We start from the raw sequence: 72,089 nt of genomic DNA, 5'->3' as shown, positions 1-72,089 counted from the left end.
ATGTGCCCTTTTAATCTTTAATCAAAATAACCTCCCCTCCTTCTTACAGTGACATCTCTTCTCTTCTCTGATGTGTTTGCTAGTGTGAGGGCAGAACAACCTGTCACTCACATGACATCACAGTAATGGCAAACCACAACCATCCAAGAAACGTTTCACTCGTTATACATCACAAAATGAATTAAATGGAATTATGAACCATTGACCGTTTTAGGCATGATGGTAGGCGTTTCCCTTTAAAAGAATTGAATAGCCCACTATCAGGTATGCAACATAGTACTTTTGTGTTTGCTGTCATATACCAGTTGTCCTCTTGGTGGCGCCCTTGTTCTATAATGCCAGAGCAGTTTTGTTCTTCCACACATCTGCTGCTGTTTACACGCTCAACCCCGCCTCACACTTATGCAGCAGCTCACAGCAGGGCTGGAGAGGGGGGCAGGGGAAGCCGCTCGAACAGCCATGTCTTTGGCCTTCCTCTTGGCACCACAGATAGATTAAATGTGCCATCAGGCAGGACCTCCATTTTCTCCCCCTATACATCTTCCTCCTGATGGAGTCACAGGACTGGATGGGGGAAATTGAGAACAGTTGTGTGGAATGATTTCATAATGTGACCCACTTTCACTTCCTCTCTCTGGCTCTCAGCGTGGCATTCCTATCAAAATGGAGAACTGGGCTCTCATGCACAGCAGTGCTTGACTTGGCCAGCTTCATGAGAACTTTTCCAAAGCCATGCTTTTCTGGAACAAATTTGTTGGATAGATAATCTGTATAAAATGACACCCACCTGATAAATGGTGCATTATAGTGAGCATAATGTAGGCAGTGTTGTGGCTTAGTGGTTAAACATCTGGGTTGGTACCCGAAATGTAGATTTCAAAGGGTTGATCTATGAACCATCACTTTTGCATGCAAGCTAGCCTCTTGATAGAACTGCCACAAACTGTCACAAAAACATTAAAAAGACACTGCGCCTAATAGAGCACAGTGCTGAATGTCTTAAACCACTAGGTAAAATGTATATAGTGTCAAAAATTTGTGACCTAGAAAATAATCTTAAATATTATTGTGTTTTCTCCAGACCTCAGCACATGTAGCAGCACATTATCTTTCTGTAGAAATTGAAACTTCTGATGGTAAATTTTCCACTGAAGTAAAAGGCGTTGTGAAACTGTCAACTAAAAAAAAAATCTCTTTCTTTATTAAGGCCCAGAGTATCATTCTTAAGGTGCGGCCACATTAACAAAATTTAAATTAAATTTTAAGAGCAAAAAAAACCAAAACAAAACGGTCTATTGACAGTAGTGTAGCGATGTATAAAGTGATATGAAATATGAAGTTCAGCTCACACAGAAGTCATTTTCAAACCAAGCAGCTTTGATCAATGCAGTGAATACACGTGACCAAATTGAACCGGTAAAATCTGCATGGGGAAATCTTTCACTCTTGCGTGAAATTCCCAAACACATGAATTTCTATTGAAATGACTGGATTTCACCTGCACTGTAAATGTGACCACACCTTTAGATTTTCTAATGATTTAGATTTAGTTCACCCAAAAATGAAATTTCTGTCATTAATTACTCTCCTTCATGCCGTTCCACACCCGTAAGACCTTCGTTCATCTTCAAAACACAAATTAAGTTATTTTTGATGAAATCTGAGAGTTTTTTTTTTTTTTTATCACCCATAGAAAGCAATTTAATTACCACATTCAAGGTCCAGAAAAGTAGTAAAAACATCGTTAAAATAGTCAACGTCACTACAGTGGTTCAACCGTAATGTTATTAAAGGATTAGTTCACTTTCAAATGAAAATTACCCCAAGCTTTTCTCACCCTCAAGCCATCCTAGGTGTAAATGACTTTCTTCTTTCTGATGAACACAATCAGAGATATTTTAATAAATATCCTGACGCATCCGAGCTTTATAATGGCAGTGAACAGGGGTCACGAGAACGAGCTGAAGAAAGTGTCTCCATCCACATCCATCCATCATAAATATACTCCACACGGCTCCAGGGGGTTAATAAAGGCCTTCTGAAGCGAAGCAAGTTATGAAGTAAAATATGTAGCTTCTGCCAGACTGCCTTCTGTATTCAACTTACGAAGAAAGTGTAAACTGGCGTTGCATCAGTTACACTTTTTCTGTAAACTGAATAGGGAAGGTGTAGGACGTAGCGTAAGCATTTTGAACTGCAAGAGTTTTACACCTTCTTTGTACGTTGAATATGGAAGGCGGTCTGGCAGAAGCTACATATTTTACTTCATAACTTATTAAATATGGATATTTTTTTTTACACAAACGCATCGCTTCGCTTCAGAAGGCCTTTATTAACCCGTGTGGAAGCCGTGTGGAATACACATTTATGATGGATGGATGTGGATGGAGACACTTTCTTCAGCTCATACTCGTGAACCCTCTTCACTGCCATTTATAAAGCTCGGATGCATCAGGATATTTATTAAAATTTCTCAGATTTGTGTTTATCTGAAAGAAGAGAGTCATATACACCTAGGATGGCTTGAGGGTGAGTAAAGCTTGGGCTAATTTTCATTTGAAAGTTAACTAATCCTTTAAGCAACAAGGATACGTTTTGTGCGCAAAAACAAAAATAACAACTTAATTCAACAAAATCTTCTCTCCCCTGCCTTACTGCTACACTGTTTACATTCACTTCCAGGTTCTACGTTAGAATGCTGGCTCATAGCAGTAAGGCAGGGGAGAGAAGATTTTGTTGAATAAGTTGTTATTTTTGTTTTGTTTTTGCACACAAAATGTAATCTCATCACTTCGTAACATCAAGGTTGAAAAACTGTAGTCACGTTGACTATTTTAACAATATTTTACTACTTTTCTGGACCTTGAATGACGGTAATTACATTGCTTTCTATGGGAGATAAAAAACCTCGGATTTCATCAAAAATATCTTAATTTGTGTTCCAAAGTTGAATGAAGGTCTTACGGGTGTGGATCGACATGAGAATGAGTGGAGTTTCTGTTAATGACAGAAATGTCATTTTTGGGTGAACTAACCCTTTAAGTGTTTGTTACAGTTGCGTATAGACCTTATGTACCCCCGCCCTTTTCAGCGCTGCGCTCGTTGTGTTCTGTCTTCCGGTTTGTATTTCCACAGCATGAAAGTAAGATCTAACAGATTTATGAATGTTGCAGTCATTTTTAAATCTTCCCAGTCCATATGACATCCACTTCAAACATTACATTGCTCATGATAACTTTCGTTAACTCTACAATAAGTAAATCCACTTCACCAGCTAATTACTCTTCGACAGTGATGCCAAAGAAATATACAGAGCTACTGCAAAAACTGAACATTCAATTCTAAAGATGGTCTATAACATTACCGGCCACTTTTTACCCTATTGATGGACCAATACTCTGAATATTCAGGGTCTTCCCGTCTATGTCTGTGGCGATTATGTGCCTGCTCTAATCATTGTGTATGGGGATATTTGCAGCTGTCTAACCCACATTTGTCCATGGTAGGAACAGTTGGATGTGGAAAACTCTGTAATCCCAGTGCCCCCATTAATGACTTAGTTTTTCCCTCCTGTCTCTCTCATGTCTGATGTCCCATTTGTTTGTGGTGATGTATGCCCTCAAGTTCCTGTATTCAGTGGTGAGGAGACGTCCTCTCCTCTGCCCTTCTCTTTCACTCTTTTCCCTCGGTGACGATGAAAGTTGTATAACTGACATACTTTTCCCTCTCCGCTACCTCTGTGGCTCCACCCCTCGTAGTGAATCCAAGACACTCATTGGTTAGACCCAGATCCTTCAAATTTGAAATGTGGTACAGTTTATATTTGACCCAGATTTTTCTTCCTTTTTTTTCTTGGTTTTGCACATTTCAAAAAATGCCTTATTTCTCACTGTGATTGGTTAGTGGTGGCTTTCACATGCAGATCTGCCAACTTTCCCTACTCTCTGGCTCAGTAGACTGGCTTTTGTTTGCATTTTATTTTCCATGTATCCATGCTTCTCAGCTTTGCTTCGATAGATTGTAGCAGCTGTAGCATTTTTTTTCTAGAATACATGTTTTTGCATGCGAGTTTTCATATTTGGTATATTTAAGATAATTAGTAAATATTTTACAGTAACTTTTGCAACATGCTCTACCTTTCAAAAGTTTGAGATTGGTAATATTTGTTAATATCTTAAGTCTGTTACGCTCACTATGGCTGAATTATTGATACAGTAATACTGTGAAATATGATTTCTTACTGACCCAAACTTATGAACGGGAGCATATATAATATATATTCTGCTCTGGATTGCATTCCATTGAACGGATCCAGTTCAGACTTGCTGCATAGTTGAGTTTATAGGGAGTTGCGTTTGTTCAGCTCTGCCTCACAGTACTTATCATGAGCCAAACCTCAAATCTGGAGCATTTCATTAAAACACTTATGTGTTCTAGCTTTATAATATGTCGCCTTGGCTTGGGGATGTTTGTGTGTGTTAGCACATGCTGTGGGTGTGTTGCTCTGTCCCTGAGGCTCATTCAGGCTCTTGCTTCTCCAGAACAAGCAGCCCCCCAATCAAATGCTCAGCAAATCTCCTCTTCTGCCTTATAAGGCCTGCTTTTGCTGCACGCCTGTTCAGGGGAGAAGCGCTGAGCTTATTCACAGAGTTCCTCAACAGATGTTGCAACAGTTCGCACATTCTGTAACTACTTTATGCTGTTTTACTTTGGAGAACTAGCCACACATGCACTGAAATAGGTCTTGGTAGCTGCATGATTATGACAGAAATCAAAATGTTATTTATCTCCTTTGATATTGCCTTTTATAATCATTAGACTTTACAATAAAATGGTTTTATTGTATATAATACATAATTACATGTAGTAATTGATGCTCCAATCTCATTATAAACACGAGACAAGAGACAGCGTTAAATTACCTCATGTCTCAAAGCACATAACAATAATGTTAAACATACACAACTTACAGAGCTCAGACTTGTACCACCTGACTGCTGTAGATTCATTTCGGCATTGAAAGTGTTGACAAATCCGAGTTAGAGGACGTGAACCGTGCTGGGTAGAACGTCACTGGTTGCCATCTTGTAATTACAGTTATGACATGGCATGAATGCAGCATAAGCTTGTTGTTTTGGTTCAGGAGGAACTGTAAAAGATGGCTGCTGTTTCTTTGTGGCGCTCGGTGAAGAAAATCATGTTTTTTTCCAAGACTACAATGCGCATAAGCAATGCTTTTATCACTTGTTTCTGCTTCTTTTTTGCCTGTTTTGATCCAGAGATTCTCTACTCTTTCGCAAGTTGCATAATAGCCCCCCCAGTGAAAACAAGGAAAGCCGGAAAGTTCTGCTGAAAAGTGTTGTTGTCATAAATGAAGGAAAATTCAGTCAATGGTGGGGAAAGACTTACAAATAACCATGCAAGGTTAAACTGTTGATTAAAATAATCTCGGCAGTACCATTATAAATTATATTATTGTATCAAACATTTGACACAACTTATCATATATTCTTATACAATAATTGTAGAAGCTTATTAAAGGGTTAACGTAACATAATTTAAAATTCTGTCATCATTTTCTTCTGTGAAACATTTATTTTTTTATTTATTTTTTTATTCATAGAAATATCAGTAATCACCAAAACTGTTTGGTTACCAACATTCTTCAAAATACCATCTTTTGTGTTCAGCAGAAGAAAGTAAGTAAGGGATTTGTTGAACTCTGCGCTTGACTTTTATGGACTCTCCCATTGTAATCAATGAAATTGCATAGACTGGAGAATAAATCTCTTATTTTCACCATGTTTATACCTTGTTGATTATAATGGAAGTGTTTTAGTTGTAAGTCAAGTCACTTACTCGCTTATTAGAACAAGATGTTACTGATGATAGGTCTGTAGACTAATTTAGATGGTTCTGAATGGTCATTGCATTCATATGCATAACTGACATATTTGTGATTGGTTACGATACTGACGCAAAGAAAGAAGCAAATATTATATAAACTAATAATAAAAAGAGCATGTGGCTTCTCAGCTGAGAGCATGTGGCTGTGAAAAGAAAGCCACCAGATGAATGGACTTTTTTTTGGTTTACACAAAAATATGTTCAGCCAAGATAAAACTTGCATGACTACCTAGAGTTGTGGTTTCGGGTTATACGGTTTCAGCTTAAATGAGAGGTATGCACACAGCGATTAACAGGAAATGGAGTGTTATGCATTTTGGTGAATCAGATTTATGTTACAAGAATGTGCGGCATGACCACAATTGTCACCCTAGGCTTGTTTTTCTGAGATAAAGACTTGCCGTTAAAGCCGTTTTCCTCTTGTTGCAGAAGCTGTTTTTCCAGTTTGTTGTGGTACTTTTGATCGCTATGGTAGATGTCAATCATCTATCTTTATTTCACAAAAAAGACCCTTATGTGGAGTGCAGGCGAACGCTACATGCATCCTGTGTGGGTAAAAGGTTCCTGTGGTTTATCTGCAACAGTATTTCAGTGATAAATTTCTTCTCTAAAGTCACATTTCTTCTACATATTAGATATGTCACCCTGTGCAGCGCTCAGTATTGATTCATTGTACACTAGCCTGCCTGATGTCGTTCCCTGCAAGAAAACCTTTTTTGTACATTTTGTAGAATTTCTGTAGTAATTTTTGCGAAACGTGTCGACGGCTTAGAAATCATGAAAGAATAATCTTAATGGGGCTGTAAATTTCTTTGGTTACTCATAAACTCCATAAATCACACACTTGCTTTGAAGGACTCTGCAGTGTTTGCCAACACAGATAAGAGCCGTGAATCTGAGGCTGACTCCGCCCTGTGACTGAGAGTGTGCGCCCTGCTGAACAGGAAGTGTCAGCCTGGCCTTGCAAGGTATGCTTTGTACCAGGAAGCACTGTTTAAAGTGATGTCAGTGTGATGTCACCGCTGTATTTTTAGTCACATATATAAACGAAGGTACCAGTGTGTGTGTGTGTGTTTGTGTGTTCACACTTCTGCCTGCGAGAGTCACCTCAACTTAGAGTTGCAGCTTCCTGTTAACGCCTTTTTGTGTGTACATGAATTTTTGTGACAAACACTTAAATCAATTTAAAATATGATGCCTCTTTAACTTGTAAAAGTAAAACTTTAGGAATTATTTTATTTTATTTTATTTTTATTTATTTTTTTATAAATGAAGAAATAATCACATTATATATTTATATTGCATATTTAGCTTCCTAAAAATATATCATGATCTTTGTAAACCCAAACCCAAGAATTTGCATACCCAAATTAAAATTGATATAGTTCATGAAGCCCTTGGACTAGAAGCATAATTGTGGTCTCATTTGTTATCATCAAGTCAGAATTAATTATAATAATAAAGAAATCATGGCTTAAATGTGCTGTAAAGTTTGTTTGTTTTGTTTTTTAAATCAAATAATTTGACAAAAAATATGAAATTAATCTTGTCGCCATCTAGAAACCCAATGCAGCTAAAGCCACAAGTCTAACAAGGATCTTTTTCAAGCTCTGGGTTTTATAAAATACATTTTAAAAGACTCTTTATCTGTTAAATGGTGTTGACCCTCCCATGTTGTGCTGTTGTGCTCCACTAGGGGGCAGTACAATACTGTAGTACTTACTATAGGTCACATGTCTCCATGCTTCACTCCTCATGACTATTGTCTGGCCTGATGTTTGCATCATTCACCATTTCCACTATAGTTTTTGGTACAGCTTTTTTATAACACTACTGATGAATGATGATTTATGTTTTTTTACAACATGCAGCCTGAGGCTGGATTTCATAAATGTATTTCTGAGGAAGCCACTTTGCTAGAGTAGCTTGTCATATAGATGTTTCCCACTTAAGATGACACCCGAGGGGCCGGGAGCAATTGTTCTGAGGGTTTCTGCATCACACTAAATTGTAATTTATCATCTGTTACTGTCATTAATATTCAGCTTTATCTTTAATTATTTATACTAATGGCATTTTCCATGGGGACTGTTACCAGGCAACAATAGGTTATGGGATTAGACGTCTCTCAGTGCACAGTGGCCACGTGTGCCGCTTCTCCATCAGTGGATCTCTTTCTCTGGTTGGTTTACAGACTGAGGAGTTAGGGGCAGCTGCATGAAACAACCATTTTCACAACTTCAGCTAGTACTTATCTTAGAAATACATGCAAGTCTGCGTTTTTGGAATTATTATACTTTGCTGCATTCCATACCAGATTGTCAAATGTGATGGACCATAGCAATTGTAGATGTGTCCACTACATCCTAATGTTTTGTAATAGCCAGGTCTGTGCCTGTGAAATGCGTAGGCGTTTACATGGACTTCATGCTCTAAATGTTAAGCTGCATGTTGCACTCAGATGTCCTTTCCAGTCAGCTGAAAGGCAAAGCATTGTGGGCAGGCATGGCTAAAATGGAACAGATGAAAATGTTGTTCCTAGGCAACCAGACAGACGACGAATCGCATCCAAAGTGGAGGGGAGGGAGCTGTGTGCACCCTCAGTCTGCAGTAGCTTTCTGTCACGTTAAGAATGAAAATGCCTCAGATTGAAAGTTTAGATTACTGTATTGTTATTATAATTAACAATTCTATAGCCTTTTAATGTACGCAATCATATTTCAGGCCCAGGATGTTCCTTTCTTTTGTATTGTTTCCTAAGGCAAGCTATTGCACATTACTGCACACGATTAAAGGCACAATATGTAATTTTTCGCCACTAGAGGTCGCTTATTCAAAACAAAGGCATAGCTTGATGACGCCTTGATTTCACGGAATCATGGGAGGTGTTGTCTTCACGTCTACAGCCGGTGGAAAAAAAAAAAATCTGACGAGACTTGGGCAGAAGTAAGAAGCAGGGTGTGGCTGAAAGCCGTTGGAGCGGAATGAGGCCTCTGGAGAGACAAACTTGGCTCAAGAGCAGTGGAGCTTTTACTAAGCCGCAACAAGTCAACAAAGTGTATAACATTGTTCTAGTGGTTTTTGGATATTTTAATCCAAAAATCTTACATATTGTGCCTTTAAGGATGTGAACAAACCTCTAAGCTTAAGTGTTAAACTTATACATGCAACTAATACTTATTACTGTTTATTCTATTGAGATGTGGTTTTCTAAGCAAACAGACCTACTATTTTCACCTGGTGTACAGTAAAATGGCCGAAAATCTCATAGACTTGCATTAAACGAGGACTGTGCACCATATCAAGGGACCCAAATGTCATATGCCAAGTGGCCTTTGATTTGGGCCAGTAAACTGTGACCGAAACACCTAGAACACTCTAGCACATAGAAATGCACATATTTTCTATGCAATGTATGTGCTGTTATATTTGTGTACAGTAACTGGTTGTGCAGTATGTTGTATTGATATTGTGGTTGTATTGTCATACCAACAATCCTAGTGGATTATGCAGGGCTAGGAAGCAATATGCACCTCTGAAACAATGCAGGGAACACTGGCTCCTTCCGAATGCACAAACAGAGGTGACTGGGGAACAGAAACGTGGCCCTATTTCCCACTCGATGAACTGAATGTAGTCCAGGTGTTTCTTGTTCCATTTGGCATTTCAATTGTGATCAATAACACAGATGCTTATTTGTGTTCCCTTCCTCAGGAGAGTTGCAGGAAGTGCCATGTGGTGTGGAAGGAGCATGCGGGAAAGACCTGCGAGCAGGTGATGGAGAGGGACGAGATCCGGCTGCGGGTGGCTTTGTAAGTGTCTGACTGAATATTCCTAGCGTAGAGCAAGCTTGTTAATAATGCATCCATGCACTATTGAGGGTACTGCGAACCACCTGGGAGACCATTAGCATTAGCCTGATGCTGACTCAGCCGTCGTTTTCTCATGGCACTCTAAAACATTCGCTGTATTTGACGGATTCCCCTGAGTGTTATGTTTGCAAATACACATCATCCAGAGCTGCCCCTGTGCACAGCAGGCATTCGTGAGGAAGTGTACTGGAGCGTGAGTGTCTGTGTAAACTGATGCAGTGTGAAGGCAGCCTATCACTGCTGGTCGGTCTCTAAACTGGACAGGATGTGATCGCCTGGTTTCCTTCCTGTCATTGGATGGGTCATACACATGGATCAAAGACTGTGTATCCTGTTTACCCTGAACCTTTTCTTTTGCCTGTATTTATAGAGACAGGAAAAAGACCCTAACTGAGAGAATGAATTACATGAGGTGTCACAATGGCCGATTGTGTTTTCAAATTGATATGATGCAGTGAGATAATCTCTTATTTGTAAGCTTCAATACCAGTATGGTTGCTGTCTATATGTAACTAGTGAACCACAGCTTCCTACTAAGGCAGCATCCTAACTGAATTGAAATGCATTAAGCTCATTTGTAATGCTCCTCATAGGCAGCAATACAAATAGAGCTATTCATGTGAAGGACACAATAGAGTTTGATGTTAGCATGTTGCCAAGCTAATGATGTGGTACTTATAAAAGAATGAAAGCATTACGAAATACATGACACCATGACAATATAAATGTACTTGTTTTTCATTTTAAAAATTTTTATATAACCTTTCTTAGTGCAATATATATATATATATATATATATATATATATATATATATATATATATATATATATATATATATATATATATATATAATAATGCCTGCTGTGCACAGGGGAGCTCTGGATGATGGAAGATGATTGTGAGCACAAATTAATAATTCGTTCCCTCGTTTTAGTAAATTGTTCACACGATATAATAATTTGTTCCCTCATTTTAAGTAAATTATGTGCACGATATAATAATTTGTTTCCTTCGTTTAAGTAAATTGTGTGCACAGTATGATAGTAAATCATGTGCCTGATATAATATTTCGTTCCCTCGTTTTAAGTAAGTAAAGTGTGTGCACAATATAAAAATTTGTGAATTGTGCGCACTTTTACTTAAAATGTATTAGTAAGTCGTGGGAACGATTTGTTGTTTAATTTTTTTCCCACATGTCATGTGTGGGGCTTCGTAATCATCATTAATCTTAGTTTATGTTAATTTTAACATTTACTTGTACATCACAGTATTAAAATCAAAAGTTATATCTTTTAATATTTAATAAACCTGAGCATGAACTAACAATAAACAGTTTTACTTTCAATTAACTAACTTGAATAAAATATGAATAAATACTGAATTTATTGCTCATTGTTAGTGGTAATGCGTTAACTAATGGGGCCTTATTGTAAAGTTTCTCTTTATATTATTTTCTGCCATTTTTGATTCCACTGAAAAACTTATATATATATATATTTTTTTTTTTACCTTGAGCTTATAGCACTGCATTCTGCTTACATATAAACCTGAACACAAATGTCATTTGTTTTATGGCCAGTGAGGAAAAGATGACCGCTGCCCGTGTCAGGAAGTGCCACAAGTGTGCCACAGGTCTGGTGAAGTCAGAGGGCTGCAACCGAATGTCGTGTCGCTGCGGCGCCTTCATGTGCTACCTCTGCCGAGAGCCTATTAATGGCTACAACCACTTCTGCCAGCACGCCCGCTCTCCCGGTGCCCCCTGCCGACACTGCAAGAAGTGCTCGCTGTGGACGGACCCCACGGTAAATCTGACACTTTACACTTCAGTATCCGTTTCTTTTGCTAAGAAAAAAGGCTCCTTTCATGCTCAACGTTAGCGCAAGATCATCCTTGTAAAGCAGCAAACACCTTTACTTTCTATACATGTACTCAGTTTACAACAGGATTAGTCTCCCTTGTAAAACATCTTTGTTCACAACCCAAAGGGTGTTTGCACTTGGGTAAATACTCCTGTTACAAGAAGTACTTCCTGCTACTTCATTTTAAGACTTATTTTGTAATGTGATGTGATTCTGTTAATTTCTCAATTCTCAAAAGACAAAAGCTTTAAATAGTCATTACAATATGTGTACATTTTTTTAATGGCATTATTTTTTAAATAATGCCCTAAATGTGATGCATTGATAGTTTATTCATTGTAAGAGTCATTCGGTCTCAGGATAAACACCAGGTGATGTATGGTGTAATGGCTTTGTGTCAGCTTTGTATACAGGACTCTTTCAGAGTTTAACATATGAGAGGTACTTCAGTGAAGCATGTTTGTTCTCATGCATGTTGATGGATTAGCATTGCTACCGCATGAATACTGCAGCTACCATCATGCATTAGCCTCATTGCTTCTACATCTTTAGCCGAAGCCCAAATTGCTCATTCGTTATTGACAATACACAGAGAATTTTTCCATTTATTAATCATAAACAGTTGGTATAGTTCATTCATGGTGACACAAATATTATACAAGGTTTTACGACTCTACAAGACTCTAGCTTTTAAATGTCATTCATGTTTCTGCTCATGTAAACGGACATTCATGATACCTGATTTATTTCAGTACAGCTGAAAGTACTCCACGTTAAAAGTATCTAACACCAGTAGTCATCGACTTAAAAAACATCTGAACTTTTTAACAGTGGTTAAAGGGATGGTTTACCCAGCCAAAAATTAAAATTTTGTCATCATTTACTCGCCCTCAATTTGTTCCAAACCTGTATAAGTTTCTCTCTTCTGTTGAACACAAAGAAAGATATTTTAAAGATTGTTGGTAATCAAACGGTTGACGTGTAGGAAAAAAAATACTGTGGGCGTCAATGGGTGCCATCAACTGTCTTGGTTACTCTTTGTTTATGTTGATTCTGTTATTTGTTTAACAGAAGAAACTCATACAGGTTTGGAACAACATGAGGTAAATGATGACAGAATTTTCATTTTTGGGTGAACTAAATCCCTTAGCTGAAAAAAAAAAAAGAAAAATATATTTTTGTGTATTGTATTATTATATTATTTATTTGTGCTTTAAGGGAGGGGCAAAAAGGGACTGCCGTAAAGGAAATGGGTGCGCTGGATTTATGACAAAAAATCACAAAATAAATGACAAAATAAGAGCATGACAGAATAAGAGCATCATTGGAATATGGCACGATAAATGTTTTATGTTGATTTACCTTTTTTTAAATGATCAAAATCCAAAATAAAATCAGTCACCCAGCTCTACTCCACACCATAAAAAAGAAGATGAGAAGCTTAATTCGTTCAGACTATGTGGGGTAGGGTAAATATAGGTAAACTGAATTAGATTGGAGAGCTAGTTTTTGTCCTTGATGTGTGTAGTCACCATCAAATTCTGCTAGTTGTCCATGGGAACAATAAAGTCAGGGTTTGGAACGATGTGAGGATGAGTAGATGATGATGGAATTGTCATTTGTCAAGCAACTATCCCTAAACACTGAGCATAAATGAGAAATCCTTTTCCGCTTGATCCAGGAGTTTCACTAATTATCCGATTAAGGCATTTGAATCCTGTTTTTGTGTGAAGAGCACAGTCAGGGTGCTGTCCTGCTGACAGCCTGGGGGCTGCAATTACCCCTCCATTCAGAGCCGTGCCTAATCACCTGGCACCGCACACCGGGCTGACTGGTGAACTTGAGCTGTTTTGTGTTTGACCGATGAAGTGGACTCCTCCCAAGTTCATCTGATGTCCCGTTTTCGCCAAGGCTGCGGTCTGACGCGGACGTTGGCATGGGATTGTTTCTGTTTGCTGGTCGTTTCACATGATTGAACAGTAACCGGAGAGCCTGATTACTGTGCCTTTTTTGAAAGGCTTTTTTGTTTTCTCTACTTTTGTATTTCTTCTGCCCTGCTCATTTTTTGTGTCTTTTTCAATCCACAGCAAGACGATGAGCGAATCATTCAGGAGATTCAAAAAGAAGGTGAAGCGGAGTTAAATAAGAAGACAAATCAGACAGGTCAGTGTTCCTCAACTGGATAACTTTAGTTGGCCACCTAAACCCAAATCCTTTCACGATTCAAAGTTTTTTTTAAAATTGATTTTCCAATACAAATCACATTTAACAATCCCCCAACCCTCACCAACAAAACCCTAGAATAGCGTCCATGCTGTCCATTAATTCAGATAGGAATTGTAAATAGAGGAACCAAGCATACATGGTATACATGCCTACGAACATCATCCTCCAATCAAATATAAAAACAGAAATATGTACACACATTCAGACAATAAAAAGCCAAAGAAAAAAGCCAATAATAGGGCATTATTTAAAACGATCAACAGTTAATGAAAGGGTGGCACATCTTAAAAAAAAAATTTCCGATCCTTTTAATGAATAGCTAATCTTTTCAAGACAGAGACACAGGACACCATATCTCTATCCTGATATATGAGTGGGTGGGAGGGGATCTTTCTGCTTTAATAATATTCCTATAAGTGCTAACAAGGAAGAGAAGGCAAGGACTTTACACATTGATGCTGACAGCCATGCCACCAGAGGTTCTGACTCTAATCTGTGCTGAAGAATCGCCGAAAGGGTGTGAAATATTGATCGCTATTAGCGCTCTAATTTGGGGCATGTCCAGAACACGTGAATTAATGATCCCTCAGCACATTGACATCTATTGCACATTGGGCTAGTACCAGGAAACATTTGAGCTATTTTAACTTTGGATATGTGAGTTTTGTGTACTACTTTGAACTGTACAAGTGAATGCAGAGCACACATTGTCAATGAGTGGACCTGTTTCCATGTGTCATGTGTCATGGTCTTCCTCCCAAGCTCTCTTAATGTTATCTAGAGAGGAAGATGCCAGATTGGTCATTAAATTATAAATAATGGAAATTGAGCCCTTGGCTTATATCTCACATAAAAGGAAACTATCCAAAGGATTTTCGGGAGGCATCGCTGGAAAATCCAATACAAGTGACTTAAAGGATTAGTTCACTTTCAAATGAAAATTGTCCCAAGCTTTACTCACCCTCAAGCCATCCTAGGTGTATATGACTCTCTTCTTTCTGATGAAAACAATCAGAGAAATATTAATAAATATCCTGACGCATCCAAGCTTTATAATGGCACTAGTATGAGCTGAAGAAAGTGCTTCCATCCACATCCATCCATCATAAACATACTCCACACGGCTCCGGGGGGGTTAATAAAGACCTTCTGAAGCAAAACAATGCGTTTGGGAAAAAAAATTCATATTTAAACAAGTTATGAAGTCAAATATCTAGCTTCCACCAGACCGGCTTCCGTATTCTACTTACGAAGAAAGAGTAAAACTCTTGCAGTTCCCAAAGCTTACGCTACGTCCTATGCCTTCCCTATTCAACTTACGGAAAAACAGCATCACTGTTATACATAAAGTATAACAGTGATGCTGCTATCACATCTTATAAATAACTAAGTTGACACTTACCATATAGAAATGTCGTATTCCTGTCGTGATTGTGAATCAGCTTCTGGTTGATCGACTGCTTCAGACATTTTAGCGTCGGACTTGGGCTCGAATTGATATGCTAAAATCGATGCCATCTTTTCTGTCCATACATTGTATACAATATCTTGCGAATTGATACTCATTTGGTTATGGCAATGGGTACGCGGTGCGCGCAGTAGACTAATCACAAAGGATTAGGCTATCTGACCAATCAGAGCAGTGTAGGCTCACGGAAAGGAGGGGTTTAGAGAGACTGATTCTTTGAACTGCTTCTAACGAATCGTTTACCAATCATTGAGAACTGAGGTGAAATTAAATGGATATTATGAGAAAGTGTTTTTTGACCTTGCATGCATGTAATCTGTTGTAGGAGACTCCCAAAACTATTAGGAACCTTAAAAAAAAGCATAATAGGGGCACTTTAACAATGGTGCTAGACATCATGTGATGGAAAATTGAGGAGCTAGTTCCCCTTTCTTGTAAACTAAATGTAAAATGTACATGTGAAAATCAAGTCCTATTAAAAACGTACGAATGGCCTTTGTTCAGACCATGTACATGTCTACTTCTGCAGACGTGGTCTTTTAAAAATATCTGTACTTTATCACTCTATTGTTTGCATACGCCAGTGGAAGCTTTCAGAAACCCAATGTATGCGTGTGCAACAGAATTAGAAAACCAACACTAGTCAACAGTATAGCTTTGAAAAACAGCTCATGAAGAGAAACACTAAATGGATATTTCCTTCATACGATTTCTATAAAAATATAATTAAGATGTTAAAACAAACATGCACATTCATCAGCCTGTAACCAGAAAGTTGACCAAAATTCTAAAGCAAAGATAGAGCTGTGGGTAAAGAAGTCTGTGGATTACAGATAAAAAGCAGTAAATCGTCTGGATATAGAGTTACCTTATGCACAGCCTTGCCATGGGTAATTCCAGTAATCTGTTGACTCTCACGTAGGGTGATTGCTAAAGGCTGAATAGCTAGAGCGAACAGTAATGAGCTTAGCGGACAGCCCTGTCGAGTTCCGCAGTACAAGTTAAACGGCCTAGAGTGCAGACCATTGGTCTGGACTACTGCTGAGGGAGCTCTATAAAGTAATTTAATCCAAGAGATAAAGACTGGACCACATCCGAATTTTTCCAAAACTAAAAAAGAGGTACTCCCACTCCACCCTGTCAAATGCCTTCTCAGCATCCAAAAAGACAACAAATATACCACATTAAGTAAGCGGCGGATATTGAAAAAAGATTGACGATTCTTTACAAACCCTGTTTGATCAGGAAAAATGATGGTGGGGAGGACATCAAGTCTTGAGGCAAGCACCTTTGCTAAAATTTTAACATTGCAGTTGAGCAAAGAAGTCGGCCTATAAGCAGCACAATCCAAAGGGTCTTTATTCTTTTTTTTTATAGTAATAAAGTAATAAAGACATACAAGCTTGATTTAACATTGGAAAAAACACATGTCAAAAAAGGAGCGAAGCTGTACAGAGAATTTTTTTATAGAACTCTGACGGAAAACTGTCAGGTCCAGGGGATTTCCCAGATTGTAGGGAAGAGATAGCAGTCGCCACCTTCTCTTGAGAAATTGGCACTTCTAAAAAGTTCTGGGGTCTCATTTATAAAGCGTGCGTACGCACAAAATGGGGCTGGAAATGTGCGTACACCAGTTCCCACGCAAAGGTTGTGATCTATAAAAAACAAACTTGATGGGAGAATGTGCGCACCTTTAAGCAAACTTTGAGCCATGCGTACGAACATTTTGGAGACAGAGCAGTTTGGCGACACAGATGGTGAGCTGAGGGACTGACGGCAGATGAAGGAAAACCACTTTAAATCCTAATTATGAGTCATAATCATAAATACAGTGCATGTGTTCACAATAACAGTTTAAATAAATAAAAGAATGATTTAAACTCGCATGGAAACTCACATTTTCATTTTGATATACACATTTACATTAATGTTACACTTTCACTAATGGCGATAAGCACTGAAATTACATTACGCAGTCATTACGGAGAAGTTAATCAAATGTGATATGATTTTACATAGTAGATGTGCTACTTTCTATCACTTTTCCTGTGACATGCTGCTTTAATGACAGCGAGGAGCGCTAGGAGCATAATAATTCCTCTTTAAACTACACTGCAGATGTTATACAAAATATTTTAGCAAGAACGACGATCGATGCACACTTAACTTCGATATTATAGAAGACACTGCTGGATTCAGTGGTCGAACGGTCCGTTGTCCTGTTTGAGTAGTTCCAATGATAATAGCTTACTAAACCGCAGCTGCACGGATGTGTTGATGCATCGTAAGCTCCATATATGGTGATTTCGGGAAGGAGACAGGGTGAAGATGCACGTACGCACAATCTTCCACTGACTGGGATTTATAAAGGGATTTGTGCGCAGGATCTGCCGTATGCATGGTTTTATAAATCTGATTTTTTTTTTGTGCGTACGCAGAATCTAGCTTTTGCACGTACGTACACTTTTAGGATGAAATCTATGCAAAGTTTTATAAATGAGACCCCTGAACATCAGAGGATGAAGTGGGGATATTGGGCAGCCAAGAAGATCTTCAGTGGCCCCCCCGCAGAGAGGAGTCAGATGTATACATAGTAGAATAAAAGTCTCTATACTTGTCATTAATAGTACTTTGATCAGTTGAAAAGAACTCAACTCCCCATTATCCAGACGTAGACCACTTATAAGTTTTGCCCAGAACCTATAGCGCATTGTTCATCCAACCTAGAAATCTCATTAGCGAGAAAGCGTTTCTTTTATTAGTGTCATATGAAATAATTTGGTCAGACCCAAGTCCTTTCTAATGATATTCTGTAATCTCTCCCTCAGAAACCACAGGGAAGCGAGTGGGTCCTCCCCCCGAGCCCATCCCAGCGAAGCGCCCTCGGGTCACAGTGCAGGCCCCCAACGCAGCTCCTCAGGCCGTACGTGCTCCTCTGCTCATCCCGCAGGTCATGCTGCCCGGGCCACAGCAGCGTCTTTTCCTTCAGCCCATTCCAGCCCCCTACGTGCCCCCCTTGCCCAACCTCCCTCCAGTAAATTACAACCCACGTAACCTGAACTTTGACTTCAATATGCCTATGCACTATGGACCACCGCATCGCTTCTTCAGACATCTTTGAGGACACCATGGTACAGAGAGCCACATTCGAACTACTAAAAAAAAAATCCAAGCTTCTGTGTCTTAACTGTTAGCCCTCGCTGTTCTTTTCTACGTATTTTGTAACCAGAACCAAACTGATTTTTCTGGAGAGTTTTAAGGACGCCTGTTGGCTTCTTTGTTGAAAGTAATTTTTTTGAACAACATACAGAGTGAATAATATGAAAGCCTGTTAGTTTCCAGTTGAATAAAACCAAGAACTTGATTGAAATTTAAACATTGTTTACGAAATCAGTCAATATGGGTCGCTTTCTGAAATTACAAATATATTTGGGTTTGGCTGCGATTTACACTCCATGAGGTCATCAGCAGAATTCACTGCATTTAACAAACCAGTTTAATCTTCTTTTTTTTTTTTATCATTTATTTGACATCTTTATTCCTGGAAATTTAAATGCCTAGATTATCATTTGGATGGCTGTTGATGCCATTTCTATCTATAAATCAAACTTACTAATCGTAGTGCCAGTTTGCTACTGAAGTTTACATTGCATTATCATCAAAATTTTGGGGTCGGTCGGTCAGTCAGTTGTTTTTTTTTTTTTTTAAATAAATTCTTTTATTCAGCAAGGATGCATTAAATTTATTTTCTTAAAGATTTATTTTTCGAATAAACACTGTCCTTTTGAAATTTCAATTCATCAAAGAATCCTGAAAAAATGTTAAAATTTAAGATCTTATCTGATATGTGTCAGAAAGACAAGTAGATGGAGGAAATGTAGATGTAAATGTGATGGAGTATATGCAAATTTAATTACATAATAGACATTTCTTTGTTCTGGTACATCCTCTTGACATGCTTTCTCATGGATGTTTTTAAATTTAGATCTGTGGAGTTATTTTTATAAACTTGATTATAATTCCTTTCTTTCCACGTTCATACATTTGTTTAGTTTTTCGGTTGTACTTTTAAAGCTGAACATCAGCGAGCCCAGGTGACATTTTCCAAACATGTTCTGTGCTGATATTGAGGAGAAATCTGCAGTTTTCTACAAAATGGATGTAAACAAGATCTAACATGTTAAGGTGTGGTCATATTAGCAAAAGTTTGGCTAAATGTCATGGGCAAAGAAGGTCCATTGTCAATAGTGTAGTGATCCATGAAGCACCACTTACTTAGAGGTCACTTCCAAACTAAGCAGATTTACATTGATCATATTAGTCGATATATTTAATAAATGAACATGCAGAAGCGCCTGCACAACTCAAGTTTGTACAGGCACTATCAGACACTGATCATCTCACAAAATTATTCAGCAACTGTTGCTTTTGGCTGGTATAATGGAGCTGCTCAATAATTCAGCACATAGGCCCATAATGCCTGTGAAGTGGGTTGTTTATTGTGTTATATTGCGTGACTCGTCCATTGGCGTGACTGCAGTGAGACTCCTGCAGAGAGTCCGGTCCTCTTGCCCAGAGCTTTAACAAAGAGCCAGAGCTCTTGCCTATTAATGGAGCCCGCAGGATCCACACCTCCAGCCCGAGGTCCAGCTCTCCTCCCCACTGGCACCAGCCCCTCTGCCCCAGGCCTTTTTCAGACCCCTTAAACACATTACTCCCCCTTACAGAGAGCACAAGGCACTTACACAAGCCTTTTCTTGGTGAAACATGAGGGATGGTGGTGTGGAGACCATCGGGTGTCAATCAAACTAGAAGAAATAACCAGCAGCCCCATAAATCAATGCTGAGGAGTAACCGGATAATCTGGCCATCTTCACCCATCTGTTGTCAGTGGTATATCTGAGGCACACCTGGTATGGTGCAGGCAAATGAGAAATGTCTTGAGTAAAGAAGATCCATTGTCAATAGTGCATAGAGCGCCACTTACTCAGAGCTCACTTCCAAACTAACAGTTTTATATTGGTCAATGTGACAAATTTGCGTTTTCAACGTCCAACAAATGTCCTTCGTGCAAAATTCTCAGTCATGCATATTCCTATTCAGATGACTGCATTTCGGCTGCTTAATTTCACCACACAAAGGTAAAAGTGCCCGCAACATTACAGAGAGCCTTACTGGAAACTGAAAGCATCATCAAATTAGTTCATGTATATGATTAATGGACATGGAAAGGCGTCTGCGCAATTTGTGAATGACAACCATACGAATTCTGCAGAAATCTGCAGATTTTTCTCTGGTTTTTACAGCCACAATCCATGTGGACCCGCTAATCAGACGCTGAACATCTGACAAAATTACTCAGGAACTCTTGCTTAAGGTGTCTCAGTTTGACATTGTAACCTACTAATGGGGCAGCAGATGGAAGATCTTTAGGCCTGTAGGCCTACAGGTGTGAAGGGGTCGACCCTGGCAGCTTGTGCTCAACGCGCCCACAGCTTAAGAGCTTCCTGAAACTGGATCTGCGCCCCCAAATCTTCTGCCTTATGTTTCATCAAGTCTCTGTGTCAGGTCACACCTTCAGTGTAAGTCTACCTGAAGATAGATTTTATGAAGATATGATAATGTACAGATGATCTAAAGAGGGATGGTCAATGTATGTTATAATCGCTCATGTTCATGCTCTTCTTTTTGTGTTACTCAACCCCTGGCGTGAAGGGCTGGACTCGCAGTCACGAGAGTGTCATCATCCCCATTGTGATGCCCTAGGCGGTGGTCAAACATGATTTCCCGGGATCAGTGATGGTCATGTGACTGCTGGAGCTGCTGTCCATGTCTTATGATATCAATGATACCTTATGATATTGTTCCAATCTTATTCATATAAAATTAACTAAGCGACTGAAAGCACATCACATCTGGCATTTGGGAAAGTCACTGGTGTTTTTCAGCTCTTCTGGATTTCAGTGTTAAACAATTTTTTGAGTGTGTCCATGATCATTTTCTGTATGAATTGCTCATCTGTTGAGTGTGTTTCGTTTGCATTCAGCTGATCAGTCAAGCACAGTCAAGCTGATCAGTAAGCTAACCTAATATGGCAAGCTGAATTAGTTTGGCTATAATTTGCATAATTCAGTCTTTTCCTTCTAGGATGGAAACAGCATTTTGGCATACTAACATGCTATTAGTATTTCTCCAGTATGTACCATTTAAAAGTCAGTAAGATTGTTTTTTAATACTTCTATTCATCAAGGATGCATTAAATTGACCAAAAAGGACACAAGACATTTATAATGTTACAAAAGATTTATGTCTTATATTTTAAATTTAAATGTTGTTCTTTTGAACTTCCTATTCATCAAAGAATCCTGAATTCATAAAAATATTAAGCAGCACAAATGTTTTCAACATGGATAATAATAACAAATGTTTCTTGAGCACCAAATTAGCATATTAGAATGATTTCTGAAGGATCATTTGACACTATCATTTTAATTGCTTGCTTTCTTGACTATTTGATTAAAAAAATAAAGCCCAATGTTGACATTGTTACACAAAACTGAATATTGAAAATCAAATGTGAAAATGCAAAATGGCAATGTTCAATGTAAATAATGCAAGATGGGGTCATGTGACTACTACTGTTTGAAGCATGAATGTTGCGTACTGTTTCAGTTAGGCAGCATACTGTGTAAGTAGTATTCTGTTCCACACAGCTTTTGTTTAAATTAAAAATAGCATTTAATATCGCAAAAAATGCAAATGCATGGAAAACATAGAAACCACATGCATAATTAAAGAAACGTCATGGCATTTCACACAGAGCAAACACTGTTCTTTGCACACCGACCGTTACAGCCACACATCTGTGCAAAAGCTGTTGTGCTGCTCTGATCACTCATGTCTGAATCTTAATTCAGCTTCTGTGGTCTCGACCGCCACATACAGCTCGTGAAAATGATGCCTAGAAGAAAATCTGTCTGCCTACCTGAAAAACTGTAGTTGCAGACCCACCGTCAACCCCCACAATAGAGCCCCCTTCATTTTTCATGGTCTGAGTTGCCATGGAAACATTGGTCCTCATGTCAGCCAGACTAGATCATTTAACCCTTTCAGTTTCTTCTCTTAGCTCCTTGAAAGCCTGAATGGGTGTCAACATTAGAAGTCACATTCAGGCTGTATTTGTCAACTAATAGCCTATAACACATGAAGATTAACAAGTCTACCAATCCATTTGGTGTATACTTTTTTATTGAACTCACAAAAGGCTGTGCGGCTTCCTGTTCGATGCCCTAAACCTAATTTCCCATCGTAAAGAATATGAGAGGAGGTGTGTGTTGTATAGAGAGGACCCTATGTTCCTGGTTTGGCTTAAAAAACATTCATTCTGTCATTAGTTAGGCCTACTGATTCCAAATTACATGACAAAAACGTAATCCATTACATTACATATTTTTTTCCCAAGGTAAACTACCCAGCTCTGGTTATTGGTTATTAGTAGTGTGAATATCCACAACCCACAGCAGTAACTGGACATAAAATATATATTTTAATCTTAAAGTGCTTTATTTTGACATTTTAAATTTGTAGGATTTAATTACTGGTTTTCAAAATTTTGCGTAAACACTGAAATGTAATATTTAATACCTTCACATTGTCCTATATTTTATATCATTTCATGATTTACAAATCAATGAAATAAATGAGTTTAGTCTTTACCAAAAGTCAAATGTAATCAGTTAGGCCTACTGATTCCAAATTACATGACAAAAACGTAATCCATTACATTACATATTTAAGGTAAACTACCCAGCTCTGGTTATTGGTGATTCCACAATAAACACTTAAAAGAATGAACGTACGCACAAAACTTTACTCAAATGTGCGTATTCAGAGAATGAACGTTCGCACAAAAACGTGCGTATTCCTCTCTTCCAGATGTGAAATCTATAAATCGCAAATGATCTTGAAATTGTGCTTAGCTGAATGGTTTCACATCCCCGCCTTGTAAACGCCGCCTAATTAATGTCATTAACATATAAAAGAGCACCAGTCAACGTCCAAATCCTTTATTTGAGAATGGCGAGCGGCAAGAATTGCTTAGATTTTCACATACCTGGCTCTCTGCCACAAGGAAAAGTGCGTTTTAGCATAAGCGCACTGTTCAAATCTGTACACACGCACGTTTTATAACTGAGGCCCCCTATATTGTTGTCCCAAGACCTTATGTTGCATTTGAGTGATTTCCATTAAGAAACTTAATGGTTGTTTGCATTTTAAATTCAAACTGAATAAACGTTATGTGAAAAAAATATCATTAGGGTAGACCAGGTACAGTTGGTTATAGGGTATAGTTGAAACACCTTAAATAACTTGCGTTCGCAACAAGTCTGATCTGTGAAATTTTCTTAGCACATGCATATTAGCGCCCTCTTCAATCGTGTGAAATTTGAAGTAGGCTACATGCGCTTCTCCAGTCCAAAGATATCGGCAAAAGTTTTTTTCTAAGGTAATTTTTTCACTTCACCACGTCGCTTCCACATTGAATAGCTTCTCATCCTTACATGACTGTTAAAGTTAACTTACATTTTCGTAAACCTTATTTTGTGCTCTAAACACTGACATATTGCATGACTTTGTGTCATACAAGGTCATCGTAAAATCTAGAGAAATGTTCGAGGTGGTCAGCGGGGTACAGTTGAGACGCCATAGAATCCTATTGCGGCCCATGCAGTTTAGTTGCACGATGCAAGTTCTATTAAGATCTATTAATCTATTAAAATTAATAGATTTCATATGTTTTATTATTGCTGTTTGCAATTGTTCAATGTTTTTTACTGTTACTCAACTTTTCAACTGTTAATATTAAATTTATGGCCTAAAATTAAATATTGTATCACTGTTTGCCGTTACTGCACAATGTTTTACAAATGGACTACTTTTAACTAAACAAAATAATAAAATAAAATACTAAATGGAAATAAAAACTGTTAAATTCTCATTTTTAAATGTATTTTACATTTGTAGTGAATTGGTTAGGCAGCTTTACAGCATTCCGGATGGGTGTCTCAACTGTACCTGACTGTTTTCGACATGGGTACAGTTGGAATAAAAAAGCTTCTTGTGTTTATGAGCTAATTGTGAAAAATATGACCTACTTATGGATGTTAATTATTAATAATATTTTAGTAGACAAGTAAAAGAAATGTCATATGAAAAATCACTTCGTTTCACTTCTTTTCAGTCCCATAATTTTGGTGTGGTAACGGTGAAAGCAAAAAGTGTACCAACTGTACCTGGTCTACCCTACTTCTCATAATGCAAATTTTAGAAAACGTGATCTGGGCACATTCCTCAGTTGCTTTTATGAGGATCTTACTGAAATATTGGGCTTTTTTACAAATCTATTTATGGTTTGCAGCAAGAATCACATGCTTTGAATTTAAGCTACTGAAGCTCCTTCATTGTCTGTTGGCAGTAGGCTACAGCGCCCGTTCAGACCATTTTAGACTCCTCGAACTTCTATAAATGACATTTTTGTTGTTTCAGTAACTCAGCAGATGGGATCGAAATCATTTTGCAAACTGCAGCTCCAGCAATAACACAGAACAAAGGCTTCATTGATGGAGTGACCGCCAGCTAAAAAAAACAAGATGGAGTTGAGGTCTCAGGAGAAAACTAATTTCTCTCATTTTGAGCTCTGCTGCAGCCGGGTAACATTTCGAAACACTTTTGAGAATTCTGGTCAAGCCTTGTGACAATCAGCTAGATAAAGACATATCACAATCTTTATGGTTGTTTTTTTTTTGACACTTAAACATTCAAAAATATAAATTCTCTTTATTTTCTTGAACTATAAATAAATTCGCTGACAGAGTTTCATATTCAAACCGTATTTATTTCCGGATTTCATTTGTACCCATGGCACATGAGGAAACATAACCATAATATCAAAACAATATAAAAAGACATTTGTAAAGACTTTACAAAGTATAGGTGTGGAATGTCTTTTTTCCCCCCATAACGGCCTTCTAAGGCACAGTCATTATCATTCCCTTAGCAATGTGAGATCAATATTCAAGCATTCTTAAATAATGAGCAGTTTTGCCACTCAAAGTGGCTCTGTTAGTTTAATGCATACCTGAAATCTAATTAAGCACCAGTTTAAATCTTTAATCAGTCAGTTTTGTGTATGGTATTAATGTCTTCCTTTTGGCTTTTTTTCTCTGAAGTCTTAATGCACTGTAATAGAGTGTATAATGGAACAAGGTTTATGATAATGTCTGTGCCTTCTCAAAAACTACAACAAAAGTGTTAGGTGACCTTTCCAGTGACTTTTCCAGATCAGACCACTGCACGAGTCCAGTGAACGCAGACCTGCCATTCTTTAGGGATTTGTCAGGATCAAGAGGGAAAAGTGGTTTAATTTTCCATAAATACTGTGTTGAACCTGCAACAACATACCTGACGTCGGTATCATCACGCCCACAGCTGCACGGCACACAAATTACAGATGACTTCACTTTTGAGTTGCAGAAAACATTTCCATTTTTAATATCTATTTCTTTTTTCCCCCCACCCATTTACAATTCCAGACACATCCCTAATTTTGAGATGTATGGTACCAATCCAGTTCTCTTGGTTTTTCCTCTTTTTTTTTTTTTTTAAACATTAAAATTATTTCTAATGGCACAGATAGTGAGGCAGTACAAGCACTGCCATACTTCTAATACAAACAAAACAAAACAAAAAAAACAGTGTAGCTCATCGCCGTTTCAGTGGTCCAAGAGCTTCCTTCATAACTCTGTCAAGTGTATGGAACGGAAAAAAAAACAGAAACTCAACATTCATACATTTACCTGTAAATATTGCCTTTGTCCTCGGATCATGAGGGTAGGTACTTATGACTGGCAATACAGTGGGAGGCATTACATCATCAATAGCTCACAGTCACAAGGTTTTCTTTAACATATTTCGCTATGTGTTAATATTAAGTGTGTGAGGCTCATACAGGACTGTGCAAAGACAAGGATGAGGGATCACGCTACAATCTGGTACATCAAAATCCTGTGGCTTGACATGTGGCACCCGCATAGTCGATCTTCCAGAGAGTGGACCGATTTTGAGTGCCAGTCAAATATTAGGGCAGATTACGAGATGACATGAGATGTGCTTTAACACAAATTTGGATGCCAGTTAAGTCCCAGAAGTCCCAGATGTCACCACGTGACATTGCGGTAATGTTGTGGCACACAAACGCTGGAGTATTTAGACAGAATCGAGTATATGTGACTAAAGTAAGCCCCTTCACCTTTAGGTTTCTCTCCGCTATTGGCCCGTGTGGCTCACTCATATTCAAAAACCTTATTCAAAATGCTTAACAGAAAGGGAAAAAAGCTGGAAAGAAAAAGCCACAGTGGTTACTTAAGTGCTTTTAGTACTCCCACACAGTGGAGCCATCCAGATCATCGGCATTGGCCTTCAGAACACCTGCGTGATCGCCCTTGAGATATTTCCCCTCGGTTGACTTGATGGCCACTTTGTTGTAGTCGCAAAACTCCAGGAAGAAGTCCACCGGGGTGTCGCTACTGCTGATCACGTTCGATTCACTGCCCACCATCCAGTACTTCCCTGTGGAGTCTGAGAAGAGATTCAATGGGTCAAGAAAAGTCTTAAAAGGATAAATAAAAGCCTAAATTGATTCTGTTCATCATATAACGCGATCGAGTCTCTTCATAAAATATGGACTAAACCGCTCATTTCAAATTGATTAGTTTTACGATCTCTTAATGAACATTTTAATGCGTTAAAATGGTAGTAGCGTAGCTGTCAATGGAGGGACAGAAAGCTCTCAGATTTCATCAAAAAGATCTTCATTTGTGTTCCAAAGATGAACGAAAGGCGAAAAACATGAAGGAGAATAATTAATGACTTTTCATATTTGGGTGAATTAACATTTTAAATACCTTCAACAAGATAAAGTCAAAATTAAGACATTATTAAAGTGCAAACAAACCTTGTAAGCTGTAGGCTCCATCTCTAAACTCCAACCCAAAGACATCATATGAGGAGCGATTGGAGTCTAGAGTGCCCGTCACCTTCCTGCAGCCAATGAATCCATGCTCCCCTCTCAGCACAATGAGGGGTCTATTGATGAGCTTCATCAGGAACTCCTCTGTCTCACCTGTTAAAGCGATTTCTCAGAATTAAGACTCACAAAAAGAGTCAAGCGGTAAAATGTTTGTGCTATTGATGTGGTCCATTTAACATGGCCACCAATTAAGTTAAGTGGCAGTCCATCAACATACAGTCTACTAAATCACTGCAGAGTTGCCAAACAAAAGGTTGAAACAGCGGAAATAGTGTACACCACCACCCCACCTGCTGAGTCAATAGTGGCAGCCAGCTGTCCATTCTTTTTGGCAGCCACATATTTTCCATTGGTGGCACGCAGGGTTATCTTCTTCCCACGCCACTCAATGTCAAAATAGCAGTTAGCAGACCTGGGTGAAGAGATTACATATGAAAATATGAAATATAAATCTGGAAATGATACTCCACATTCATACATTGTCATGATTATCAAACCCCTAAAACAGAAAAACAAACAATACAATAAAAGACCTACAAAAAAGTTGTTGCATGAGGATAGATTTACTGCACCACAGAATTTGTTTGTGAAGGAATAATAATCTAGAGTGCTCTTATATTACATTAACAGAATTAAATAAGTCATTGTTTCTTTGCATTTTAATGGAATGCCAGCTTCCAAAACGGTAGCAAGATTTGTCAGGGAAAAATATAACAAAATATAATTTAAACGAAGAACGAACAAATGAACGAAAACAAACAAACAAACTTATTTCACATGAATGCATTAAATTAATCAAAAAAAGTGACAAATCTTGTGTGACATTATAATTATGTCTTTCATATTATAAATACATTTTGTTCTATTGAACTTTCTATTCAAACTATCCTGAGAAAAAAAAAAAAAAAAAAAAAAAAAAATTCATCATGGTTTCCACAAAAATATTCAGCACAACTGTTTTCAACATTGATAATAATGAGAAATGTTTCTTGAGCAGCAATATTAGAATGATTTCTGAATAATCATGTGACACTGAAGTCTGCAGTAATGATGCTGAAAATTCAGCTTTACCATCACAGGAATAGATTACATTTGAGCATATAATAAAATTTAAAGCTGCTTTAATTGAAATATTTCACAATATTGCAATTTTTGCTGTATTTTTGATTGAATAATGCAGCCTCGGTGAACATAAAACACTTTCAGAAACATTAAAAAATATCTTACCAACCCCTAATTTTTAATTGCTGTACATGTCTAAAACTATGTTTTCAAAAGGGTCTATAAATATTAATTTATCATCATTTTAATTTACAGCCATTTCTGATGTTGAAGAAGATTTTAGCTGATTTTCTGTCTAATATTTGTTAATGATTGACCCACAACACACAAGATGCTGACATTAAAAAGTAGGAACCACCAGTACACACAAATTTCCCCTCCATCTAGTATGATTTTTTTTTTTTTTAAAGCACTAAGCTCATAATGATCCCCTTTATTATGGTATATTTCTGTGATTCACACTCACTTAGTAGAGGCAGTGCACTGGAGGCCACCGTTGGCTGTGAGGGTCCAGTATTTGCCAGTGCAGGTCCTGAAGGCACACTTCTTCGTGTCCTTACTGATTTCCATCTGGAAGGTCTCCTGGTCACCTTCTTCATCCTGGTTGGCGGAGAGGTCCATGCCTGACAAACACAAAAACACAGCATACTGTAAACCCCATGATAAAACCACCAAACCCCTGACCCTCATCAGTATGAGCCCACAATGCATCTTTGATCTGGATCAGGCACGCTGAGTGAGTAGAGACAGAGTTAACGTCAGTTTAGGGATGCTGATCTTTGAGATTACTTGACTAAAGAGTGTTGAATGCCAGGGACTATCACTCTGGCAATTGCTTTTGCCTCCTCTCTCTCTTTCTCTCTCTCATACACACACAAAGAGAGAGAGAGAGTTAATCTCCTTAGGAATTTTTGGACTGTCATATATGCCAGGATGCTTAGTGGGAGGCTTCAGGACAACAATAGTCAATGCATCCGGTTTGTAGTTTGGATCCATGAAGCTTGGTGAAAGACCAGACCACCAGTCCTCTGCTGCAGGAAATCTAATTAAACTCCATTGTATGCATGTAGACACACATTCATCAGATAAAGCTTGTATTTATGGTCTAAACCTCTTTAGAGAGGAAAATATAATGTCAGTTCTTTGGAAGGGAAATATTAAAGATACATTAAGGAAAACATCCATAAACTGACATGTAAGAGCTATAATTTTATTAACCTCTACTCTAAGAATAAATCTGCCAAAAAAAGGTTGGTTGGAGAAATCAAGAAACTTTTAAAACACTGTGGTTTATTCTTCAAACATACATGGTCATACACGTCACCTATATTTTTAATCTGATTGCTTTCATGTTCCCATTTCACCAAGCTCCTAATACATCTACATGAAATTGCGTATTACCGCCGCCGTGGCCTGGCCTCTCTAGAAGGCGGATTGAGTTTCCCCAGAAATATGCGTGCCTGAATGAGCAAGGAAAATAAATGACCAAGATGAGAAACACATGGCTGCAAATGGAAGATCTGCACAGGAGAATGACTAAGACACCCGGAGACTTGCTCTAAATCAGTCTCGGGCAAGACAAGGGGGTGGGAAATTCCCTCAATCATTCTAGGGAGGTATGTATCCTCAACCGGCATTTAAATGGTTTGGGAGGATCTTTCAAGCCACCAGTAGACACACCCCCAACCCCCATCGCTCAATTCATCCACACGACAACTGGAGGGATTCTATTCCCCAGTGAAAAGCCTTTAACCTTGGCAGCCAAATATTCTAGGGACATACATTTTAGGTTTATTTCACAGTTACAGTAAACTGCCAAACACTCAAATGGGCTCATCGGTCAAGCAGCTGCCATCATATAGCAGCACGGACAAACAATTCTCAAACGAGTACAAAATATAACGCAAGACACTGTTGGGAAATCATTATGGAATGACAGACATCCGATGTCCTCGCCACAAAGGAAGGAAGAGCAGGCAAGCGAGCAGGGAGACTCCTAATCTTTTAAGACAGATGCATTTAAGCGAGAGTGTTTTTTGTGCATAAACTTGTGCATAGCGAGGCTCTTTTGTTCTGCGTGCTGGGCTGCCGAAAGACTCTCAGCAGCTGGGCTGCATGGTGAGCTGGGGCCCAGAGCATGCTGTCTTTGTTCTCCTTCTACCCTCAGCACACGCCTGAAATCTCGACCCCCTCACTATTTTTCTGAGGAAGGGCTCAAAGGAACATGCCACAAACATTGAACCTTGGGATTGTATCCCTGAAGGCAAATATTTGATTTAGGACAGCATGAATAGAGAGGATTCGTGGGGTCTCAGTGTAGCAAGAAGCAAATCAAAATTAAGTCCAGATTGCTGTAAGCAATTGGAATGAACCGCTTTTAAGATAAAAGTCTTGTGCTACGACAAGGCTAAATGAATCACAGACATAACAGGCAAATTTTAAGAAACAAAGGCCATATAGAAGAGCCAATCCGGACCTGCAGAGACCACGTGCTTCCTGGCACAGGCCCAACACACTGGCACTGTCCTGCCTCATCCAGCATTACTGGTAAACCAGCGCTGAGATTGCCAAACAAATCCCAGACATCCTCTCTTAATGATGCCATTCATGTCAGTTTTTTTTTTTTTTTCAATTTAGCAGTTATTAAAACATAACAGGACATCTCATTTCATTTTCAGCAGTAATAGGGTTGTGGAGCTGTTATGGCGACACTGAAAATCGCAATATTTCACCAGTCCAGTGTATAGCACTACATAATTTGATCCGTTATTTCAGTCTGGCAGTCTCAGGTCAATTCCTCTGGGTGTTTACAGTAATGATTGCCTTCACTCTCAACTTAATTACAGTATGTTAGCCTCTCCAAAATACAGAGTTATACAATTTACAGAAGAATGATTGTGCAAAACTGCAGACAAGGGCTTAAGTATTGATTTCATTCTCAGCTAACAGATTTCTATTGTGACAATAACCAGAGTACTGTAACCCACAGGGAGTCATCAGACAGAAAAATGGAAGCAAAATGGAACCTCACTTGAATGCACAACCAGATTAAACCTTAAAATGACGTTTTCGGGAAACTAACTGCAGCAAAGTGAAGCATATAGATTTTTTTTCCCTTTTTTTTTTGCAGACTTTTTCCCGCATTTGCACTGATCCACCCCTGGGCTCTGCCCATATCCACACAGGAACCACAAGAGAGAGAAAAGAGATGAATATCTATAATTAGGAATGAGCTAGATAATTATGGAGGATTTATAGGAACTTAACCCTGACTGATGATGCCCACATAAATGGTCCCTCTAGCATAGATGAACACAAATAAAGCAGCATCATTTACCTTGCCTGGTGGACACATTCCTGTCGTTGCCAGCGGTGAGGACCACTTGAGGGTGGCTCTGCTCCAGAACAAAAAGCTCGTCTTTGCCAACCTTCGAACTCTTGCCGGACTTCATGGTTCCACTGGGGCCAGAGGGAGCCAGGTACTTCCCAGTGCAGTCTCTGAAGGCAACCTTCCCGGACCTGAACTCCAGCGTGTATCCCGTGGTCTTGTCGGGCTTCTGGGACAGGCTTCCGTCGTTCTTCAGGAAGCGGTTGTCGGAGGTCTGTAAGTGGTACCTCTGGTCCTGGAAGACCAAGGTGATGAGGGAATCAACGCCCCAGGGAACATCTCGGTCAATGGCGATCTCGTTCTGCTCGGAGCTCAGGTGCGCGTATCTTTTCCTGGTGACGCTGAAGATGTTGACCTGCGGGTGCATGGCAATGTGCACGCTCCATTTCTCTGCGATGGAGATGGTCTGGGCGAAGCAGGTAATTCTGTCTTCGGTGCCGCCCAGGTAGCGCTTGTGAGGCTCAGACTGCAGTGACCAGCGCCCATCATCATGTGCAGTGATTATGAACCGACAATCCTCGCTCGGGGTCTCGCTGTCACCCGTGACGTTGCCGTCTTTGTCAGCTGCGATGTACCTCCCCAGATGGCTCTTCAGGTAGAACATGTTTGAGTCATCGCCGTCCTGCTCCAAGGTCCAGATCTGTTTCTTCTTCATGCTGATGGCTGATGCATTGATCTTGAAGCCGAACGTTTCAGCCGTGAGGTACTTGTTCCCACAATTGATCAATCCGAACTGGATTTTAAGCATGTCGCTGGTTCCGTTTGCGGTCATGTTTGCAGCTGTTGGAGATCCTGGAATGGGTTCTGCTGGTGCACTGTGGATGATGTTGATGGGTCTCTTTGTTTAAAGGAGCGAGCGTGCGCGCGCCTCTCTCTTTGCAGCCTCACAGCGCGAGCGCACAGACACAGCTGTGGCTTTTATACACATGAGTGATGTCACGCGCGCCGTCCCGCCTCCATCCAGCACACTCACACATCCTAAATTAAGTTGGGAAATACAGAATTGGACAATATGATCACTAGTGAAGGCGTTTAATATACTACTACTTTTCGAAATAAAACAGGAGTGCGTAAAATAGCATCCTCGCGCATTGAGGTCGAACTCTCGCGCGCACTTAAAAGGATAGTTCATTTAAAAATGAAAATTCTAAAAATGTACTCACCTTCATTTCCTTCTGAACCTGTTAACTGGATAAAATATATGTTTTAAATATCTTCTTTTGTGTTCTACAGACAAAAGAAAGACATGTTTGCAAAGACAAGTAAATGATGGGGCATGTAAAAAGTGTATTTTTTAACATGGCAAATCACATAACAGATCTTGGTATAGGATTTGCATTAACCATGCATTTACATAGTGTTCATGCTCCATGATATCTCTCAGCATTTGTTTTCCTGCAGGAGGAATGCCACTTCACTGGCCAGTGAGAGGATGAGGAAACACAATGCTGTGTTTATTCTGCACAAAGATATATTCATAGGCTGCACATGTTGGTCAGTGGGTTCAGGAAGGTCTAGTCAAATAAACAGCAGCTTCATCCAAATACCACTGGCACCGTTTCAACAGCAGCACACAGGCATGAGAAAATGATGCAGGACAAACATTCCACAGTGTGTCTGTCTTTGTAGTTTCTATGATTCTTTCATGTGATTCGTCATCAATCACATATTCCTAAAAAAATCGCTTGAGATGTCTTCATTGGCATACAGGAATTATGCAAAATGCATTAGTGTAAATACACAAGCGCATTATAGCTTGTTTGAAAAATCATCCACATAGGGGTGAATTCAGGGTGATTGAGATGACTTGGAAAAAGTCTCCCAATAAACCTGAATTCACCCTATTTCAATAAAACTATTTTGACATAAAAGCCAAATTCTATTAGATTATTTAATAAAATAAATGAGAATTTGTGTATTGTAACTAGATCAGACAATGAGTCACCTGTTTTATTTGCATGTCAGATATACTGTTAAATAGTGAATAAAGGAGAATTTCCAAAACAGCATTCATTTTGTATATTTTTTTCAGCTTTGGAGCAGTTCAAACTATATCTGAAAAGTAAAGTAGTGGATTCTGGTGTGTATAAATATGGAGATTTAAAGAAAAAGGTGAATGTGTGAGTAAGAGAGATCACATTTACAGATTTAGGTGGGTAAATAAAATACTATGATAGGGCAGATATGTTACCTTTTTTGTGCTTATTGTTATACTGTGTATAAAAACAATTACTTTCATAAAGACAGAGAGAGCAAGAAAGAGAGATGAAATCTACATCTTCCAGTCAACTGAAATTTAGCTTCCAATGCTTATCTGGGGTGACTGACGAGCCGAGAATGGCCGTCTACTTCTCACAATGTAAAAGGAAGTGCCCATTTAGCAAAGCCATCTCCTTTTTGATCCTCACACATAATGGCGGACAGTTATGGCATTTGTCTAGGGACATTATTTTACCTTTTACCTTAAAAGTTATTATTACATTATTTTATCTTTTACCTAAAGAGATTAAGTGCAAATCACTTCATGTCTACCACACAGAAAGTCACCTTAATCCTTCCGAAAGTTAAAGCTGTTGGGTTCGGAATGGGTGGGAATCTATCTGCCTTTCTAAGAGAAAGCTATCTTTGTTAACAGTGTGAAGCCAGAGCAGTTGCCATGGAGACGATGCTTCAATCTGCTGTGCTAAAATAAACCAAGGTCTGCAACGTTAGCACAATGAAAGCTGATCACAGCAAAGCAGTGGCATACTGACATCTTACCAGAAATGGTTCTTGCACCAACACACTGTGTTTTAAATGGGGGTTCATGTCATAAAGCATGCATGTCCTGTAATTTACATTTAAAGGATTAGTTCTGTTCTGAATTAAAATTTCCTGATAATTTACTCACCCCCATGTCATCCAAGACGTTTATGTCTTTCTTTCTTCAGTCGAAAAGAAATGAAGGTTTGTGAGGAAAACATTCCAGGATTATTCTCCTTATAGTGGACTTCAACGTCTACCAATGGGTTGAAGGTCCAAATTGCAGTTTCATTGCAGCTTCAAAGGGCTCTACATGATCCCAGACGAGGAATAAGGGTCTTATCAAGCGAAATGATTGTCCATTTTCTAAATAAAATTTTTTTTTATATACATTTAACCACAAATGCTCATCTTGCACTGTTCTGTGATGAGCCACGCATTATGTAATCACGTTGGAAAGATCACGGTAGGGTGAAAAACTCTCATTTTCTCTTCCAACATCAAAATCATCTGACATCGTTATTTGACCTTTTTTTGTGAAGGCCGTTTAGCTTAATCTTTGCATGTTTGCTTTGTAGACACTGGATCGGTACTTTCGCCTACGTCATGTGTGACCTTTCCAACGTGATTACATCATGTGTGGCACATCGCAGAGCTAGTGCAAGATGAGCATTTGTGGTTAAAAAGTATATAATTTAAAAATTTTTTTAGAAAATGACCAATCGTTTTGCTAGATAAGACCCTTATTCCTCGTCTGGGATCGTGTAGAACACTTTGAAGCTGCATTTAAACTGTAATTTGGACCTTCAACCCGTTGTACCCAGATGAAGTCCACTGTATGGAGAAAAATCCTGGAATGTTTTCCTCAAAAACCGTAATTTTTTTTTGACTGAAGAAAGAAAGACATGAACATCTTGGATGACATTTGGGTATCAGGAAATGTGAATTTTGAAGTGAACGAATCCTTTAAGGAGGAAATTTTAAACCTTAATAAAAGCCTCAACAAGCACACTGAGAAAAACAAACATATTAAGTAAGCACAGCTGAAAGCACTGACTGTGGCCCTGCTGTGCATAATGTTCTGTCTGATCCAAACAGAGTCTTTTGTTTGCAGAGAGCGGCAAAGCGGGGTGGGCACGACTGCTGATGTGAGGCTGACTTTGCAGATGTCTGAAGCCACGCGGCATGGCAACAGCACACAAACTCTTGTGTGGCTGAACGCTCAGTCACATTCAACCCACTCTCTCTCCAAACAGCAGATGTGCCCATGGAAATCTTTGGAAACATTTTGCATTGCCTCTGTCTCACTTAAAGAAGACGAGGAAGAGGTGCGGTGCCCGGCATTTTGATGCCATGCTGCAGTACTGCGTCAGTATGCGACCTGCATGGCAGCCCTCTGAGCAGATGCAGACTCCTCCAGCGCCCACATCCTTGACACTCACACCCCTCTGGAGCCCAGCCAATCAGACAGAGCTACTGACAGCCTCGTGTAGCCCCTCCCTCTAAGTGAAACCATCAGAGCCGAGAGTCTGCATTACAGAGCTTCTTTGTGTTCACCATGATGAGTAATTTCTAATTTCAGCAGCACATTTACCTAACGGGCACTAGAGCATTCATGAGTTGACAAAGTAAGCAAAACAGTTGTTACTGTGCGCTTCTGTCTTTGCGTGTGCTCTTCGACTTCCACAATAATAGTTACAATAAACACCACCTATGCAAACGAACTCATATGTTGTCCAAATGTTCCTTTACAGCAAAGCATGAAACATTAGTCAAACATGTTCAGATGATTTACTGTGGTGCTGAAAAATGTCTGGACACGTTTGGATTAAGGTGTAGCTTATGACGAAATTTTTAAACTAGTCATAATTAATTATGAACTAACATTTCTTTTTCCTACAGGCCTAAAAAGTTAACTTTGAAAATAGAGAAATAGTCACTAGGACTGTGTGTTGTAACAGGATAAAAGTTTGCTGTGCTGGCTAGAAAGCATCCATTCAGATATAAAAGGTCTATAAGTTTTGACCTATTGAGTAATCAGTGAACAATCACCCCTATAATTTTTGATGATTCTGTGATTCAGTTGCTCTAAACTAAATTTACTCTGCCAGTAAGTGTGGCAGAGGAAGTTGTTTTTTTGCCCAAATTAAGAAGGATTTAATTTATGGTAAACAAATATACTTTGATGTTAATTTTTCTGTTGAAACTTGTATGTCATATATAAATATATTTGTAATTATGATACAGTTTAAAATATATTAACTGTAAATATAATATCATATAACACTACAGTTAAAATTAATCAATTAACAACATTATTATAAAGGGCACATTTTAAAAAAACAGTGTACTTAAGTGAACAGTCATTAACGTACACTCTTTTTAAATACACTTACGTGACCTTTATTTCATTAATGTTACATTTTCTGCAAGTACATTTTTGTAAAAATATACTTTTAAGATTTAAATTACAATTCAAGTGCACATTAAGTGCACTTTTTCACAAACACACTTTTCAAGCAAGTTTTTAAATGATAAAATATTTGCTATATTTCAGATGTACTGTTCAAAATTAGGACAAAACTGTATTTAAACATCTTTTGTGGTCAAACATTGTGGAATATATGCCCTTATAGTTAATGTGTTGAGCTTGTGGTAGATTTTCCCCTACGCACCTGACTTAAGTTTACCTGGTCTCCCTGACACCTCCAAGAATTATTATCCTCAGGTGAATTCCACTCTTCCTGCAAAGGTTGACGCCTAAGTGTAACTACTCTGACAGCATATGATGCCTAAGAGTTATTAGTTACCTGACCGCAATCAGAACCACACCTAAGAGTCTCACTCTGAGTCAGACAATGTCTCGTCCCCTACGACACTAAACCTGGGAAATAGATTTCAAGTATCTAAGTTGCAGCGTTCCACAATAACCAGAGACCCCAGTTGTTGTCCTTGAATGCTTTAATCAAGGCCGTGAGAGTTCTCATCAATCTCAGAGAATCTCAAAAGAATACAGCAGGTTTTATAGGATTTCAGGTACATCACACAGTCAGTATAACATGATCATCAGTCTTAATATGATTGGTTCAGATTTGGGAAAAACACTCTAAATTTAACAGGTTTTTGCATTTAATATACATTTAAACTATAATACATTTTCATTGCAATTAACATACAGTTAAGTGTCTGACAACATTACATTAAGTTTGCACTTATGTATATTTCTTTAAAGTATATTATTTCCATATTTGTTAAAGGGATAGTTCACCCCAAAATGAAAATTTGATGTTTATCTGCTTACCCCCAGGGCATCCAAGATGTAGGTGACTTTGTTTCTTCAGTAGAACACAAATGATGATTTTTAACTCCAACCGCTGCCGTCTGTCAGTCGTATAATGCATGTCAATGGGAACAAAATCTATGAGAGTCAAAAAAAAAACATGCACAGACAAATCCAAATGAAACCCTGCGGCTCGTGACGACACATTGATGTCCTAAGACACGAAACGATCTGTTTGTGCGAGAATCAAAATGGTACTTACTTGCGCTTATCCGGATTGCTCAAACCGACTTAAAACTAAAAGATTATGTCCCCTGATGATTTTACATACCCAGGAGAGGATCACACACAACTTAAACCATCAGCTGTGCCTATGGTTTTTCCACATCCAACTGAGGTATGTAAACAAGATCTTTGTATGTGTCCATTTTATTTGTAAAGCTGCCCTTATGAAAAGTAACAAAATAAAATGTTTTTAAAAAGTTTTGATGTAATAAAACCATGTTTTTAGTGGTTTACTTCCATTTGTATAACAACTTATGCACAGCTTGTGTATTAGAGGTAAAAAATGATATAAATACTGTTCGGTTTCTCACACAAACCGATCGTTTCGTGTCTTAGGACATCAATGTGTCGTCACGAGCCGCAGGGTTTAATTTGGATTTGTCTGTGCATGTTTTTTTTTACTCTCATAGATTGTGTTCCCATTGACTTGCATTATACAACTGACAGACGGCAACAGTTGGAGTTAAAAATCATCATTTGTGTTCTACTGAAGAAACATCTTGGATGCCCTGGGGGTAAGCAGATAAACATCAAATTTTCATTTTTGAGTGAACTATCCCTTTAAAAGTATGCTGAAGTGTATTTCTTTTTCACAAGGGTTTATATAAAGTAAATGCCACTTGGTTTGATATTTTGCAATCCCATTCATACATTTTTAAATTGTGCCTAAAAACGTCCAAATATGTATGGGATCACTGTATATCCCTCTGTTGACATATCGCCAGTCACTAATCAGACACAAAATTGAGCACAATCATTGAATGGTGTCTTGAAACATGACACGTACTGTGAATCTTTGTTGCACGTCAGCCACAAGCTCAATAGCCCTTATTTTTGGACACCAAACCACAGTGGAAGAATCCAAGAGGATGTTAAGGGATGTTTCCTGCATGGGCGTGAGTCTCTGCCACATTTCCTCTTAGCTCTGGTTAGGTGACATAGCGAGGCAAATCAGACAGAAACACATCAGAAGGTCACTGACCCAAATGCAGTGCTTAAGAGCACTTTTCCTCTCAGCTCTTGCACCTCCTGGTCTCCTCCTCTCAGCTGACTGAACACTGACTGTCCTGTTTCCCACAGATCTGAGCCCTTCTCTGTGGAAACTTTGCACTGACTCACTGACCTACATACAGTACAGTGAGATGCTCTTTGTGGGATAGGCATTGAAAGCAGTTGGCTCACACCTATACAGCATGATGATCTGGCACAGGCAAATTGGTTGCATCAAGATGGTACTAGTTGTGCTTTTATAATTTGTACTAAACCTAAATGTTTTCATGTTTCTATAGAAATATATTCACCATTGAGTGCAAAAGGTTTTATTAGAGGGCCAGATTTGTACTATGCACAAATTAATAACAAGGAAGACCTCATAATACAGGAAATGACCCTGAACTGCTACAGGAAAATAAACGAATATTGCTTTTTTATTCTTATGAGACCTGACTGATATATGTAAGGGATATTCAACCAAAGTTTATCCCCACTGAAAGAGAGCTGTATGAAATGAGGGTTGGACATGAAATATTCATTTGAGTTATAATTATTTTTTTATGTGAGAAAACAGAGCGCAAAGTTATATAAGAGACATGAAACTGGTACAGCTGTGTAGGTAATCATTTGCTTTGGACAGCAGTCCATCAATTATGCAGTTAGTGGCCATTTTACAAAAACATTTTAAAGCAAAATTTAGCGATTTATATTAATATGTTTCTACCCTAATTAAACTGCCTGTTGAAAAGTTTAAAATTACTATCTTTTATATGAAAATGGGTGTTTTTGAATAAATCTCATCTGAAGTACCACAACCACTATGTTATGATGACTATTCCACATGCTGGAGACTGTGGAATGACATTGTTTTGGGCACAGGAAAAAGCAGAGGGAGTCCAGGGATGGGGTGAGGGGAGCAGGAAGAGAGAACAAGGGCATACTTCACTTCAATTTCATTATATGCATCATCTTTATTGTCCAGGAACATAAACAAGTTATCACAATGTCAGAGTTGCTCTTTGTCATATTGTGATCACTGGCGGTCAAGCTCAGATGCAATTTTGATTGGTGTATTTTTTACATTACACTACTGTTCAAAAAAATTTGGGTTCAAAAAGATTTTTTTATTTATATTTTTTTTAAATAAAGAAATAAATTTAAACTTTCATTCAGCAAGGATGCATTAAATTGATCAAAAGTGACAGTAAAAAAGAATTTTACTTCAGATAAATGCAGTTCTTTTGAACTTCCTATTCATCAAACAATCCTGAAAAATTGTATAACTGTTCCCACAAAAATATTAAGCAACTGTTTTCAACACTGATAAGAAGAAATGTTTCTAGAGCAGTAAATCATCATATTGTAATGATTTCTGAAGGATCATGTGACACTGAAGACTGGAGTAATGATGCTGAAAATTCAGCTTTGACATCACAGGAATAAATTACAATTTAAATTAAAATATATTCAAACAGAAAACTGTTGTTTTATACTGTAATAACGTTTAACAATTTTACTGTTTCTAGTGTATTTCTGATCAAACACATGCAGCCTTAGTGAGCATAGAGACTTTTTCAAGAGCATTTAAAAATGTTACCAGCCTCAAACTCTTAGTCATCATTAGTGTATGTTTGGTTGGGATTTGAATCCACTTCTGGATCTCCTTGCACGCTGAAGGACAGCAGTATGACTAAATAAACACATCATGATTGCTTTGACTATGTTTTATCTTGCCTAGAGAAACAAGTGAGCCAAGGCTACTACTGGAGTCCTGACAAAAACAGCAGCATGACACCCCTAATTATATGTATCAGCTTTATTTAATCAAATGCACCAAGTCACAAACAATCCAGTCAAAAACAATGCCACCTAATCCGAATGCTATTCAAAAGTGAAGAATGGTGCTGATTTGTTTAGTTCTGAGGAACAGCACTATTACTGTTACCCAACTGCAGCGCTTTCATCACGACCTCCACTGCTCAACAAAAGGCCATGCTCGAAACCACTGGGGAGCTCTCCACCCCTCCAGCGGCTGGGGTGAAAGGTCACAGGCTTGTTTTTGTGGAGGCCCAAGTCTGCTAGAGCGCTTGCCTCCTCTTTCCCTCCCGCCATTGTCATGCCAGCAGGAAAACGGTTGCTCTGCCTGAGCCAAAAGCAGCAAAGCCGGCAGAAAAAAAAGCAAGCTTCTCCAAAGCGAGAGGCGGGGAGTGAGTGTCCTGTTTAATTCATCACTCCAGCAGCAGTGGGTTAGCCCCTCCACCCAGACTGCAGCGGCGCAGTACTCTGAAGTGCTGAATAACTGACGGGGCTGCCCTACATCTGCAGCAGGGGCTCCTGGGCTCAGAGTATGGCGTGAGTGCGTCTGAGCCCGTCAGCGCTGAGACAGCAGGCAGCAGAGAGCGCCATGAGAGCGCTAGAGATTACCCTCCGAGCAGGAAGATATAGGTCAGTCAGACCCTGAGACAGGGCAGCAAGGGAGGAGGGAAGGCGGTCGTACTGCAGAGATGTGGAGAGAGTGAGGGGAGGGGGGACTGCAGTGTGCGCCACTGACCGCATGAACCAGTAAATGCGCGAGCCGGTCGGAAGGTGGTGTGGTAGATTCTCCCCTACGCTCCTGACTTAAGTTTACCAAGGGAGTCTCCTAGTCGACACCCGAGCATATACTGACGACACTTTTAGGCTGAATCCCAAATGGCACCCTAAACCCTCACGGTCTTCCTCTGAGTCCGCACTTTTGTGACGTAATGCCACTTTGATAAAGTCCTCTGTGTAGGGTTAGCAAACTTGCGGGCTCAGCTGAAGAGCGCATCGAGGGCGCATAGCGACCTTAAAGGGGGCACTTGTGAGCACCCTTCTGAAACCTAAAATGATGAATGGGACACCCTACGGTCTCATGGACTTAACGGTCTCGGCAGCCATTGCAAGTCCACACAGAAAGTGCACAGAAGTGTGCCATTTGAGATTCAGCCTTATACTCTATCTCTGTGTCAACAAGTCGACAACTGGCCTCGAGTCGGTCAACGTCTTGACCCTTTTGACACTCCAGCTGTTGTCCTTGAATGCTTTAATCAAATGACGGCCAGGAGAGTTCTCACAAAGACTATAGAATAACACAAGATGCATCACTTGTATTGTTTTGAATGGGAGAAAGTGCAACGTGCAATATGGCAGAAAAAGTCCCGCCTTATAAATATGAGCCAATTGCTAATTAGTAAAGTCATCGCATCACTGCAGCGGCCGTTAGAAGCTTTGGCTCCTATAGAAACAGTCAGACACGCGCCTCATAAATGAGGCACAAGAGACGCATTTAGGACTGCGCATGCGCATTAGCTTGATCCAACCTGAAAAATACAGTTTTTGTCATGATTCATGCGTTTAGAAACAAAATTTGTGAGACAGTTGATGTCAGATTTCATTGGTGATTTTAAATATGAAATTTAATCAAAAGCTTGGCAAACAGCTTTGGAGAATTTGACGTTTCCCCATTCAAAGAGATAGGAGCTGCACTTGAATGCCCGAGAGGCGTTTCAAAGATGGCCGCCGAGTGAAATTACTTGTCTTAAAGGGACTTTGGTTCTCATCAATCTCAGAGAATCTCTCCAGTCAAAAGAATAAAGCAGGTTTTATAGGATTTCAGGTACATCACACAGTCAGTATAACATGATCATCAGTCTTAATATGATTGGTTCAGATTTGAGAAAAACAACATAATTCCTCTGCCACACTTACTGGCAGAGTAAATTTAGATTAGAACAACTGAATCACAGAATCATCAAAAATTATAGGGGTGATTGTTCACTGATTACTCAATAGGTCAAAACTTATAGACTTTTTATATCTGAATGGATGCTTTCCAGCCAGCACAGCAAAATTCTATCCTGTTACAACACACAGTCCTAGTGACTATTTCTCTATTTTCAAGGTTAACTTTTTAGGCCTGTAGGAAAAAGAAATGTTAGTTCATAATTAATTATGATTAGTTTAAAAATTCCGTCACAGTGGCTTCTGTGTCTGCAGATGCAAATCTTCCTCAATGTCAAGACTCAGCACACAGGCATTTTATTATGACATAATCGCCTTTAGCGACCCTGCTCCAGTTCAGTAAATTAAATTTCATGACACACAAAAAGGGGCGTTGGATTACAGTGCTGACATCGCCCGATCAAATAATGCTATACAAGGAGTCTGTGAGGTCTGATTCGGCAGATGGAAAATATTGTACACTGCAGACACTATTAAACTGAAGTATATTTATTGTTATTTTGTGGTCTTATATGAAAATTTAATAAAAAGAGTCATTTTAGTACATTCTCACATATTATACTATAACCATTTTTATAAGTTAATTCAGGAAAGATATTGTTTCAGCCATTACATTCCTAATCCAGGATGTTGTGCCTATGTGAAAAAAGTAAACCAAAATATCTTCCGATTTAATGAATGGTTTTCTTATCAGCACAGCTGTCTTTTAGACTTGCTGCTGATTGCATACTCCCAATAGAAAGATAAAATAGAGCCCATGGTGTGAGAGATAAGGTGTTGAGAAAACTGTTGATAGTGAAATCATTACCATAGAAAAGAGAATAGGAAAACAATGACATGTCTACAGTATTTCATTTCATCACACAATTCAAAAATGCTTCCATATTGTATCTTTATAATTTAATTCAACTTTTTTATTTCAAATTATATTAACATAATTTGAGTAAAAAGTATGTCTCCATATTTGGTTCGACCCTCTTTTGCTTTAATGACAGCAGCACTAGATCTACATGTGTAAAACCTGATGATGATGATGTTCTCCAGCATGATTTGGGATCAATTAGAAAGAGCATCTTGAGCTTCAATGAAAGAAGAACATCTGACCGTCTGTACAAAGAGTCACATGATCAATTTTCTTAAGCGGTAAGCATGCATCGAGACTGGCAGTAGCTGCATTTGTGGTGTGGGTTTGGTGGTTATGGCTTCAGAGTGGAAGAAACCAGGTTGAGTTTATGCCCTCAGCCCTGGTATGTGGATTTAGTGTTGGGATCTGTCAACGGTTCCCTCCTGTGAATCCCCCCCACCCCAACCACCTCCGGATCAGCCTGCACTCCCCCGCCTGCAGAGCCCATTAGATGCCCCACATGAAAGCCTCTGAATGGGCTCTTTCAGATTAGCACTGATCCCACATTGTTTATGCAGAGTAATTAGGAGCGCACAGGAAAGCCCGGAGGTTAATTACAAAAGACTGAATTAAAGTCATATCTCTGTCATGTCTAAGCAAGTAATGCACTACAATGCACTCAGAGACCCCAACCTAATTTTCTTGATGCATTCTCCATTCTCTGTTGTCTATAGTGTGAGATTTCTGCGTAATTTCTGCAAAACTAGCATCACAAAATGGAAAGTTTTCCTGGACACTCCCCCAGTTTGGTGAATTAAAAATGAAGAATTACAAATAAAGTTTAAGACTATGATAAAGAAAATGAGATCAGAAAAATTACACACATCAAAAAGATAGCAATATTCAACATTTAGAGCTGTAAAATGACACTTTCCTATCACTGAAACATTTTTTTTCTCATCTTTTCCTAGTTTTAATATATTTAACTATAATTTTCTAATGCTTAATGCTTGATAATTCACCCCAAAAATGAAATTGTATCATCATTTACTCACCCTCATGTCATTTAAGACTTTCTTTCTTCTGTAGAACATAAAATAAAGATATGTTGAAGAATGCTGGTAAACTATCAGGTTTAGTGATCACTGACTAACACTGTATGGACGAAAATAGCACCAAAACTTTTCTCAAAATTTATGTTTATGTAGAAAGGGTGAGTAAATGATGACAGAATGTTCATTTCTGGGTGGACTATCCCTTTAACATGACTGGCAGTTCCTCATTACATCCGAGTATCAAGTGAGACCCACTCCCCCAGTTTTCACTCACACACAGCAGATTTTCCGGATGAATGAAACGGGAGAGGATCAAGTCAAACGGGGCTGCGCCACAGAACAAATAAAACACAACTCTGCTCTCCTCCTTGGCCCTGGATCCCCTTACACGCTGCCCTTGGCTCCATTGATCTTCATGTGCAGAGTGTGTCGGAGAGATGAGGAACAGGATCTGAGGAGCTGGAATGCATGTCCTTGAAGCTGCTGACACAGAGATGATAGAGCTCAAGGTCAGGGTGGCAGTGAAACACAAACAATAACCTTTAACAGTTAGTTGATGCATGATGCATTATCATTAATAGGAAATGATGAATAACCACTAGGCTAAGCTCCATTATTGACAATAAACTACAGTGCAATCACAATGTCTGACTGAACTAGTTGTCACACTGACATGGTTTCCATCTGGGTGCAGCATTATGTGGATTTGGAGGCCGACTGGGGCTCTGCTGTGCCCTCTACCGACCCTTTAGTGCAACTGCATCAATTGTAATTACTGCCAAGCCACATGCCTGAATACCAAGGACCCAAGAAGTATTTGGACACTTTGGTCACACCAAAAAATGTGATTACTCTGCTATAGGACATCTGTGTAAACTTGATGTTAAATAACTTTTTGTACTAAAATCCCATTTAGACCAGTTGATTAAAAGTCACTTTGTGAGAAAAGTGAAAATAGTACTGAGGAAAGTTCATTCGTTGCAGATGTTATTTGATTTGACGCATTGTTATCTAATGCAATGCCATTTTCACGTTTAAAGTATGGTGATTATTGGGGTAGTTGTATATAAAACTTTTATATAAACAAAAAAGTATATATGAATTATCCATGAATGCAATGCCATTTAGACGTTCAAATTATAGTGCTTATTGGGGTAGTTGTATATAAAACTTTTTTAAACTATAGACCCTTTTCACAGACTGTGATGCCACATTTAACGGTCATCAATATCATAAATCCTGCAAAGTTTTTTATATTTTCATTTTTTAAAAAACATATGTACATTTATAACACTATACTTAGTATTATATTACCTTTGCATCAAATTACAAAAAAAAAAAAATGTGTTATTTTATTAGCTTTTTAAAAAATTTTAAAATTGTGAAAACACTATTGTGGAGTTTTTCTTTTGCTATTTGAGCGGAAACACAAAAAATAATGTTTTATGTATTCTCTCATTCACCGCTATATTTTTCCCAACTATGATGACTTCTGCTTCTGAGAAACCTGGAAATGTGAAAAGGGTCTATAGTTGTATAATTTTAATACAATATTTTTGTGCACAGCGTAAGTCTAAATATATTTGCATTCAGTCAGTTTTTACTGCATGTTAATTTTGTAATATCAAGCTCTATACTGCCATTCATGCTGTGAATGAGGACTATGAATTGCATTTCTATTTTTTGAGGTGTAACCAAAGCTTTCATATCATGTGCTTGTCTGAAGATTCCCGCTGGCTTCCCTCCCCCTTCTGTCCTCACTCAGCTCTCTGTCTCCACAGGGTAAATAAGGTATTTTATATGCTAATGATATGCTCTGGTCCAACAAAGGGCTTCTGCTCTCATGTGGGGGCCGATTCTTTAGTCTATTCACAACCAGCTGTTTGCTCTCTTTCTCCACACATATTGTGTGTTGTTAGAAATGAAATTAAACTAAATATTTAAGAACCAGATTAAAGCAGCTCTAGAGGAGATTTCAAGGAGATGGTATTTAAATCTGTGCCTAAATTATTGAAGCGGTCTTCTCAACATCGCAATGTTTTAATTCTCTATCAGGAATGAAAATGATATTATCATTGACACTGATGCCAGTCAGAGTCTCTTATCAAGTGTCATATCCTTTATATGGACACAAACCATCTGCTCAGAGTGATGTTTCATTAACATCTGGCACAGATGGCCCAATACACACATACACTACTGATATCAGAGTACAGTCTGCAAAGTTCATGTTCACTGTTTTGGATGCTGATTGTTTGGCCAAAATCACTTTCTCTATATTGGAGTTGTCTTCCAAACAGTTCTGTGATATTTTTTTTGTTGTTGTTAAAATGTATGGTAAAATATGCATGAAGATATAAACAAAACGTCAAAATTCTACTGATAGAAGCCAATACGATATCCTAAAGCTATTAACCAGCCCACCCATGCTTTCCACATGTATCAGAGAGCAGTGGGGGTGACCAGAAGCCAGCTGCAGGCCTGTAGGTTGAAGCTGGTGAAGGAAAGGGGCCTGCAGGCACCACCCTCTCATCTCATGCTGAGCCAAGTCTTTGTGATCTGAGATCCTGGCTTGCCACTGCCCATCTGTCCAGCTCCCAACAACACACATTCTCTCATTCATTAGTCAAACCGCAATCTGCTTGCCGTGGCACACATCTACCTGGCTCCAGTCCATTTGTGTTATCATCATATCCCATCAGAGAAACAATATTTGGTTGATGGGAAGATCATCTGAGTACTAAAAAACAAAAAGAGCACAGTCAGTCTCCTTGAACACAAAACTGATGGTTTATAAAATACAGTATATGTCAAATTTGAGTGTATTTTGGGAGGAATCATAGAACAAATGCTCTGAAGGAAGAATTCTGCCATCTATGTGTGGAGAAGTGCTACTGCCAGAGTTGACTGCAGCTTTCTTATATAGTGAGAAAGAGATGTGCTCACTGAAAAAAATGGTTTAAGTAAAATGCATTGATTATTGTTCAAGTGAAATAATAATTGTTGTGACTTAAGAGTTACTACACATCATATATATATATATATATATATATATATATATATACATGTGTGTGTGTGTGTGTATCGAGTTATGACTTTTTTATTATTATTATTACATACAACGGTACGTAGTAGGACAAGATACAAGATATAAAGACAACACAGAAAAAAAGACAGTAAGATTTACATGTGATTAGAAGTGTGTTGTTTTGTATATCTTTTTGTATATGAGGTTGCATATCTCTTTTTGATCTGTATCTAAATATATATATGTAAAGAAGATTGGGAATAAGAAAGAACAGAGAGAAAAAAGAAATGTTCCCCTTGCAAAGATAGCTCAGCGTTCTTCGCTGATATTATTCAATGGAAACACAAACAGATATTTGAATATGGTAAATGTGATATTTCATCAACCTCTTCCTTTTGAACTGAACCAAATATCCCATCCATGGAAATATCATCTAATATTGGACGTCTTCATGTTCACAGCTGTGTGTGGCTCTAGCTGGTCAAACATTTTTCATCATATCTATAGACTTATTTCTCACTGGAACACAGGATGAGAGAGAAGGGAGGAGTAGAGAGACCGAGAAAGTAATAAGAGAAAATAGAAAGAGAGATAGATGGAAAAAAACTACTAGGATAAAAATTTCCGGACGTACTTTGCCAATTCCCTGCTGTCAACCTTCAATTGCCTTTTTAGGCAGTGGAGCATGTGTTGCAGGCATAGGTGGGATGAGGGTAGTGCTTACCTGTAGTAAACACAACGTTCATGGCTAAAGAGATTAGGGGATTGTGGCTTCCCCCAGCTCCATTCAAACAGTCACAAATTAAAGCAATGTGGCAGCTAATTAGCTGCAGACTGTCGGCTTCAAGAGGGAGACCTGTCTGCCGTTACCTGGCCTGAGCTCCTGGCTCTCTCCGCCCCTCCCATCATGCCCACAGACTGGATTTCCTTTTTAGGGCATAGCTGTCACAGACCTGCAGCAGGCTCTGGATTCCCCTTGCTTCCTTTCCTATTCAATTCAATTCACAGTGTTTCCTTTGTCAGCTTTCTCTTTCTGTCCGAATCTGCAAAAAGTCTCTGAAACATAATTACAATTTTAGATATTTGATGCTATTTTTAGAACTGTATTTAGACTGAAAGCCTTCTCAGATTCACATTCAAGTAGCTTTACTGGTATGGTAAACAACTCTTTTTAAACAACCCCCCATTAGACTAAACAGCAACAGAAACACTTCAACACAGCACTTCCTAAACACCAATAAACTGCAAAATAATGATACATTCAAGTCATTTCCGAAAGATCGTATTTACAAGTTGGAAATGGGAAACTCAGGACTTTCTTTGAGACCTGAGTTTCTAAGATGGGAGTCAATGAGACAAAGCAATGGATGCAGCATCTGTAGTTGATAGTAAATATGTTTATATATGCAATTACTATTTTTTAATTTACAATAAAACTACTTGCGTAAAAAAATTAGGATAGTATTTTACAATTACATCTTCATAAATTAAACACATACACATTCTTTATTCATCATTTTGTAAAAGTAGAGTTAAAAAACTTTTTTGTAGACAATTTACATCGCCGTCTTGCTCGGACCAAAGTGATTTGAACACACCTGATGTCGTAATTATGAATTCCCAACTCGTAAATACAAACTTCCCAGGAGGACCTGAATGCACCAATCGTCCTGATCCATGAGGGCAGTGTGTGCAATAACAAAAGGTTTAAAAATCATTTAATTTATTAGGTAATAATTTTTTAAACGATGAGTTTCTGAAATGATCACAGATATTATATGACTTGGGATTTTTCAACAGTTCTTCTGTAACTGTCAAATAAGTGGAATGATAGTATTTTGGTGTAAATAGACTCCCTGTTGAAGGGGCTAACAGGAGTAAACCCCAATGATCAAAAACGCCACAAAAACACATTTAGGTTGGTACAGGAGCAGGAAGATGCAATACCTGAACTGCAACAAAGTGTTTTTCATAACTGAGAGAATGTACATCAATCAAAATGTAAGTGAAATATACAGAACTTTTTCTAAATGTACAGAACTTCTCAAGATAAAAAAAAATAAAAAAAATAAAATATAGTACAACATTTGTTGAAGTGGTTAGTTAAATATGCACTTAAAATATGAAAAGCGTTTGGAAGGATTTTGCCCTATCACTATTGTGCCTATAAGTAAACTATATCACTATAGCACCGTCACACTCCTGTTCCAGGGCCTCTAGCCCCAGGTTGCCTTTGCATTCACATGATTAGTAATCAAAACAAACTTACTCAGCTCTTTCCTTGACACAAATGATGATGTTTCATCAATATTCAATAAGAAAACTCTCTCTGACTGTATGAGACCTTGCAAATGAATATATCATTTAAACATTCATGACCTCCATCCACACTTTATGACAATGGTTTTCCACAGTGCTCTTTTTCCTTTCTTACAGAAAGCCATATTTACAGACTCAAAAACTGGTGAAGTGATGTCAGCCCTCATCCAGTAAAAAGACTATCAGCAAGTCAGTCAGACATAAAGAGTAGTGGTGGGGATGTGCACACAGTATGAACACAGACCCTCCCAGACTTGGTCTGTAGGAAAAGAAATGCTTTTTCTATGGCTTAGCAAGATTATCACTGCAGTCACGATACCCTTAAAGGCCTCTCACTGACCCTCTATTGCCTGCGGCAGTTGGCTTGGCTGTGTTTTTAGGGAGGGAGGGAGAGAATGAAATGCTGCTGAAAGAGAGGGGATCAGGGCGAAGAAGCTTCCCAGTGCAGAGGCGGAGCTATAGAGAGAGAGGCCAGGCAAAGGGCCAGCCAGAATACTAAATGTCTCAATCTTAATACCCTAGAAAACAGCAGAGCCCCTAAAAACAGGCGTGGCTCCCCTTTTTCGAATTGTTCATGCACTGGAAAGACTGCTTACCAGAGAAGGCGTGTGAAAAGCTGGTTGCATTACAGTCAAAAAGTAGGTCACAATATGGAAGATTCAGCTCAAGCTTGAACAAATTCTGAATGCAAAAAATAAAATAGCATTAAATCCTGGATGACGTTAATCAAATGCTAAGCACCCACTTGAATGCATGATTCCTGAATTTCAAGTCAGTGAAGTTTAAAGCTTTCTAAATATGAGCAGCCTTTATGTTCACTTTGCTGCCTCATTACATGGTTAACGGGCCCGGGTCTTCCAGCTGTGAAAAACGTGCATTATGTAACATGAGGAAGGGGGGGATGTTATTCCTGACCTACATTCTGTATGAGGGATGTCATGAACTACAGCGCTCACTCTCAGTCTGATTATAAACACAGTTCAGTCACCTTAGTTAAGGCATTTGGAGACAAAAAAGATCTTATTTTTGGATCCATCAAGGTATTTTTCTTGTTTTTTTTTGTTTGTTTTGTTTTTTTGACTGGCTATATGAGCTGTATGTGATTTTTATATGGAAGCTTGTTTCCAACACAGAAAAGGTAATTGCGACTCACAATCAATCGCAACTTTTTTCTTGCAATTATGAGTTTATATCTCACATTTCTGACTTTATATCTTACAATTCTGAGAAAAAAAGTCAGAATTGCCAGTTATGAACTCAGAATTGCGAAAAAGTCAGAATTGTGAGATAAAAAACAGCATTTTTTTTAATTTTATTAATTTTTTATTTTGTTAAATAAAAAACATACATTTCTCAATGTTTCTAAATTATGTACATTTTGCTCACATACATTAAATGGTTAATGCACATTTGAGTGGTTGTTGACTGATACAAGTGCTTAACTCTAATATACAGGGTCATCAGGGTCAGCTTTCCATGAGCCAATAAGATTTAGTTACATAAGAGCTGCAGGTAATTCTAGTGAGCGCTCAGGGAACATCTTTACTTTGCCTCCATTACAGTAGTCTTTGACATGGGCAAGTAAAAACCACAGTTTTATCCTACACTGTCAAGTTGATGATTACCATGGATATCAACCATATCCACCCTAACAAATCTTTTGTGTCAATATGGGCACAGCATAATTTTCCTCTCTAAAGGACAGTTGTCAACTGCCACAACACCCTAACCCTAGCATGCTGAGACCTAAACATAGCTCAAACTGGATATATATTGGCAATTGTGGTCACCTGCTTTTGTTTTCTTGGCCAAAGGGAGAGGGGAAATCTTTTGTGTCTCTCAATCTTAAACATAACACTGGTTCAGTCAATAATCAACAGCAGAGAGGGATTTGCCACCCCGTAACCCAAAAGCTGCTGTGGCTCCTTCCACAAGTCAATTTTGAAGATAAATGACTTGTGTTTCAACACGATGCCATTTCCTCTCGCAAATCCAGCTGAAGGAAGTGACAAGCGACCACAAACTCCTTTAAAAGACCTCAGTCGCTGAAAAAAGCATTAGCATATTATGTCATGGAATTTTTTGAAGAAAAAGGCAGAACAGAGAGATGTCCGAGCTTACAAGGCAAGAGTCGCACACCTTCGGAGCCCAAGCAAAACACAAGTTGAGTGTGCAATGAATGAGACGCATGCTTTGATGACTAAGTTTGGCAATCACTACCTACTAGTCCTCTCCATATATGGAGCCTGAGAAGTTGTAGTTAAGCTAAGCTCCGCCCACCGGCTCTCGTACTAGTAATTGCTTGCTGTCTAAACAGTGCAAGGAGGGGACGAGCATGAGAGTGATGAGCAAGTATGAAAATTCTTGCATGTTTGGGAGAGGCAGATTAAGAGTGAAAGGGAACGAGAGACTGTATATCTAGGCTTAAAGTATTGTGTCAAGAGTGTGAAAGCGCAATGTGAACGAGTGCGGTTTGATAGGACATGGCAAAACACAGAGAGATGAAATCAGCTATCTGAAGTTGAGACATCACCAGTCATCATTGCTCTGCCAAAGGCTGACTATATATGGATATGACCTCGCTGTCATTATTTTAAACCACTTCCTTCTTACTCATAGTGAGACAGATTGTAGGCAAACCTTCATGTCTTTCTTTTTTCCGCTAAAGTAATGAATGAGGCTTTGACTCAAGAAAAACAAAAAATAAATCCAACTGTAACCTAAAGGAAATACTTTATACAAATATCAGGAACTGTTCTGTATATTGTTAAGGTTTGATTGACGTAAGATATTTAAATATGCAAGCATGTGTGAAGGAAAGAGACTTTTATCGAACAGTTTTACCTAGAAGTAAAAAAAAAAAAAAAAAAAAATCCCCAGTATCTTTGACCAAGCGCTGCTTCATTCATTAGGCCTAGAAGTTTCAATCTGATTTCCATGAGAAAGTCCCATGTGACAAGAGCCTTGAATTCTTGACATTGTTACCATGTGACACACTTAAAGATTTCCTTTTATGGCGGTTGCTGTTACATCGACCAGAGGGCGAGGCTAGCACAGCCAAAGTGCACAAAAAGTTCTACAGCAAAAGCCCTTGAGGAAATAAATATAAAGAATCTTTTTACGGACAAAGTTAGAGGAAAAAATGCAGCACATGCTAAGCAGAATTTCTTGCTATATTGTATCTCACCACTTGGCATCTAAATTCTTAACATATCTGGTAATGTCATGGGTTGATGCAGTACTCAAATAGCATACATGGTTTCACAGGCCTGAATGTGAATAAAAATATTTTACTTTCACAAAAACATGTTTTACATACTTTTTAAAAAGTAAATTATGTTATATTACACTAGTTGAATGTACATTATGTGAACTCTTTCCGTTGGGCATCATTTAAAGCTCTGCGCCACACCTGTGATGAAAAGCTCCCAAATTGTTCTACAAGAAAGGACTTGTCTATTGCTACTTATTCACAATCAGTGCCTCTGGAGTCACTGAAGAAAGGGCAAAAGACTTGTAAGGCTTTTAGCAAAAGGTTATCAACAGAACAGCCATAAGAAAATCCTCAGTAAGGTTGTGTTAATATGTTTAGTTAAATCACAAAATGAAATGATTTTTTTCCCCCCCGAGCATTACGTTAATGATTCATAAAATGAGTTGTATACATAAAACAACTGAGCAAATACATAAAATGCCTTCTGGTGGAAGAAATTATATTAATAAAATAATCAGACAATACAATTAGACAATAAAAATGGCTTTTATATACTCAGACCAGATTCTGCTAAAAGTAATAAAGCACCCATATGAGGCGGGCAGCTGTTTACAAAGTAATTAAAAAAACCTGTTTGTGTGCTGTATGTTTTTTTTTTACACATCAGTGAGTGTGAAGTGTGCGTTGCACGGCATGATGAGAAACAGTAAGCACATACTACTCAGCTGTACATTCCTGAGTAAAGCTCTCTCCACACCAGAATATTTGAATGTGATTTCCTGTGCAAACTTGCAAAAGAAATGACATCCCTTTAAAAAATCACTTCCTGTAAGACATGAGTAGATCATTCCCTTATTTGGCAACTAACAATGGCCTTTAGTTTTCAGGCTGTGGAATCTGAATCTCTTAAGGAGGGAGCTCAATTTTACTGAACATTTTCTTGACTGGGTCAAATCTGGATCTTTTAAAAGTCAAAGTTAAGAAGAATCTGTGTTAAGAAAAATGACAGTTGTTTTGTAGTTCATTATTAGGTCAATGCTCAGCTGTTGGTTAAACTGGCAGTGGTATTAAATCTGAGTGGGGAGTTGGTGTATGTTTTGTGCACACATGACCCAATATAGGTCTCTGCCAATATTAATGTTGGACTTGAGACAACTCAGTCTAGCTAGAGATGCTGTGAGTGCCACACCTCATCAGTTTCTTTCAGGAATGGAAGATCTTTCATGCACAAGAGACATTAATATGAAAGGTCTGATGAAGAGGGTAATGACAAAATGACAGTAAGTTTTCATTACAATATTAAGATAAAGGTTCCAGTGGAGCCAACATGACTGGTGTGATTGCAAGAGTTTAAAAACATTTTCTGAAAAAAAAAGAGGAGCTCTTCAGTGCTAAACTTGCAGAAATTATGCTATGTCGCTTTTTTGCTAGGGCGCCGTTATGAATGAATGAATGAGGCATTTATTTAGTGCTTTCATATATGTTACATATGTTACAGTACACCCAAAGTGTTTTACAATCATATCAGGGGGTCTCTCTTCATCCAAAACCAGTGTGCAGCATCCACTTGGATGATGCGACGGCAGCCACAGTACAACGGCGCCAGTGCGCTCACCACACACCAGCTATATGTGGAGAGTGATAGAGCCAATTCAATGGATGGGGATTATTAGGAGGCCATGATTGGTAAGGGCCAATGGAGGGAATTTGGCCAGGACACCCGGGTTACACCCCTAGAACAGTTATGCTGTTCTAAGTAGTTGCTAAGAGGTTCTTAACTTGCCAAGTTAATTCCCAATTCAACAGAGTCCAACACAATGTCTCTATGAAATTTGCATAAAATCATCATGCAATTTCCATAGAATAAACTGTACATGTCCAATTATCAGCTGAAGTTCAATACTTAGGGTTAAGTAGGTTTTGAAAATGAGCACTACGAGCAGTAGTAGTGACACATGCTTTAGCCCCACTAATCATGACAATTTGTATGTACTATTCAGGGTCTGAAATGACAATCTGCAACTGATTAAAGCAAATGTTCTGAAAGGATCATTTCCATTTTGCATTAAGCGTATGTTTGACCAAAGGTCATGAATGTTGAAACTGCTCTAAGATATATAAATTCTATTAGAGTGCAGGATCTCTTTCCTGCTGGCATTACTCAACTTCCTGTGGCAGGCTTAAGCTATGCTGCTTGGCACAGTAATCTCTCCCATGCTGGTTTAAAGGCTGACTGAGTCTGGAGTGTGGACGTGCATGTCTGACTCATTCCAGGGCCAATCCCTGCTCAGCCCTCCTCTCGCGAGCAGACAGATGGTGGAGGGTAGATTAGCAGGCCTAGGGTCCTATAAAAGCAGATATTGCTAGAAACTGACCCATACTGTAGGCCCATCTCACATCCCCCTCTAGCTCGGGGTAAATCCCAGGGCATTGGGAGAAGAAATCTGCAGGCCACACAGTAGTGGAACCAAAATAGCCATGAATTAATCCTACATTCCGATATGCCAAATAACCATAAGCACGGATTGAGGATGCCTGGACTTAAAATGGTAAATATGTTTTTTATGAAATCTCTGAAGCTGAAATTCTCTGAAATTCTATCAATATAAGTTATTTATATCTCAGTCACAGGGAATGAGCCCTGCAGTAGTCACAGTGGGGTGCTAATAAGCCACTGATCTCCATTGATCAGCCAGCACTGGAGTGAGGCAGAACTTATACAGGAAGGTGCCAACACAATGCAGCATTAATGGGATAGCTCACCCAAAAATTAAAATGATCATGTATGACTTTTTCTTTCTCCTGTGGAACACAAAAGATAATATTTTGAAGAATGTTTCTTGTACGAATGTTTTTAAAGTACTGTTTTTGACCATAGAATGACTGTTTTGGATCCCACTGACTTTCAATTTATGGACCAAATCATTCAACAGTTGAAACATTCTTCTTAAGTGTTACAAGAAATACAGTCATGCAGGATTGGCACAACATGAGGGTCAATGAATAATGACAAAGTTTTCATTTTTGCATGAACTATTCCTAAATGATGAAAGGTGCCAAACCTATAAGTGGGTACACAAATCTATATGTTGAGAGACGTGTACATGCAGAAAGCCATAAATGGAAACTCCATCGGTTATTGCAGCAAAGAGGAAGTGAAGCTTTGGTATGGTAAGAAAGAACACAGTCACAACTGTTATGCTGAGGAACACAAAAATGAGGAAATAGTGTTTTTTTGGTCAGTATCGAATCCTGTTGCAAGAGGTTTGAAAGCATAAACAAAGATACAAAAAAGTCTGCTATTGTTTGGTTGTATAATTTGGTTGACTGTAAAACCACTATAAATGTATCTCAGTCAAATCAAGCATTACCGCATACTTGAATCAGAGCATATAATGCATATAAGGAGATGGACGAGTGTATATGAATCCATTTGGGCCATAAAGTAGGGGGCTAATTCAATCTCTAGACCAAGAGGCCAGCTGGCAGTATAAATGTGACTTCCTTTTCTAGCTTGATTATTGGGCTTTACACTCCATCAAGCAACAAAGTATAAGTGAATCTAAAATCAATCGGTGGTCCTTCTGCTATTTGTTGGGGGCTAATGGTGGCCTTCTGCTCTGCTTAAATGCTTGTTTCAAGATGAAAGTGTTTCTGTTAAAGCGATAGTTCACCCCAAAATGTTTTCATCATTTACTCACACTCAAATTGTTAAAAATCTGTAATGTTCCTTTCTTCTGTTGAACACAAAAGAAGATATTTTGAATGTTGGTAACCAGACAGTTGATGCCAGAGTCAGTCAGCGTTGTGCGTGTGTTTTGTAACTTGCAAAGTATGAGCTGGGAAATAAGGTGAAAAAAACACAAGCGACCCCAGCCATCAGAAGCAGAGCGGGCAAAGTTAATGCAAGCGAACGGTGATCATCGAGTTTACCTATTTCTTTTTTTGTGTAACAGTAATGCAAACAAACTTCAAATCTTAAAAACTGCTTGTAGCCTTGCACACTCACATTTAAATAACATATTTCAAATCATTAACAAAGTCTGAGATGAACTATCACATGAATGTTTTTTATGACACTCGTCTTTATAGTTCTAAAGGGCAAACAGTCAAAGTTCTTTTATTATATAAGTTGACTCGAGATATAATAAAATGCAAAACTGCAAAGTTGCATTTGTCATCGTGACAGCAAGTGGACTGTTAAAGCTGGAATAATGAGTGGGTTAAGCATTTCGATCAGCAAAAGAAGAATAATGGATGAACTTTCTTGGCAAATGCATCACAGTCAGGTACAAGGGAGAAGGCTACTAACATTAGGTAAGACAAAACGTTTTATTTTCGCAACTTGTTTATTGACTTATTAATAGCAATTTGCTGTGGAATAGACCTATGTGCCGATCGGTTTCCAGTCGGGTCTGTGTCTTCCCGGCCGGTTTGGGTACAGCTTTCAAATAATAGACGGGTCCGCATTGGTTCCGGGTAGAACATTTATGGCATTTCTCGGTTCTGCACGGGTCCGGGTCCAACTTTCAAAATAATAGTAGGGCCCGGGTCGGTTCCATGTAGCACATTTACAGGTCTCTTCGGGTTTGGGTATGAATTTTTGGGTATGAACGGTGATCATCGAGTTTTGGGTATGAACGGTGATCATCGAGTTTTCCTATTCCTGTTGTGTGCAACAGTAATGCAAACAAACTTCAAATCTCAAAAACTGCTTGTAGCCTTGCACACTCACATTTAAATAACATATTTCAAATCATTAACAAAGTCTGAGATGAACTATCACATGAATGTTTTTTATGACACTCGTCTTTATAGTTCTAAAGGGCAAACAGTCAAAGTTCTTTTATTATATAAGTTGACTCGAGATATAATAAAATGCAAAACTGCAAAGTCGCATTTGCCATCGTGACAGCAAGTGGACTGTTAAAGCTGGAATAATGAGTGGGTTAAGCATTTCGATCAGCAAGAGAAGAATAACGGATGAACTTTCTTGGCAAATGCATCACAGTCAGGTACAAGGGAGAAGGCTACTAACATTAGGTAAGACAAAACGTTTTATTTTCGCAACTTGTTTATTGACTTATTAATAGCAATTTGCTGTGGAATAGACCTATGTGCCGATCGGGTCCAGTCGGGTCTGTGTCTTCCCGGTCGGTTCGTGTCCAGCTTTCAAATAATAGACGGGTCCGCATTGGTTCCGGGTAGAACATTTATGGCATTTCTCGGTTCTGCACGGGTCCGGGTCCAACTTTCAAAATAATAGTAGGGCCCGGGTCGGTTCCATGTAGCACATTTACAGGTCTCTTCGGGTTTGGGTATGAATTTTTGGGTATGAACGGTGATCATCGAGTTTTCCTATTCCTGTTGTGTGCAACAGTAATGCAAACAAACTTCAAATCTCAAAAACTGCTTGTAGCCTTGCACACTCACATTTAAATAACATATTTCAAATCATTAACAAAATCTGAGATGAACTATCACATGACTGTTTTTTATGACACTCGTCTTTATAGTTCTAAAGGGCAAACAGTCAAAGTTCTTTTATTATATAAGTTGACTCGAGATATAATAAAATGCAAAACTGCAAAGTCGCATTTGTCATCGTGACAGCAAGTGGACTGTTAAAGCTGGAATAATGAGTGAATTAAGCATTTCGATCAGCAAGAGAAGAATAACGGATGAACTTTCTTGGCAAATGGATCACAGTCAGGTACAAGGGAGAAGGCTACTAACATTAGGTAAGACAAAACGTTTTATTTTCGCAACTTGTTTATTGACTTATTAATAGCAATTTGCTGTGGAATAGACCTATGTGCCGATCGGGTCCAGTCGGGTCTGTGTCTTCCCGGTCGGTTCGTGTCCAGCTTTCAAATAATAGACGGGTCCGCATTGGTTCCGGGTAGAACATTTATGGCATTTCTCGGTTCTGCACGGGTCCGGGTCCAACTTTCAAAATAATAGTAGGGCCCGGGTCGGTTCCGTGTAGCACATTTACAGGTCTCTTCGGGTTTGGGTATGAACTTTTTGGGTATGAACGGTGATCATCGAGTTTTGGGTATGAACGGTGATCATCGAGTTTTCCTATTCCTGTTGTGTGCAACAGTAATGCAAACAAATTTCAAATCTTAAAAACTGCTTGTAGCCTTGCACACTCACATTTAAATAACATATTTCAAATCATTAACAAAGTCTGAGATGAACTATCACATGACTGTTTTTTATGACACTCGTCTTTATAGTTCTAAAGGGCAAACAGTCAAAGTTCTTTTATTATATAAGTTGACTCGAGATATAATAAAATGCAAAACTGCAAAGTCGCATTTGTCATCGTGACAGCAAGTGGACTGTTAAAGCTGGAATAATGAGTGAATTAAGCATTTCGATCAGCAAGAGAAGAATAACGGATGAACTTTCTTGGCAAATGGATCACAGTCAGGTACAAGGGAGAAGGCTACTAACATTAGGTAAGACAAAACGTTTTATTTTCGCAACTTGTTTATTGACTTATTAATAGCAATTTGCTGTGGAATAGACCTATGTGCCGATCGGTTTCCAGTCGGGTCTGTGTCTTCCCGGCCGGTTTGGGTACAGCTTTCAAATAATAGACGGGTCCGCATTGGTTCCGGGTAGAACATTTATGGCATTTCTCGGTTCTGCACGGGTCCGGGTCCAACTTTCAAAATAATAGTCGGGCCAGGGTCGGTTCCGTGTAGCACATTTACGGGTCTCTTCGGGTTCGGGTATGAATTTTTGAAACCGTGAAGACCTCTACTCCAAACACCGGGTAACCTCCGAATCAGATCGGCTCGGGTATACACACAATGTTAAATGGACCCGGGAACCGAAGTAATAGATTGGGACCCGACCCGGACCCATCTGACCATTTAAATTATAGACCCGAACCTGTAGGGGTCCAGGGTCGGGTCCCGGGTCCTCGGGTCCTCGGGTCTTGGGTCCTCTTTGTAGACCTCTACTTCCATAGTAGGAACAGAACAACAAAGAAACTCAAACAGGTTTGGAACAACATGAGGGTGAGTAAATGATGACAGAATTTTCATTTTTGGGTGAACTAATCCTTTAAAAGCGATGGAAAAAAAACAGGTTAGTTTGGTGATTTGAATAATGAATTGTTGAACTGAGGGAACTGAGTTTCACGCCAGACATCAAACTCACTAAATGCAACAGATTTCACAAAAAACAACACGCCCAGAAAACAGTCCTTTGAGAAGAACTTCATATATTTCTTATCGTCATGTTGCATAGTGTGTTAGGAGAGCTTTGGTATCAGAAATGAGATAAGTTCTTATGAACTCTGAAGAACAATGACATTATCATGGTGACAGCCAGCAACATAATTTTATTGCTCTGGATATCTTATGTCATGGGGCAAAGCTGAAGATCATTAGGATAGTACCTTATTTAGAGATGAATGGGAACGTTGAAGTGGGGGAAGGCAGGCTGCTATCAGGGAAGGGTGGTGGTCCTCAGGGGAACTATGGACTCACAAAAGCACATCTGCTGTAACAAGACCCCAGTCCAATCTACAAAAGTTACAAAGAGAAGCATGGTTGTTCAAAGTAAAAAAAAAAACTGGATGCACTGTAAGATGCATATCACATCACATTAACCATAGTTTGATGCAGTTTCTATTTGCAAACGGGTGTGTTTATAAGGGAGGATGGATGTTTGGCATTCTTTAAAAGAAATGTTGGGGGATGGGAGGTAGAGACCTTACTGATGATGCCCTGTTTGTAGATAAACTTTTAGACTTTCTAAGTTGTATGCTTATTTAACCATTTTCTCATTAAATATATCGATGTCATGCAAATTGGTTTATTTGCTGAATAATAATAAAAATGATAATGCATTGTTAAGCTATAATCTATACGCACCTTATCACATGTAAGAACTTAATTCAGAGAAACTCATTTTACTTTTTTTTTTTTTTACAAAAAAAGCACTTGAAATTTAAAAACATGCCTGTCAATTATGTTGTAAATGTATTGAACTAAAAAAAAAATAAATATAAGCCACAAAACCACACTGTCCTTGGTATCAGCGAGAGATTTTGACATAATCAGCTGTTGTTGTTTATAACTGCCATTGAAGGCCATGTGCATTACTCCCAAGTTACACATTAAAAAGTCACTGTAGCTTGCCAGCATCATGTCTGCTCAAGCACAGCCTTATCTATTATTCAAACTGTGGCAACATCTGAAATATGCAAGAAATGTTTTTTAAAGGGTTAGTTCACCCAAAAATGAAAATTATGTCATTAATTACACACCCTCATGTCGTTCTACACCTGTAAGACCTTCGTTCATCTTCAGAACACAAATTAAGATATTTTTGATGAAATCCGATGGCTCCGTGAGGCCTGCATTGACAGCAAAGCCTTTCAAACTCTCAAGGTCCATAAAGGTACTAAAACATATTCAAAACAGTTCATGCGAGTACAGTGGTTCTACCTTACGAGAATACTTTCTGTGCACAAAAAAACCCAAAATAATGACTTTTTAACAAGATCTAGTGATGGCCGATTTCAAATCACTGCTTCTTGAAGCTACGGAGCTTTTCGAATCAAATCAGTGGATCGGAGCGCCAAAGTCACGTGCTTTCAGCAGTTTAATACGCGATCCGAATCACTGATTCGACTCAAAAGATACGTAAAGCTCCGAAGCTTCAAGAAGCAGTGATTTGAAATCGGCCATCACTGGATATTGTTGAAAAGTCCTTTTTGGGGTTTTTTGGCACACAAAAAATATTCCATTGGCTTTATAATATTAAGATAGAACCACTGAACTCACATGAACTGATTTAAATATGTTTTTAGTACCTTTACGGATCTTGAGAGAGGAAGTACCGTTGTGGTCTATGGAGACCTCACTGAGCCATCGGATTTCATCAAAAATATCTTAATTTGTTTTTCTGAAGATGAACGAAGGTCTTACAGGTGTGAAACCACATGAGGGTGAGTAATATATGACATAATTTTCATTTTTGGGTGAACTAACCCTTTAATGAAGATAACCATGAATATCTTCACCGTTATTTTTTTGACAAAGGAAACAATGTTTTGAAGATTTATCATTATTATAAATCTCTCCAAACAATAAGTCAAAGTTCATATGTCTGTATGACGATACTTCAATAATGTGTAGTATGTTTTTGAATGAGATACTAGACTTGCCTATGAAACATCTACAACAAGATATTTAATTGGTCAAGACCAAGACTTGAATGCTGACATTTGGGCTAGGCCCACTTACAGCCATCAACAACTACTATCCCTTTATCATCACCACCAAGTAACATGCACACACCTATGCGTGTAAAAATATTACTCCTGTAAATGAGTGATTCATAATTACAGGAATGCAAACCCCATTCATTCCAAGTTTCATTACAATGTCTTTGACAACATTACCTAATGAGCTTAGACCAGTTAGTTGCTCTTACAGGAAACGGGTCATTTAACTTCAGTTATCATGACTTCAATGAAAAATTACCCCTATTTTGCATAGAGAAGTACTTGGTAGATTCCTACACAGAAATATTATGGTATTATTGTGAATACAATAAAAGGTAAATGACCTACAGAGCTGCTGCTGTGTTAAATTGTAAACACAACACAGGACCAAGGAGGTGTCCACCACTACGACCAATACTGGCACTTGTAACCTTTCACAGACTTTTTAAAAGGTTGAAGAGTCTTATTGGTGCTATCGCAACTAAATACGTAATTACGAAAGACAATGTATTAAAATTCGCAAATAACAGGGTAAAATTTGATCAAAATCACCGAGGCCTTGTTCTTCAACTAGTCTAGCTTTCCCTTCTTTCACTCTCAAGTTGCAAGAAAGCAAGTGTAGCAATGTGCACGCGACAGCCGGGTGTGTGACGCTGGACCAATCAGAGCGCAGAGCTCCGAAAGTTTACCTTTTATGGCTAGAGCCGGGCATATGCCGTCATATAAAAGAGCTCGCCCAGCCTTTCAACCTCACTTTGAGCTCCTCCACACGCAGCTAGTGCGGAATATCATCAGCTTGTAACCCATTCTCTTAAGTCGACAAATCCCCCAAACCTAAGGTGAGTTTATTTTTCAGCTTTTATTAGTTCATTAATATTAATTTAAACATGTAACAATGATGTATAAATAAAACTGGATGAAGAAATTAGACTAAGTTACCGGTCTTTTCACTTTTAAGTATTAACGCCTGCTTAAACTGTTGCTATTCATTAATTTGTAGTTATTTTTATGTAAATTTTTGCTATATTATCACAACTTTATATACTGTGCTGGACATGTCAGGTGGAAATGATGGTATCCGTTGTAGACACGACATTGAATGGGCCGGTGTAAAATAAGAGTTCGCCTTTCTTAACATTTAAGATGTGCTCAGATTAACCGTGTTTTAACGGCTATAAACTTGACTCGACAGTTTCAAGGATGTATATTTGTGAGGCATGTTACACACTTGCTGGATAGCCGGCATGGGAAGTTCTTTGTGCAGGCAGTGCTGCAGAAGGGTGTGACCTACTTTAGCTAACCGGCTAACTTAACCAGCGTTCACCTTCTGTAAACCTGGTGAATCTAACTCACTTATTCGATCACTAAACCATCAAAGATGAGTTTTTCGTTCACTTTCAGCACATAAAACATTTTTAGTGAATACTGGCGCTTTATAATGGCGCATGCAGCCTTTCAGTCTTCCCTTAAAACTGACGATTAGTCAAGTAACAGTTATTTCATTCACTATTAAAGCGTTTCGAAATATAAGGTGTGGTCAATTTTAATAACTGGCGTAAAGCGTTCCGGATGCATTTGAACTCCTATAATTGTGTCGAACAGTAATTTTTCTTAAAACTAATTGATAAAGACTAGAATATAAAAGTGAATGGGCTGACTGTGATCTCTCACAAGTGCTTTTGCACAAGTCTGCTCTTATGGAGTCATTTGAAGTGACTGCAGATCTGTGACGCAGTAATGTTGGGCAGACACCCGTCGAAATTCGGTTGCGTAATTGATACCAGGCGAGGATGAAAGAGGATGTAAAACTTCATTCGTGTAGAATTTTTAGGGAGTGGCCCTGGCGTGATGAATGTCGAAATCTGTTCCTTTTTACTGAACCATACGACTCTGGCTGAGTGCCACACCGCCGGCAGCCGCAAAGCGGCTCAATCCATTGCCTTTTATGGTAATAATGAGAGAATGCAGAGGGACTTCCTTTGTCTGGCATATCTGAGGCGCGCATTGTCACTCTAGCACCCACTAGCGGTCAGACTGTAGAATGCAGCATGAAACAGGAAGTTGACTCCACATGGTCACATGCTCGCTGACACTTTCTTACATGGCAGCAGTGCACTTCAAAAACACACTTCACTCTGTTTTACAGTTCAGCCATGGATGATGAAATTGCCGCACTGGTTGTTGACAACGGATCCGGTATGTGCAAAGCTGGATTCGCTGGAGATGATGCTCCCCGTGCTGTCTTCCCATCCATCGTGGGTCGCCCCAGACATCAGGTGAGAGATGGAGGATAAACGATTTTGGGCTGACTGATTTTAATATGAATTTTCATGCTTTTATTCTCTAGTTCCTGAACATTTTACAAAAATTAACATGCTTTTCTTCGTTACAGGGCGTCATGGTCGGTATGGGACAGAAGGACAGCTATGTTGGTGACGAGGCTCAGAGCAAGAGGGGTATCCTGACCCTGAAGTACCCCATCGAGCACGGTATTGTCACCAACTGGGACGATATGGAGAAGATCTGGCATCACACCTTCTACAACGAGCTGCGTGTTGCCCCAGAGGAGCACCCCGTCCTGCTCACAGAGGCCCCCCTGAACCCCAAAGCCAACAGGGAAAAGATGACACAGGTGGGTTTTTGGCTAGCAAATGGTGCTTTGAAGTCTCTTGTCTGTCCTGTTACCTCATTTAAGTTCTCCTCTTCATTCGTTCACTTCCTCCAGGCTTTGTTTCCTCTGAGCTCCTGAGTTTCTCATCTTTTGCTGGAAGCAGCAGGTTATCTATACTTTTGCCTGCCTGTTTTGCAGTCTCCTCTGCACTCTGATTCTTTGTGCACTTTTGTTTCTTTACTCTAGATTTTCAACTAACCCCTGCATGGGTGTGTGGATGATGTGCTGTAACTTTTTGAGCATTGGTTAACTTCTCCTCTCTCGTTACAGATCATGTTCGAGACCTTCAACACCCCTGCCATGTACGTTGCCATCCAGGCTGTGCTGTCCCTGTATGCCTCTGGTCGTACCACTGGTATCGTGATGGACTCTGGTGATGGTGTCACCCACACTGTGCCCATCTACGAGGGTTATGCCCTGCCCCATGCCATCCTCCGTCTGGACTTGGCTGGCCGTGACCTGACTGACTACCTCATGAAGATCCTCACCGAGAGAGGCTACAGCTTCACCACCACAGCTGAGAGGGAAATTGTCCGTGACATCAAGGAGAAGCTCTGCTATGTGGCTCTTGACTTCGAGCAGGAGATGGGCACCGCTGCTTCCTCCTCCTCCCTGGAGAAGAGCTATGAGCTGCCTGACGGACAGGTCATCACCATTGGCAATGAGAGGTTCAGGTGCCCAGAGGCTCTGTTCCAGCCATCCTTCTTGGGTAGGTTTCCTGACAAACGTTACCTGGTGTGTGTACTCTAGATTTGATTTGAAGGAGAATTGAAGAACCAAGGTTAACCTTTTTTTCTCTTGCTCTGCAGGTATGGAGTCTTGCGGTATCCATGAGACCACCTTCAACTCCATCATGAAGTGTGATGTCGACATCCGTAAGGACCTGTATGCCAACACTGTATTGTCTGGTGGTACCACCATGTACCCTGGCATTGCTGACAGGATGCAGAAGGAGATCACATCCCTGGCCCCTAGCACAATGAAAATCAAGGTGAGCTGTGGTCTGAACTTTGACCCTTAACACTCATATCAGTCTGTAACTGAATGCATATGCAACTCGTGCATTGTGCTAATCATTTGTTTCTCCACAGATCATCGCCCCACCTGAGCGTAAATACTCTGTCTGGATCGGAGGTTCCATCCTGGCCTCCCTGTCCACCTTCCAGCAGATGTGGATTAGCAAGCAGGAGTACGACGAGTCTGGACCATCCATCGTCCACCGCAAATGCTTCTAAACGGACTGTTACCACTTCACGCCGACTCAAACTGCGCAGAGAAAAACTTCAAACGACAACATTGGCATGGCTTTTGTTATTTTTGGCGCTTGACTCAGGATCTAAAAACTGGAACGGTGAAGGTGACGGCAATGTTTTTTGGCAAATAAGCATCCCCGAAGTTCTACAATGCATCTGAGGACTCAATGGTTTTTGTTTTGTTTCTTTAGTCATTCCAAATGTTTGTTAAATGCATTGTTCCGAAACTTATTTGCCTCTATGAAGGCTGCCCAGTAATTGGGAGCATACTTAACATTGTAGTATTGTATGTAAATTATGTAACAAAACAACGTCTGGGTTTTTGTACTTTTCAGCCTTAAAATCTTGGGTTATTTTTTTTTTCTTTTTTTTTTTTTTTTTTTTCTTTGTTCCAAAAAACTAAGCTTTACCATTCAAGATGTAAAGGTATCCATTCTCCCCCTGGGCATATTGTAAAAGCTGTGTGGAACGTGGCGGTGCCAGACATTTGGTGGGGCCAACCTGTACACTGACTAATTCAATTCCAATAAAAGTGCACATGTGTAAGACATCATATTCCTGTGTGACTTCCTGTGTTGGTGCTGAATGAACTTGAGTAGAAGTATATTATATTTAATAAAACTAGTCTTTGATCTTCTTCGTGTTGTAATTACACTTTATTGGAGTATGCTCTTCAGTTCCAGAGCACTTGGGTGAAAGAAGATAAATGGGTTTTCTTGACCTGATCAAACAGGGTTATCAGGGTGTTGTAGGTGGCTTTAACAAACTCAAATCTTTCAATTTGAGCTTAAAATGGTGTACATGGCAAATAACTTGCTCTTAAATGCTTTCAAATGCTCAAACTAACACAAATTGGGCTTTTATCAAGCTTATTTACATGTTTCCTTCATAAATGTAGCTTCAAACTGCTTTTAATTGGCCTTCACTGTTTACATGGGATAAAACCACACCAAAGCTTTGAGAACACCCTTTAAAAATGGAGGTCAATGTCAGTTTTATGCTTGTGCATATAAACTCCAATATCAAGACATTTAATGTCAGCGTTACTGTGGGAAATTTTAAGCATATGGGGAAAGTAACCAAGTTTTAATCAACAGGTGAAGACTATAATTTTTACGGAGCTAAGTTAAATTAAGTTTATTAATCTGTTCATTGCGTCTTTAGTGAGCTGTTGTGAGTGAATACAAATTTATATTTGTGCCTTTAGACTGAAGTTTGAACGTTATGAGAGAGCATTATGCCGCCTCATGGTCAGATGGTGTTATATTTTAATTTGCACTTCACGTAACTGTACAGCAGATGGCGCTACATACACATGAAACGAAATTCTTGATGCTTTGATTTGAGGAAACATGAACACAGACTCATAGTAACTCAATCAAGGTGCAAGAGACTGTTTTCTCTTGGGAAGAATACAAAAAATTCAGTAAGTGACATGAAATAGAATAACAAAACGTGGCACATATCCAATTTGTGCTAACAATATACACTAATAACTGGCTGCTGTTTTTAGGTTGATCCTGGTGAGCTTGAACTTTGGTTATTGATGTAGTAGATACTTATAAAGATGGGTGCCCTAGTTGCATATGATTTACTGCAAGCTGCTTCTCGTCTGACAGCACTTGATGAAAAATGATCAAGAGATTTTCCTGCTGTGTACATCTGTGCATGTGTAGAGTAGCCTATAGTACAGATGTACTTTATTAACAGCTGAGGTAGACTTTTTACTTTCATTGTATTGAATAACATCAAACAAATCAATATTTATTATTTATCAAACATACATAGCTGTCTTTTGGTTTACTTTAGCTGTATCTTTTATTACCACTTACCATTTAATTTTTATTTTTGTAAAGTTGTCTCAAAAACTAGCCTGTAATCTTTTATTCATTAAGCAGCTAACGCAAATGATTTACAAATGAAACGCATGAATCTCATAATCAGCCGAGTTAATCTGAATTCGCTCCCTACCCCCAACACAAGTACAAAATGTCATTCATCCCTTCAATTTAGCCTCCCACATACATTCAGACATCCCACGGGGATGTGTGCCTCAGCAAACGCCCGCGTCTCTTGATTGTGGTGCGGTATGTTCACGCAGGAACGCGGGCCACGCACGAATGTTCCCCTCCATTCATGATGAAATAATTACACAGAGGAGCAAGCCACTAATAAGTGAGTAGTGGGCGACAGAGACATCAGCATTCACAGCGCTATTTCTCATTGATTGCACAATTATTGGAGAGACTCATTCAGTCCTATCCCACAGACATGATTTATGATTGATTTGCTCCATGCAAAATGCACTCAAGTATTTTATTTTTGTTGTGATGTTATAATGAGCAGAAGCGAGGGTTGCTGCTGTCAGTGACTGTGAAATGGACAAACTCCAGTGTCATTAGATCCATTGTGTTCGGGGCCTCTCTAGAGCTGTGGTCAAATGAGCACCCGAGGTCTCAGAGCAATTTTGTGGTGCAGAGGTGTAAAGAGCACCTGAAAACAATACTTGAGTAAAAGTACAGATACCTTACATCGAAAATGACTCCATTAGAAGTTACAAGTCACCAATTCCAATACGAATTGAGTAAAAGACTTAGAGTATCTGATTTTAACAGTACTTGAGTATTTTACTCATACTGAATGTAGGCTAATAAGAGATGCACTATGCACTATTAGCTACCTGCTAATGCACTCACATTCACGTAAAGTATCGTTATTGACAAGTTTTGGGTGAGTAAAGGCAAAACGCACAAGATATAGTACATTCAATGCACTTAGATGCCAATATCGCTTCTTTATAGCCGAAACAAACTGCTGCAGAGAAAGTTAGGTGCCATGAGAAATGTAATTTGTAATTGCGTTACTCATCACAAATGTAGTGGAGTAAAAAGTACATTTACTTGCTCAAAAATGTAGTCAAGTAGAGAGTAAAAGTTGCTAATATCTTTGATACTCAGTACAACTACAAAGTAGCCAAAAAGATACTTAAGTACAGTAACTAATTACATTTACTCAAATACTTTACACCTCTGGTAGGAGGCCTCACCTCCAGGACAGACCCTCTGTCTACCCAGCGTTATTTTTTATTTTCACTGAGATACTTCTATAGTTTTCATTAAAATTTTGAAATAGTTTTTATTTTTATGTATTCGTACATTCTTTTTCATTTTAGTTAAAGTTTAAGAATTTTGTTATGTGCTTTGATAGTAGTTTTGAGCTATTTTATTATTTAAGTTTTATATATTTATCAGCTTAAAGGATTAGTTCACTTTCAAATTAAAATTTCCTGATAATTTACTCACCCCATGTCATCCAAGATGTTCATGTCCTTTTTTCTTCAGTCGAAAAGAAATAAAGGTTTTTGATGAAAACATTTCAGGATTATTCTCCTTATAGAGGACTTAAATGGCCTCAAGATGGTTGAAGGTCAAAATTACAGTTTACAGCGATACCAGACGAGAAATAAGGGTCTTATCTAGTGAAACCATCACTCATTTTCTAAAAAAAAAAAAATTAAAAATTGTATAAGTTTTAAAGGTCCCGTTCTTCATGATCCCATGTTTCAAACTTTAGTTAGTGTGTAATGTTGTTGTTAGAGTATAAATAAAATCTGTAAAATTTTAAAGCCCAAAGTTCAATGGCAAGCGAGATATATTATTTAACAGAAGTCGCCTACGTCGAACGGCCAGTTTGGACTACATCCCTCTACTTCCTTCTTTAATGACGTCACTAAAACAGTTTTTTGACTAACCTCCGCCCACAGGAATACACAAAAAAGGGGGCGTGGTCTTGTTGCGCTCCCACGGAGAAGAGCATGTTGCGTTTGTAGAGTGTGTTTGTCGCCATGTCGTCGAAACGCTGTTATTTTCATCCCGCAGTCCAATCACCTTTGTTTGGCCTTCCCAGGGACGCTGTACTTAGAGCTCAATGGTTACAATTTATGTAGTGATGGCGAAATGAAGCTTTGTGAAGCACCGAGGCTTTCCCCTCAAGTGTATAGTAAAAAGGTTCATTACTCGAAGCTTTTCAACATAGTGCACGCTAACGACATCTTGTGGTCAAAAGGTGGAAAAACTGCCTTTGCGTCCCAGACGACGCAGCTATTTTTGGACTGTTTCATGTAATAAATCAGTTTGTGCTATGAAAAGCATATAAAACAATGTAAATTATTATTATACATAAAAAAAGTCTTTCACGTGTCATTTCACTTACACAATTTGAATAAATGAGTCTGAATAAAATTTGGGGGGAGAAATAGGCAAGCTTTGGCATATATTATCAAAATAAATGATTGTCATAGAATGAAGTATGAACTGGGAATAAATACAAACTGAACACATGTAAATATTTATTCGTATTATGGCATATTCTTTTGCTAAAAAGCAAATGACACTTCACATCTGCGCAAGGGTTCATGTTATGTGAATCAGAATACGAAGCAGTCACGTGGTTGTGTGCGAAAACGAAGCTTCGGACGTCACCTATCACGTGGTTATGGCAAAACGAATCAAGCTCCGTTACAGTGCTTCACTGTGAGATGTTTCGTTTTTTTGATACAAGCTTCGAAGCCTCGGTGTCAAACATCACATCACTAAATTTATGTTTAACTCGGTTCCCGAAAATTATAATCCACATGTAAAACTATGTGCAGCACTGAGCGCGTGCATCTCCACGTTATGGTAAGAGGCGTGACCTTTCCGGGCAAGGAGCGCTAAGCTGCTGTCGAATCACAACACAGGAACCGCTGACACAATCAGAACTCGTTACGTATTTCTGAAGGAGGGACTTCATAGAACAAGGAAGTCATCAGCCCGTTTTTATGACAGTGGAAACAGCGGTATACAGATAAGTAAATTATGTGAAAAATACTGTTTTTTTACACGCGAAACATGAACACATGTTATATTGCACACTATAAACACAATCAAAGCTTCAAAAAAACCACGAAAAACGGGACCTTTAACCATAAATGCTCATCTTGAACTAGCTCTCTTCTTCTTCTTCTCTATTTGAATTCCAGCAGTGTAGACACTGCTAAGTGTATTACTGCCATCCACAGGTCAAAGTTTGAACTATTTGTTATATACTTGCACTAGCATAAAGAAGAGAGCTAGTTCAAGATGAGCATTTATGGTTAAAACTTTTTTTTTAGAAAATGAGCAATCGTTTCTCTAGATAAGACCCTTATTTCTCATCTGGGATCACATAGAACGCTTTGAAGCTGCACTGAAACTGTAATTTTGACCTTCAACCGTTTGGACTCCATTGAAGTCCACTATAAGGAGAAAAATCCTGGAATGTTTTCATCAAAAACCTTAATTTCTTTTCTACTGAAGAAAGAAAGACATGAACATCTTGGATGACATGGGGGTGAGTAAATTATCAGGAAAATTTAATTTGAAAGTGAACTAATCCTTTAAACTAAATGAAAATTGACACTTCACTATCCCATGAGGCCACTGTGAATGACAGTGAAGCGACGTAACTGACGCTGTTAGGTCACATGATAAATGATAACA

General features: G+C 38.8%; 3 protein-coding genes and 1 long non-coding RNA gene across 4 annotated transcripts in view; 2 read left to right on the top strand and 2 right to left on the bottom strand.

Annotated features, from left to right (window-relative positions):
* rnf216 (ring finger protein 216) overlaps positions 1 to 18,709 on the top strand; it is a 34,646-nt gene extending 15,937 nt beyond the window's left edge. Inside the window, exons 14-17 of the mRNA XM_048192449.1 lie at positions 9,622 to 9,719; positions 11,360 to 11,582; positions 13,727 to 13,802; positions 18,162 to 18,709. Coding sequence (XP_048048406.1) covers positions 9,622 to 9,719; positions 11,360 to 11,582; positions 13,727 to 13,802; positions 18,162 to 18,454 — 690 coding nt within the window. The 3' untranslated portion in view covers positions 18,455 to 18,709. The remainder of the gene's footprint in view (positions 1 to 9,621; positions 9,720 to 11,359; positions 11,583 to 13,726; positions 13,803 to 18,161) is intronic.
* A 6,498-nt stretch (positions 18,710 to 25,207) lies between these two features.
* Positions 25,208 to 33,104, bottom strand: fscn1a (fascin actin-bundling protein 1a). The gene is made up of 6 exons (XM_048192424.1): positions 33,035 to 33,104; positions 31,821 to 32,849; positions 28,950 to 29,106; positions 27,712 to 27,833; positions 27,347 to 27,514; positions 25,208 to 26,970 (listed from the first exon to the last, which is right to left on the bottom strand). The coding sequence occupies exons 2-6, from the start codon at positions 32,641 to 32,643 to the stop codon at positions 26,765 to 26,767; spliced, it is 1,476 nt and encodes a 491-aa protein (XP_048048381.1). The 5' UTR covers positions 32,644 to 32,849; positions 33,035 to 33,104; the 3' UTR covers positions 25,208 to 26,764.
* Positions 33,105 to 43,406: 10,302 nt separating this feature from the next.
* LOC125269548 lies at positions 43,407 to 63,233 on the bottom strand. The gene is made up of 5 exons (XR_007185151.1): positions 62,995 to 63,233; positions 60,811 to 60,937; positions 48,731 to 48,916; positions 47,495 to 47,572; positions 43,407 to 45,312 (listed from the first exon to the last, which is right to left on the bottom strand). It is a non-coding gene; the product is annotated as an uncharacterized LOC125269548 (long non-coding RNA).
* A 98-nt stretch (positions 63,234 to 63,331) lies between these two features.
* actb2 (actin, beta 2) lies at positions 63,332 to 67,123 on the top strand. Its single transcript, XM_048192430.1, has 6 exons — positions 63,332 to 63,485; positions 64,793 to 64,922; positions 65,039 to 65,278; positions 65,588 to 66,026; positions 66,127 to 66,308; positions 66,409 to 67,123. Exons 2-6 carry the CDS (start codon positions 64,800 to 64,802, stop codon positions 66,550 to 66,552), a joined length of 1,128 nt encoding a protein of 375 aa, XP_048048387.1. The 5' UTR covers positions 63,332 to 63,485; positions 64,793 to 64,799; the 3' UTR covers positions 66,553 to 67,123.
* Positions 67,124 to 72,089: the final 4,966 nt, after the last annotated feature.

The sequence above is a fragment of the Megalobrama amblycephala genome, linkage group LG1, assembly GCF_018812025.1.
Source record: "Megalobrama amblycephala isolate DHTTF-2021 linkage group LG1, ASM1881202v1, whole genome shotgun sequence".
NCBI lineage: Eukaryota > Metazoa > Chordata > Actinopteri > Cypriniformes > Xenocyprididae > Megalobrama > Megalobrama amblycephala.
The sequence above is the reverse complement of the archived record's forward strand: the minus strand, read 5'-3'. Positions and strand labels throughout refer to the sequence as shown.

Excerpts from the sequence above, each read along its gene's own strand:
- fscn1a (XM_048192424.1), bottom strand. The coding sequence starts at position 32,643 with ATGACCGCAAACGGAACCAGCGACATGCTTAAAATCCAGTTCGGATTG. Across the intron at positions 27,834-28,949 it reads CAGTGCACTGCCTCTACTAA|GTCTGCTAACTGCTATTTTG; the intron begins GTGAGTGTGAAT and ends CTCTTCACCCAG. Across the intron at positions 27,515-27,711 it reads TGCCACTATTGACTCAGCAG|GTGAGACAGAGGAGTTCCTG; the intron begins GTGGGGTGGTGG and ends TCGCTTTAACAG.
- actb2 (XM_048192430.1), top strand. The coding sequence starts at position 64,800 with ATGGATGATGAAATTGCCGCACTGGTTGTTGACAACGGATCCGGTATG. Across the intron at positions 65,279-65,587 it reads ACAGGGAAAAGATGACACAG|ATCATGTTCGAGACCTTCAA; the intron begins GTGGGTTTTTGG and ends CTCTCGTTACAG. Across the intron at positions 66,027-66,126 it reads GTTCCAGCCATCCTTCTTGG|GTATGGAGTCTTGCGGTATC; the intron begins GTAGGTTTCCTG and ends CTTGCTCTGCAG.